This window comes from Salvia hispanica, chromosome 4 (assembly GCF_029641045.1).
Source record: "Salvia hispanica isolate PSC_SH4W2 chromosome 4, Shi_PSC_v1, whole genome shotgun sequence".
NCBI classification, from domain to species: domain Eukaryota; kingdom Viridiplantae; phylum Streptophyta; class Magnoliopsida; order Lamiales; family Lamiaceae; genus Salvia; species Salvia hispanica.
This window is the reverse complement of record NC_142695.1, coordinates 39164626-39228774: the sequence shown is the minus strand read 5'-3', so window position 1 is coordinate 39228774 and position 64149 is coordinate 39164626. Positions and strand designations below refer to the sequence as shown.

The 64149-nt window shown below is 35.9% G+C and overlaps 9 protein-coding genes and 1 pseudogene across 12 annotated transcripts; 6 read left to right on the top strand and 4 right to left on the bottom strand.

The window, feature by feature from the left end:
* Positions 1-2763: 2763 nt before the first annotated feature.
* Positions 2764-4342, top strand: LOC125197159 (senescence/dehydration-associated protein At4g35985, chloroplastic-like). Its single transcript, XM_048095869.2, has 5 exons — positions 2764-3358; positions 3478-3602; positions 3677-3789; positions 3899-3983; positions 4055-4342. Exons 1-5 carry the CDS (start codon positions 2798-2800, stop codon positions 4206-4208), a joined length of 1038 nt encoding a protein of 345 aa, XP_047951826.1. The 5' UTR covers positions 2764-2797; the 3' UTR covers positions 4209-4342.
* A 2420-nt stretch (positions 4343-6762) lies between these two features.
* Positions 6763-8419, top strand: LOC125192016 (senescence/dehydration-associated protein At4g35985, chloroplastic-like). Its single transcript, XM_048089466.2, has 5 exons — positions 6763-7332; positions 7542-7669; positions 7754-7920; positions 7997-8081; positions 8162-8419. The coding sequence occupies exons 1-5, from the start codon at positions 6778-6780 to the stop codon at positions 8328-8330; spliced, it is 1104 nt and encodes a 367-aa protein (XP_047945423.1). The 5' UTR covers positions 6763-6777; the 3' UTR covers positions 8331-8419.
* A 1861-nt stretch (positions 8420-10280) lies between these two features.
* LOC125193413 (senescence/dehydration-associated protein At4g35985, chloroplastic-like) lies at positions 10281-11891 on the top strand. Of its 2 annotated transcripts, XM_048091198.2 has the most exons (5): positions 10282-10921; positions 11026-11150; positions 11223-11389; positions 11471-11555; positions 11624-11891. In XM_048091198.2, the coding sequence occupies exons 1-5, from the start codon at positions 10319-10321 to the stop codon at positions 11787-11789; spliced, it is 1146 nt and encodes a 381-aa protein (XP_047947155.1). In that variant the 5' UTR covers positions 10282-10318; the 3' UTR covers positions 11790-11891. The 2 variants fall into 2 exon arrangements, with proteins under 2 accessions (XP_047947154.1, XP_047947155.1); XM_048091197.2 differs by having other exon boundaries at positions 10281-10921; positions 11223-11555.
* LOC125193414 (4-hydroxybenzoate polyprenyltransferase, mitochondrial-like) lies at positions 11119-15666 on the bottom strand. 2 transcript variants are annotated; one of them, XM_048091200.2, is made up of 9 exons: positions 15005-15666; positions 14525-14660; positions 14237-14358; positions 13647-13716; positions 13305-13454; positions 12635-12770; positions 12423-12519; positions 11920-12004; positions 11119-11775 (listed from the first exon to the last, which is right to left on the bottom strand). In XM_048091200.2, the coding sequence occupies exons 1-8, from the start codon at positions 15388-15390 to the stop codon at positions 11935-11937; spliced, it is 1167 nt and encodes a 388-aa protein (XP_047947157.1). In that variant the 5' UTR covers positions 15391-15666; the 3' UTR covers positions 11119-11775; positions 11920-11934. The 2 variants fall into 2 exon arrangements, with proteins under 2 accessions (XP_047947157.1, XP_047947156.1); XM_048091199.2 differs by having other exon boundaries at positions 11119-11736; positions 15005-15665.
* A 109-nt stretch (positions 15667-15775) lies between these two features.
* CB5LP (cytochrome B5-like protein) lies at positions 15776-17396 on the top strand. Its single transcript, XM_048091201.2, has 6 exons — positions 15776-15929; positions 16111-16200; positions 16278-16315; positions 16736-16813; positions 16918-17009; positions 17187-17396. Exons 2-6 carry the CDS (start codon positions 16122-16124, stop codon positions 17251-17253), a joined length of 354 nt encoding a protein of 117 aa, XP_047947158.1. The 5' UTR covers positions 15776-15929; positions 16111-16121; the 3' UTR covers positions 17254-17396.
* Positions 17397-18621: 1225 nt separating this feature from the next.
* On the bottom strand, positions 18622-20666 carry LOC125193411 (tRNA/rRNA methyltransferase (SpoU) family protein). The gene has a single exon (XM_048091195.2). The coding sequence runs from the start codon at positions 20460-20462 to the stop codon at positions 18855-18857; it is 1608 nt and encodes a 535-aa protein (XP_047947152.1). The 5' UTR covers positions 20463-20666; the 3' UTR covers positions 18622-18854.
* Positions 20667-25733: 5067 nt separating this feature from the next.
* On the top strand, positions 25734-29193 carry LOC125193410 (uncharacterized). 2 transcript variants are annotated; one of them, XM_048091194.2, is made up of 3 exons: positions 25734-27188; positions 27267-28457; positions 28528-29193. In XM_048091194.2, the coding sequence occupies exons 1-3, from the start codon at positions 25847-25849 to the stop codon at positions 28941-28943; spliced, it is 2949 nt and encodes a 982-aa protein (XP_047947151.1). In that variant the 5' UTR covers positions 25734-25846; the 3' UTR covers positions 28944-29193. The 2 variants fall into 2 exon arrangements, with proteins under 2 accessions (XP_047947151.1, XP_047947150.1); XM_048091193.2 differs by having other exon boundaries at positions 25735-28457.
* Positions 29194-30008: 815 nt separating this feature from the next.
* LOC125193412 (nucleotide pyrophosphatase/phosphodiesterase 2 pseudogene) lies at positions 30009-32989 on the top strand (annotated as a pseudogene).
* Positions 32990-35746: 2757 nt separating this feature from the next.
* VPS15 (protein kinase family protein / WD-40 repeat family protein) lies at positions 35747-45062 on the bottom strand. The gene is made up of 11 exons (XM_048091982.2): positions 44533-45062; positions 43961-44083; positions 43816-43861; positions 43577-43737; positions 42802-42881; positions 41921-42026; positions 41525-41701; positions 38291-41446; positions 37605-37852; positions 37422-37521; positions 35747-36120 (listed from the first exon to the last, which is right to left on the bottom strand). The coding sequence occupies exons 1-11, from the start codon at positions 44803-44805 to the stop codon at positions 35944-35946; spliced, it is 4647 nt and encodes a 1548-aa protein (XP_047947939.1). The 5' UTR covers positions 44806-45062; the 3' UTR covers positions 35747-35943.
* Positions 45063-50464: 5402 nt separating this feature from the next.
* Positions 50465-52367, bottom strand: LOC125195809 (profilin). The gene is made up of 4 exons (XM_048094043.2): positions 52203-52367; positions 51292-51429; positions 50849-50991; positions 50465-50730 (listed from the first exon to the last, which is right to left on the bottom strand). The coding sequence occupies exons 1-3, from the start codon at positions 52323-52325 to the stop codon at positions 50857-50859; spliced, it is 396 nt and encodes a 131-aa protein (XP_047950000.1). The 5' UTR covers positions 52326-52367; the 3' UTR covers positions 50465-50730; positions 50849-50856.
* Positions 52368-64149: the final 11782 nt, after the last annotated feature.

The window sequence follows — 64149 nt, the reverse complement described above, 5'->3', positions numbered from 1 at the left end:
GTAATAAGCTAAGCAAAGACATGAATACCATCTGATCGTGGAACACACACGCCAATGAGATTACATTAGTTTGTCCACAATGAATTTATAAACACGCACGCACCTCACTCAAATTACTGACTGTAGATTGTTAAGGAATGTGAATGCCATGATGTGAACAAATATTTATTTTTGCCGACAATTTGTGATGGAGTGAGGAGAGAAATTGAAGTAATGAAATAGAATCTTGCAATTGATACATATTTATAGATATAAAGTATTGGAAAAGAATTAGAAATGTGGCGGTTACAAATTAATAATTTGCATGATTACACCTCATTTTTAATTAGTATTTAAGTTTATGGAATAAGACGTTTTATTCTTATCTATACATATATAAAAGGCGAGTTTTGGCCTTCTTTTAAAATGTTTATAAATTTTGTCCTTATTCCAGAATATTTATAAGTTATGGGATCAATTTAAATATTTATGGAATAACTAATCACCATATTATATTTATGTATATTTATTTTACATTGTAAGTTACTTTGGCAATTATTTTGATGATTATTAGTCTCACTCAATTTAGGAGTTACTTTGTTGACTCATAATATTTAATTGGACAAAATATAATTGTTCCTTATTATTTTGTAACCGCCACATTAATGATTCATTTTCAATACTTTATATCTATAAATATGTATCATTTGCAAGATTGTATTTCACTTCTTCATCGTCTCCCCTCACTCCATCACAAATTTGCGGCAAAAGTAAAGATTTGTTCACATCATGAAATTCGCATTCCTTAATGTCTACAGCCTAACAATACTTCGTCAGTGATTCAAGTGTTGTGCATGCATATTTATGTTCATTAAATGTGGACAAAACAATGTAATCTTCTTGGAATATGTGTTCCACGATCGGATGGTATGTGTCAGTGCTTAGCTTATTACTAATTTTTAGTTATTTATCTAAAACTAAAATCATTCATTGTTTATAAATATGTATCATTTGCTAGCTTATAATTCATTCCTCATTGTCATGTCCAATTGCATCACGGATTCTTTGCAAAAGGAAGAATTTTTCTCGATATGGTTATTACTCTTTACCTATGGTAGTACATTTATTTGAGATTAATTTGTTTCAACGATGTTAGTTCATATTTCAGTTTTTTCTTGATGTTAGTTTGTTTTATTTTTATTAGTTTTATTTTAATTTTTTTGTCCATACTGTAATAGTTCTATTTTTACAAATATAGAAATCACATAAGCTCTGACTATCTATAATATTTTGAAGCTACAACATTACACATTTGTCACCAACTTCGTCACTTCATAGTTTTCATGCAAAGAAAACACCTAAAGCAACGAAATGACGAAAGGAAGCAAAGAAGACGAAGATCATAAATATCACATTTGTTTTTGCGCATATGCATAAATCATTAATTTGGAGATTAAGGAGGAAAATAAGGTTGAGGAAGAGTCATCGGGGTATTGGAGCTTGTGTTTTATTATTTATTTTATTTTCTTTATGTTGCTATTCTTATTATTGTACAATTAAGATTGTTCACATATAAGTTTTTTAATGTCTTACAAACTATTGTTTTATTGTTCTAATGTTTATGTTTTATTTGTTTTGTACATCATTTTATCTTTGTATGACGATGTTATTGTCCTCCTTATACTTTTTAGTTGCATATTTAATATTTTATATCAATTTAATATTGAGTATTTTAATACTGAAGTATGTATGTTGTAACTATAAGTGTCGTAATTAACAAATATTATCGTGTTATTTAATTAAAAAATTATTTAATTTTATATCTATAATTATTTAACATATTATTGTATATAGTACTATATTTTTTATTTTTTAATCGTATGTAATGATGTTATTTTTAATTTATTTAATTTATTCAAAATATCTAATTAATAGAACAAAAATATTATGTATCGCGCTACATAGCGCGTGGGCTAACACTAGTATATTAAAAGTCCAAGACCTAGCATTTAATTAGTTGACATGGCCATGAGAAGGAATTAGTTATTACATAAATATTCAAATCGATTTCATAACTTATAAATATTCTAGAATGGGGACAAAACTTATAAATATTTCAAAAGAAGATCAAAACTCGCCTTTTATATACATACAGACTAGTTAGAGGGGGATGATTATGATTCATTATTAATTTATTATGTATGATTATCTATCTAGAATGAAATTGTGAGAATCAGTTTCATGAACCAAACATAATATATATTTAATTATGAGATAGTATTAATTTTCAAATCAAACAGGTTCTACGTGTATATATTATATATTATTAGATTCAACTTAGTTTGGATGGGGAAGTAATTTCGTGGAGTCTGAATATACAGAAGAACACTCAAGAATGTTGCCTTTCCTAAACGAATTTGGTGAATTGTCATTAAGAATTTAAAAGGTGATAATTGCGATTCTCTATTTTTTACTTTAGGTGTTCCCCTATCAATTTTTTATAATTTAATTCTCTCTCGTTTTTTACTTTAAGTTTAAACTTTAAAATTGTGCATTTGGATTCGTTAATCCAAACCCAAGGATGCATCATTCATATACAATAGTGAATAGTAAACAAATCAGATGCTTTTCAACACTAACCCATTTTTGTAACCTAAAGTAATAAGGAATAATTGGTTTAAAACTTACCCAAGAAGAAGAGAATAAAGTCAGAAATTATAGCACCAAATCAAATTATAAATGTCGCCCTCTGCAGGCACATTACCATACACAAAATTATTTCAAGAAACAGTGGTTAAATAAAAAGGCTACAGAAAAGATGAGCTGTTGCATACCAACGAAATCAACAACCGAGAGAAACATTTCTCAGCAAGCATCAAATCCTAGTCTTAACGTAAGACGCGACATTCTTGTGAGAATCCCAGAATGCAAGGTTATTCTGATGAACGAGGGCGAAGCCGGGCAGCTTGCCGCGGGCGACTTCGAGCTCCAGTGGATATCAGACGGCGATGTAGCGCTGGCCGCAGCCGTGAAGGTCGGGGAGAAGCTCCAGTGGCCGCTGACCAAGGACGAGCCGATATTGAAGCTCGACGCTCTTAACTACCTCTTCTCGCTGCCGATGAGCGACGCCCAGCCTCTCAGCTACGGCGTGGCGTTTGCGCCTGAGACGAGTGGCGGACTCTTGGGGCAGTTGGATGCGTTGCTGGCCAAGCATTGCTTGTTCACCGCTGCGCAGAAGAAGAAAAATGTTGGCATCGATTGGAACAAGTTTGCGCCGGCGGTGGATCAGTATAACACTTTGTTGGGCCAGGCTATTGCCATAGGCACCGGCCACGTTATTAGGGGCATCTTCAAGTGCACAGAGGCTTATACTAGTAAGGTAGCTATTTTATTTCATAGTAGTATATTTTTTATCTAGTAGTATTATTTTTTTCAAAAATGGTTACACATTGTACACAATTATGGCATGATGCTATTATTGTTGATGAAACCGTACAGGTGCAGGAAATAGGGGAAACAATCCTGATTCCCAGAGTTGGGGAGAATAACGCAGACCAGCCTGAAAAAATCAGTGACAGTGGAGCAAACCAAAACAAGGCATCCCTCAACAAAGCCTTGATACAGTATGTATCTTCTGTCACAATAGTCAATGAAAATGAAAATTCCAAATTTTATTACTCCTAATACTTTGTGGCAGCGCAAAGAAATTGACAAATATGACATATAAAATAACCAAGACCATGGTTGATGTGATCGACGAAGCTTCAGAATCAGTTAGAGAAGCGCGTGTGGCTTCCATTAATGCAGTTAGTAAGTTCATTTCAGTTCAAATTAAGCCTACCCTATATTCTGTATAACCTTTTTTATCTTAATAATTTCTTGTGTTTAGTTGTATTTGAACTATGTTGTGAATCCACAGAAATGTTACTAGAGGCAACTGAAGCCGCTAGGAATGAAGCAATCGAAGCCACCGCGGGCGCTGTGCAAGACGCTGTCACTCGTAGGTAAGGAAGGCAGTCGAGATCTTCCATTCCTATTAGTAATAGTTTTTCATCTTCGGATTATGCCATAATAGGTGCGGAGAGAGAGCTGGGAAGAGGACGGAGCACATATTTGAAATTGTAGGGAATTGTGCCTCTACACTTTGCAATATATTCAAGATAAGAAAAGCCGTAGTCAGTTGTTGGACTGCTATATGTTGTTCAAAGAGCAACAAGAAGATGGACTGACAATTTGTATACTTCATCCCATTTCTATATTTCATTCATGACCATTTATATATTGTTGTATTAACCATTCATTGAGGATTTAAAAAAAAAACATATGTAAAATAATTATATCATTAAAGATACTTCAGAGACCAGACCTGAAAAAATACCTTTCTAGCTAGTTTGAAAATATTGCGGATAATGTATGCATCAGTTTATGTTTATATCTATTCCAAGTTCAAACTAGTTTCAGATCGTATAAGGTACTCTAATACATACCGGTATGCACTCATAGTAGTATCATTTTCCTTGTCAACCAATTCGATCAAACATGAACCTCTGTGATCTGTGACTTCTTAGGATATTATATATGCATTGAAAGTACTTGTGGATCCAGGATATATGTTACGACTACACTTTGCTAAGTCCTATACCAAGATCCTGGAAACCGTGACTAGGGGGTGAGGATTAAAAAGAAGGGATGGAAAGGGGAAAGATAAATGGATCACTTGTACATTTAAAGATATCAAATAAAAATACTTGGACAAAATACATTCGATCGTGAAGACTAGAGTTAGACGTTCTTACAACACAAATTATAAAAAAAAAATTGTGAATAAAAAGTGACAAAAAAGTAAGTGTTTTAGCTATATATTTTAAATCTGATTAATTACATTTTATTAAAATTAGATAACAAATTTTTAATACTTTATAGTGCTAATTATATAACTACAATTTTATAAAGAATAATTTGATAAGAAATCTGTCATTATTCATTCGTTTTGCTGTTATATTATTATTTTATTTGGTAGACAAAATATACACTAAATATATAAAGACAATGAAATTACACTAATATTTTAAAATTTTAAAGACATGTCCTTAAATAGATGCAATAAAAGGGGAGAGATGAAAAAATGATTGTCCATCATAAATATGTGGATCCTATGTTGCCATTAACAAATTATGCTATGCACATAATTATCAAATTGTCCTTATATAGGTGTAGGACCGTAGGTAATACAGAACTTCAAGTGAGAGATAATAAAATATATACACAAAAATAAATTGAATTAAAAATAAATTATAATGTATTTAGATCACATTATGGAAATATGATTGATTTTCCTAATTCTAAGTGTGTTACTCCCTCCGTCTTATAATAAGAATCATATTTTGCTATTTCAATACGTTCCACAATAAAAATCCTATTTTAATTTTATCATAAATAGTAAATAGGCCCAACATTCAACCAATTTATTATTATAAAACTAATATATATAAGTGGGATTCAAATTTCACTAACTTATTCAATCTTTTTTTTTATATTTCTTAAAACCCGTGTAATAACTAAATAAGACTCCTATTGCGAGACTGAGAAAGTATTTTAGTTGTAAATTTATCTTGAAAAGTTATGTATAAAAGTTTTCACTCTTAAGATTTTCCTTTTTCTTATAGTAGAAATTAATTTCACGATTTCATATTCCTTTATTTCACTATAACAAAATATAATATTAATATATTATCGATTAATATAATACTATTATTAAATAATATTGTCATTTCAATATTAATATAAAAATATGAATCGTAATATATAATATCATCGTGATCTATATTAATATGATACTCTATTAATATAATATGAAATCACCCTTTTTGCTGCAATGATACTCTATTATTCTTCTTTGTAGTAAAAGAAGGAATAATATAACATGAAAATTTGGCAATAGATAAAGACCGAAAAGAAATGATAGTCACTAGGGGTGTGGAAAAAACTGAAAATCGAATATCCGAACCAACATTTTGAAATTCGATTCGATTTTTTCGGTTTTTCGGTTCGGTTCGGTTCGGGCAAAAAAAAAATCCAAAAACCCTAATAACTAAATTATATTTTAAATATAATATTATATACTCCCTCTGTCCCTGATTAATTGTCACTCTTTTCCATTTCGGTTCATCCCTCAATAATTGTCACACTTCATTTTTATCATAAATGGTATGTAGGTCACACATTCAACTAACTCACATTTTATTATAAAACCAATATAAAAAAGTGGGTCTCACATTCCACTGACTTTTTCAACCAACTTTTCTTTACATTTCTTAAAACCCGTGTCCAGTCAAAGATTGACAATTAATCGGGGACGGAGAGAGTATAATATGTATTATATACATTCTATTAATTTTATATTTTATATTTTATATTTTATTTTTAGTTTTTCAGTTTTTAGATTTTTTTCGGTTTAATTCGGTTTTTGAAGTTTGGTTTTCAGTTTTTCGAGTTCGGTTTGATTTGAATTTTGAACTAAATTTGGTTTTTTGATTTTGGTTCCGTTTGAGTAAAAAACTGAAGCAAAATCCGAATGGTAACCCTTAAAAAGTCACAATTTACTTGGTCACCGAAATTAACAATGAGTAGTTGGAGTCAACTTGCTCAATAAGCACAGAATAAAGTTACAAATTATAGCATAAATCAATTAGACAATTACTGATATCCAGTTACGTACATCTCTGCACTTTATATATATTCTCAATTGATTAATTAGTTTTTGGAATCGCCAAAGAAGAGATTAACTGCTGCAACCCAATGGAATCAAGAACTCAAGTTCCACAACCATCAAACCAAGAAACATCAATCCCAGAAAACAACAGCAGTTTAATTGTGAACGTAAGAGACGATGTTATTATGAGAATCCCAGAATGCAAGGTTCATCTCATGGACGAGGGAGAAGCCGTGGAGCTCGGGGCCGGCGACTTGGAGCTCCAACGAATAACCGATGGCAACGTGGAGATCGCCACCGCCGTGAAGGTCGGGGCGGAGCTGCAGTGGCCGCTGACTAAGGACGAGCAGGTGGTGAAGCTGGACGAGACGCATTACCTCTTCTCGCTGCCCATGAACGACGGAACGCCTCTCAGCTACGGCGTGGCGTTTGCCAGCGGCGGTCTGGAGGAGTTGGACGCGTTTCTGAGGGAGAATTGCTCGTTCACGGCGTCAAAGAAGAAGAGAGATAGTGATATCGATTGGAAGGAGTTTGCGCCGGCGGTGGATAATTATAATAGCTTCTTGGCCAAGGCTATTGCTGGTGGCACTGGACACGTTGTAAAGGGCATCTTCAACTGCAGCAATGCCTATTCTAATAAGGTAACCATCCATACAAAATACTACTACTATGCTCATATATATGTAGTAAATTTATACTTAATTTTAAGAAATTGTATTCAATGTCGAACTAGAGACCAAATCTCAGTCATCCATTTTGTATCGATCACAATCCAAAATTCATGGATGATGAAAACTTGATGATTCTATATATTTTGCTTATGAAAACAATGGATGGTTGACAATGACAGGTGCAGATCAAAGGAAGGGAAACAATCCCGATTGATGCAGTCGAGGAGAAGAACATAGAAGCACCTGACCAAATTGTTAGCAATGGAGAAAAGAAAAAGAAAGGCGCTCTGAATAAAAGCTTGAAACGGTATATATGTGTCTTTTAATTGTCACAATAGTTCATGAAAATGAAAATTCAAAAAATTTATTGAATATATGTATAACATGGCAGGGCGATGGAACTATCGAAGATGACAGAGAAAATGAGCAAAGGTGTGCTTAATGTAGCTGAGAGTGGTTCCGGTTCAGCGATGGCACCAATTCTTCAGTCCCGAGTGGGGAAGGCCTTCTTGTCTACGATGCCAGGCGAGGTTATCTTGGCTTCCCTTGATGCAATTAGTAAGTTCATTAATTCCTAGTTTTCTTGTAGTATTTATTTGGTTCTACAAATTCAAATGAGTTTGTGAATGCACAGACAAAATAACAGAAGCAGCTGAAGCTGCTGAAAAGCAATCAATGGTAGCAACCTCAGGTGCGGTTAAAACAGCCGTCACCAATAAGTAAGCCAATGCTAGTTACCTTTGTATGGAATTCCAGATCTTCTATGCATTCTCCACTGTGTTTACGACAAAATATATAGGTTTGGAGAGAGCGCTGGAGAGGCGGCAGAGACCGTGTTAGCTACTGCAGGGAGTTGTGTAGGCACTGCTTGGAATGTATTCAAGATAAGACAAGCCATCAACCCTGCCGGCTCTGTATCGTCAACAGCAGTGCTAAAAAAAGCTGCTACTAAACCTCTTATGAAATAAATGTGTGTATGTAACAACCATGACAACAATCTGGAGTTTCCAACAATATATATATAACAACCATGGTAATAGTATGGAATTGCCAACAATACTTATCAAGCACTTGTATCAAATGGATATACTTATACCAAACACAAATTATCAAACAACCGAGTCTCAAAAGAAATACAAAAATAAACTTGCTTATTTGCGCATCGGAAACAACTAAAACATATGAAAACATGAACCTTCGAGAGTAAGACATAACATGATTAAGCCAATTCGAATCAATGTACTCCACTTTATCACGGCTCAACCTTTAAATTTAGAAATGCATGCACGACTCAATGAAAACATTTTGTGAAACACACAAATATAGTTTGAAAATTTTGTCAAGCCATCAAGTAACACTAGGGAGTTTTTCTAAAAAGGTCCAAGCTTACTAAAATTCTATTACTTAAAAGTTTATCAGATCAAACTAAATTTTTTCTGTAATTCGTCATATCTGAACATTCTTTGTGTGCCGGAAAGGTGGCTACCTTCCACGGTTACCCGACCGACCTACCTGCTCGATGACGTGCAGTCCACGTATACATTAGTCCGAGCATGGATGATCCCCTTCTTGGTAACCGCATTATCATCTTTTGACATCGTCAAACATAGGCATCACATAAAACAAACCTTCTTTAATGAACAAAAAACTTGCTTTCACGTTTTCAAGAAATATAAACCGTATAACTCATTGAAAATATTTTATTGTTTTATCCACACTAGAGTGTAGAATAGAAAAGCCCACCTCGTATGTTTCCAACTTCTGTAATAATTCTCCACCCTGAAGTTATGTACTTTGCGATCTCCCTTCTCGCGTAATAGTGTTAGGATTGGTATACTGAAAAACATGTTTCGAGCAGGTTGCACAAATTGCATTGCTTATATAAAATAAGTAATTTTATCGTATTATTGACATGATCTTGGAAATTTTTATCTCTCTGTGTGTGCGCGCGCGCGCGTGCAATTTTATAATTATTTGGAATTTTAAATATCTATCTAGATATGACGTTCGAAGTTCAAACTTAAAAGGAATTGAAATTATAATCCAGTTCTAGATCTAAATATTTGAAGCTACTTTATTAATTTTTTTAAGTACTAAACATCAAATTTAGAATTAAATGCTTTAATTCTAATTCAACATGCTGCAATTTGAAAATACCGAAAGGAACCCAATTCCAGTCATGTGCCTCTTAAGAAATGAACCATTTGTTGTGATTCACTTATTATTGGATTTATTGGTAGAGGTATTGCATTTATTTCTTTTAAAATTATTTTAATTGATTTTTGTTAAGGATATTTTAGTACAGTACATCTACATTAAAATAGATAATATTTCCACTTTTTTAAATTAGGGCTAATATCATCTTTTGCTATATAGACTTGGACAATTGGTTATAAATTTAATGACCCATGAATTCAAAATATGTGTTTCTTTAGTTGTAAATTTCTATTAATTTTTTTCTTTCTTATCGCTCCTCGGTCCTTTCATTAAAAAGATTTTCACAATTTCATATTTCTTTACTTCGGTATAACAAAAAATAATTATCATGATCTATATTAATATGATACTATTAAATAATATTGACATGATCTATATTACTATTACTAGTATCAAATTAATAGATCATGATAATATTTATTTATATAGATCATAATATTATGATTTATATTAATACCATACTATTACAAGATAATAGAATCTGATCTATATTAATATGATGCTATTATTCTTCTTTGCAGTAAAAGAAGGAATAATATAAGATGAAAATTTTGCGATAGATAAAGATTGAAAAGAAATGAGCATTTTTTGAGTCAAAAATTTTTTGTTCACCGAAAGTAACAAGGAATAATTGGCATCAACTTTCTCAACAAGCACAGAATAAAGTTACAAATCATAGAATAAATCAAGCACATCAATCTAAACTCAATCGTTTAGTCTTTGAAACCGAAAAGGAAAGATGAACTGCTGCAAGCCAACGAAATCAAAAACTCAAAAAAAGGCATCACTACCAGAGCCACCATCAACTCAAGTTCAACAACCTTCAAACCAAGAAACATTAATCCCACAAAACAACAATACTATTAACGTAAGACACGATGTTCTTCTGCGAATCCCAGAATGCAGGGTTCATCTCATGGACGAGGGCGAAGCCGTGGAGCTCGGCGCCGGCGACTTCGAGCTCCAACGAATAACCGATGGCAACGTGGCGATCGCCACCGCTGTGAAGGTCGGGGCGGAGCTGCAGTGGCCGCTGACTAAGGACGAGCCGGTGGTGAAGCTGGACGAGAAGCACTACCTCTTCTCGCTGCTCATGAACGACGGCACGCCACTCAGCTACGGCGTGGCATTTGCCAGCGGCGGTTTGGAGGAGTTGGACGCGTTCCTGAGGGAGAATTGCTCGTTCACGGCGTCAAAGAAGAAGAGAGATAGTGATATCGATTGGAAGGAGTTTGCGCCGGCGGTGGATAGTTATAATAGCTTCTTGGCCAAGGCTATAGCTGATGGCACCGGGTACATTGTCAAGGGCATCTTCAAGTGCAGCAATGCCTATACTAATAAGGTGACCTTCAATCCAAAATTGATGCACGATGAAGATCTAAGGAAAAAGGGAGATGAAAACTAGATGATTCTATTTTGTTTACTAAAACATTTGTTGTTTGACAGGTGCAGAAAGGAGGGGAAACAATCCTGATTCAAGCAGTCGAGGAGAAGAATATAGTAGCACCTAACAAAATTCAGAGCAATGGAGCAAAGAAAAGCAAAGGCTCCCTGAATAAGAGCTTGAAACGGTATGTATCTTTTCCTTTTGCACAATAGTCCATGAAAAGGAAAATTTATGAAATGTATGTATAACATGGCAGGGCGAGGAAGCTGTCGAAGATGACACAGAAATTAAGCAAAAGTGTGCTTAACGTGGTTGAGAGTGGTACTGGTGCAGTAATGACGCCAATTGTTGAATCCCGGCCGGGGAAGGCCTTCTTGAATATGATGCCGGGAGAGGTGCTCTTGGCTTCCCTTGATGCACTAAGTAAGTTCATTCCTAGTTTCTTGTATCTAATTGCTACTACCAATTCCAATGAGTTTAAGATCGTATATTGTCAATGCACAGACAAAATAATAGACGCAGCTGAGGCTGCTGAAAAGCAAACAATGGTAGCAACCTCGGGTGCTGTTACAACAGCTGTTACTAATAGGTAAGCCAATGCTAGCTTAGTATGGAAATCCAGATCTTCTATTCTCAACTGTGTTTACGACAAAATAGGTATGGAGAGAGCGCTGGAGAGGCAACAGGGCACGCGTTAGCAACTGCAGGGCATTGTGTGGGCACTGCTTGGAATGTATTCAAGATAAGGAAAGCCATCAACCCTGCTACCACTGCAACGTCAAGAGGAGTGCTCAAGAATGCTGCTAAATCTGTTGGGAAATAAATATATATAACAACTATGATAACAGTATGGAGTTGCCAACAATATACTACAGTATTTTAGAATAATTAATCACATCTGTTAGATTCATTGAAGAATTATTTATTGCTGTATTGGGTTTTTAATTCTATACCTGATGTTAAGTCCTTCAAGATAAGAGTCTTCCAAAAAGAATCCCACTGCAGATAATTGCTCCAAACCATTTATTGGATACAAATCTGATGATAGCCACAAAAAATACAGGAAAAAGTAGTCATTACAAATGCTTCAAAGATCAGACCCCAAAGAAGACCTGACTAGTTCGAAAATATTTCAGAAATATATGCATCAATTTTCATTATACTGTTAACTATTCAAAGTTTTAAATGGCTTCAGAGATGTACAAGATACATTTAGACAACAGTATGCACCCATGAAGATATACACAAACATAAACAACCCCAAAGAAGACCTGACTAGTTCGAAAATATTTCAGAAATATATGCATCAATTTTCATTATACTGTTAACTATTCAAAGTTTTAAATGGCTTCAGAGATGTACAAGATACATTTAGACAACAGTATGCACCCATGAAGATATACACAAACATAAACACCACGTAAACAAACAGAAAACCATGTATTCAGATACTCACTTTCTGTTGCAATCAGCACGGCTTGAAAGGTCAACTGTGAGTATCTGCCAAGCTAATTGTGTCGATCCAGCAGCTAAGAATACGTAATATGTCCATTCTGCATCAACCATAAAAAGATTGAAGACCGAGACATGTAAATATTGGAGAGTCATTACTACCAGAGATTAAACAATTATCTGCTGGCAAAGAGAACAGAAATAAAACTAGCATACCTAGATTGGCATTATATCCACTCAGAGCAAGGCTACCGATACATGCTGCTCCAAAGCCAGAAATCCATTCTTTTGTTGAATCTGCAAACCTCAAGGCTGTTGATTTGACACCCACTATCATATCGTCTTCCTTGTCCTGCATGTACAATTGTCACCTACTTCAGTGGCGCTAGATCCAAAATTTTCTGTGACTACGAGCTTCTCGTGCCTCAGGATTTAATGCATTCAGAGGAAATAATATTACAAACATCATAATTGTTTACGAATCTCAATGTAAAAATATTTAACAAGCACTTATTTAGTTCATATAGAGCTCTTCCTGATTTTAGAATACAATTAATCCAAATAGAGGGTTTTAACATTTACCATAAAGTGTTGTAATTCATTAGCTCGTACTTACTGAGACTTCTCTTTTTGTCTTTTTCTTGCACGGAGCAAAGGATAGAAATTATGTGTAAGCCAAAGCTAAAATGAAAAAACCAGGCTAACTTTTTCCCCAATATTTTAGTATGAGCTAAATACTATCCATATGATATAACTCAAGAAGAAATTATCAACTTCCTAAAAGCCCTAAAGATATCAAATTTCCTGGATTACAATTACATACAAATCCAATTAGGAATATATCAAGAACCAGTCCACGAGATAGGAATCAAAGATAAGCCTATACCTGATGTGCATAGATTGTATCGTAAACAAGGGTCCAAAATACACCAGAAGCATAAAGAGGGATCACTACAGCCAGATCAAGGCTTCCTCTAACAGCAGCCCAACCAAGTAAAGCACCCCAGTTAAACGTCAATCCTAGATAGGCCTGAGGCTGCACCGACATAGATTCAGCTAAAGATATAGCATTAAATAATCCAACAAAAGTGTTTGTCGAAGTACAGAGGCAGACACAAGTTCCTTGGTGTTTTCGTGTATGTGTGCTGTGTGTCTCCCATCACCCCACCTGTCTCAAGCCAGAAGGATGAATACTATGATGGAAAGGATAGAGATCAGGATTCATTACCCAATACGTCAGTCTCTTCATCAGAGGATATGAAAATACTAGCAGCAGAGATGAAGCTCCCAGAACACGGCTGTAAAATGTGTTATGAGTCAAGCTATAAACAAGCAACATACACATCCAACCCCATCTTATCTCTTCATGATCTCATAAGCAACAGTCAATTTAGAGAAAAACAACCCTATTATGTTTTGTTATTTCCGTCATATATCCTTCCCAAGTGACGATTCTCCCTTTCTTTACTAAAATTCTCCCTTTAACTTAAAAGCTCAATTATCCAACTTACCAACTTATAAGCTCTTAAGACATCACATCTTATAAGCACTTGAAACATCTTATAAGATGTCTAAAATAAGCTTAGCTAAAGACCCTCTCAGTATGCAAGGTCACCAATTGAATCCTTTAGACATGCAATGCTTTGATGGAGTATGAGGAAAATCAAATACCTATACTCAGTATATTTTTAAGAGCTTCTAAGAGAACTTCGCCACTACAATCTACAGTGCATAGATTAATTCTAAGCTGTTACACAAGCACACCTTTTCAAGGAAATGGACTGCGACAGTCAAAGTGAAGAAAGAATGAGTACAAACCTAAAATTGTTCAGTTGCAAAAGAATTTCCAACCCCAAAAGCAATTGAAAACCAAGAAAACAAAGTCCCTGAAATGGTGACAGTACACCACTTGCTATGGGTCTCGACCTTGTCCTTGCTACCTACACCATATTAAACTATCAAAAACAGAAGCAATACAATCAATAGAGGGAAGAAGGATGCATACTAAACATGAAGACAAATCATGTATTACAATAACTAAAGATAATAAGATTGGTTCTTTCTACACATACAAACAACGATGTGCGGAATTAGAATGATAACTACCTTGGTGTCAATATCTCGATCTAAAAGATCATTAATGGTGCACCCCGCGCCACGCAACAGCAATGCCCCTGTACCAAAAAGCATCATCATCTTAATATCCGGAAGGCTCCCTGGAGCTGCCGCCATCGTAATTGACCTTTAAACCCAAAAATATCACCAATAAACTTCCAAATCATCACAGTAAACTTCTTACATTCTTTGGTCATGCATCGTCTCAGGATGGTATAAAGTAAGACTAAGAAAAACAGTTATGCTTTTGAAGCAATCAACAAGGGAAATTGATCTGACACCTACTTGGTTCATAGATCGCCTAATTCAATTTCTTGTTCACATCATATGCAATCTTTAAAAGCAGAAAGACAGTTAAGGTTAGCTCTTCACTTTCCTAAATGTGATAGAAACAGAGTAAATAGAAAATACATGACAGCACAGCCAAATAAATTGAGAACTTTGAACAAATAAAGAGATGAACAAACTTACCACATACAAGGCCAAGCCAAGAGCCAAGTCCCAATCGGCTTGTCCAGCCGCGCTAGTCGAGCATAGGGCCGCGCCTTTTCCGGTAAATAAACATCTATCCACGGCCGATCACATTCATTACCCTTGGAATTTTTCGATTCTTCTCGTTTCTCATCGGATGGTAGAGTTGAAAAGCTTGAATACTGGAGAAGGCGGTGATAGGCCCCAGTTGACAGCAACGAATTTCTGTCATTGTAAAATTGATTGTCGACTTGGAAGAGGTGACGCGAGTGGCGGCTTGAGTCGGCCAACGGTAGAGGCGAGTGGAAATAAGTGTGGGCGGCGGAGAGAGAAGAGTGACGGTGGCGGAGGCTCCGAGCAGTTTTTGAGAGGCGATAAAATGACATTGCTGAGACGGTACAGATTTTACCTCTCAGCTTCAGGCATCAATCATCATAATTTCTTCAAATTTCTCAAAAAATTGCCAACGTCAGTTTAAAAGGGAGACTTTTCCCGAGCAGCATCTCAAAATTCACACCAGCATGTTAAACGAAGAGGAAGACACCGGGAAGAAAGGGAAAGAAGCAGGAGCCAGGCGACCGTGTAGAGAGAGAGAAGAGACCCAAGTGTAGGCGGTGACGGCGATGATTTGTTGGCGCCGGAAGCGCAGAGAGATGAGAGAAGAGACCCAAGGTTAATGGGCTTATGAGTTATAAGCAAGCCCACTACTTTTGTTGGACTAAATCTAAATGTAAAAAAAAGGGAATTCGCAGCTCATTCTGCTTCATATACTCATAATGTTCATCCCTCTTCAGCAGCACAGAAACTATCCAAACTAATAATTTTAATAATAATTCTACATTGAATAAGAGCTGGTGTTCATCCAAATTTGTATTACTCCGCCGGCTAAGTCTCACTCCTCCCGCCGCAATTTGTTGAATCAAAGGTACATATCATCTATCTCTTCCAGAAACGCACAACGTTCGTTAATCATGGTGGAATTACTGGAAATCACAATGAGCTGCTTCAGCTTATCATATTCTCCTTAAATCAATGCTCCTTCTTTGCCTGTTTCCTACTATAATATTACCAATTATAATCTTCTTTTGCTCATGTCTCGTGGGCAGATAAACTAACAATGGATCTATTATTGCTGACACTGTTTCTTGGATTTGTATCGGGGATGCTCATTCTCATCCCTCGACTTCGTAAATCTGGTTATTTTTCTTTTTCTCTATTTATTTTTTGTCAATTCACTCCATTTCGGGTGACTCAGTGAATTTGGTGGATGCAGATACTGGAAAAGGGGCGCAGCAAAAGTTTGCTTCTCAGGTATAGATTCGAATCAGTTGATTTTTTGTTCCAGACAACTAATTCGAATTTGGATTTCTTCAAAGCAAAAACTAATTCCAAAAAGAAAAAAAGTACTCGAGTGTTCACTGATATGTACAATTTGCTAGTTAGTATTAGTTTCATACGGTTTAGGAGACAACTTTTCCCTCATGTTGGCTTACATTTCTCAAATTATCCTTGAGTTTTAATAGTCATTAGTTTCAAAATCATGATGATTCCAAATGAAGTATTTAGGGTAAATGATATATAGAGTTTAAGATGAACCATTTCAATTTTGAATGTCTTTTGGTCTAGATTTGCCAGATTATAATGCATGGTTTTATTGAATAACTTGGTTGGTTCACTGTTACTCTTTTCCCCTCTGAGTCTCTTTCTGATTGTCACATTTAATTTCTTTAGGCATCCAAAGCATACACCAAAGCTGATGTTTCATCACACAATAAGAGGACTGACTGTTGGATCATCATAAAAGATAAGGTTTTCTTCAGAACTCAAATCTGATAGATTTCTTGAAGTCCCTCTGTGATCACCACCATATGGGCTTTCTCTAAGAGAGACCGACTGATTTATTGTGCTTTTAGGTCTATGATGTTACCTCCTATGTAGAGGAGCACCCTGGTGGTGATGCTATCCTTGTTCATGCTGGTGATGATTCAACTGAAGGCTTCTTTGGGTATGTCTTCTATTTCATCAATAAGTCGTGACTATAGAATGTGGTGAAGCAATATTTGACCTACTACTACTCTACCACTGTTTAATCTTCAACTGTTCCACTTCATGTTTCACACCCTCTCTTGTTTTTGCATAGTCTGATGAATGAAAATCTAAGACAATCTGTTTCTTGTTACAGGCCACAACATGCTACACGTGTCTTTGACATGATTGAGGACTTCTACATTGGTAATCTAGTGAAGTAATTATTTGGACATTGACTCAATTGGTCAGTTTTCAATCATGTAATTTTGGAGCTCAATCGTATTATTTTTTAAACATTGCAGTTCATTCCAACTTAATTCCTTGTTTCTTTTTTGTTAATCAAGCTTGTGATCCCTTTTGTTCTTCTAGTTTGATTACTGATAATATTTCTTCCAGTAGTATCAGAATGGGAAAAATGCGAACGTGTTAATAACAGATTTCTTATATCTCATGTCTTGTCTCGTGTCTCAGTGTAAACAAACCCAGTAGTATTCGAGAATATGAGTAGCTTGGTTTACTTGTACAGATTTCTTATGTCTCGCGTCTTGTCTCATGTCACAGTGTAGATAAACCCAGTATTATAGTATGAGAATATGAGTAGCTTGGTTTACTTAGCAATACATAGCATGTTTTAATTACTACTTGTTGCATACTGCTTGAAGAATAACCGATACATACTGCTTTCAAGTAAAAACCAAATGGAAGCACAGTTGCAATACCTGAACTGTGGCAAAGATTTGAGTTTTCTTATTTTTGTTAGTTCTTCGATGTGAAGTCCTCAAATCAGGCACTGAACTACTGCACTTCTGTAATGACTGGAGGACTCAACTCTGATGGTGTTTAATATTCGATCTTCGGGCTACAAGTGATGTATACCTATTGAGCTTTGACATCGTTCAAAAAAGAAAACTTTTTACACACAGTATTAGTACATATTTTACCTCTTTACACACAAATCACAAGTTTCCATGTTTTATGTGTTCAATTCATTTATTTATTTGACCTCTTTACACACAAATCACAAGCTTCCTTATTTTATGTGTTCAATTCATGTAGGCTGCTAATAGACACTGGGGATATTAGTAATGGCAAGATCCATGATATTATTAAAGGGAAAATGGTCAAAAACACTCTAGATGTTTAAAATCCTGATGAACTTTCTAAGGTCAATTAGTGCTTAAAAATTCTATAACTAATTGTTGTGACTTGCAAAAGGTAAGATTGCATTTTGGATCACATAAAACATAAACATTCTAAAATAAAACATAAACATTTACGTAAAAAAAGCATGTATTTTGGATCACATATTATGTAGGTGTAAGAAAAGGGGAAAAGAAAATGTCTTTTTATATTGAAGCAACAACATATTTAATGCCCACAATCCACATCCATCCATCTTCCATAAAGCAATAGGGTCTTTTAATGATGGGATTCTATGAATGACTACTCAATTTCTTCCAATAATTGCCTGATGGGAAAGAATTAGGACCGCTACCCAATTTTTCAAGATGATATCTTCAATTCAACCCAAACTTCCTCGTATCATGCTCATGCACATGATATGCTTCTGCTTATGGAAACTCACGAGGTCTCATAATAGTGATTCACTAGAATGATGCAGAAAATCAGCAAAACACTTTTGTCACATGAAAACAGCAACAAAATTTTTAAAAGTAACATGCTATCATAATAATAGCCAGATTAACATATTTTTGGCCTCTATCTGGAGAGAAAAAGGAATACTGTGTTGGACGATCAGCATACATTTATCTAACCTCAAACCAGACCCAAGCTCAATTGATTACTGGAACATCTCATTCGATTATGATAAATTGCTTTCGCATGTATGACTGTTGTAGCCGCTTCCTGTTAGGTGATTGAGCAGAACACCAGCTGCAACACTTACATTCAAGCTTTCCACTGCCAAGAAGGAGGTCAATTCTTGAGGACTCTCAGCATTTTCCACATCCTCATCTCCTGTCGGCATCAGATCAACTGGTAAATTTCCAGGAATCCTAATTAACTGAGTGCACGATCTTTCCACCAATGGCCTCAAACCAGTTCCCTCACTTCCTAGAACGAGTATCGTTGGTGCACCAGGAACAACTTCATCCAAAGGAATAGCTCTTTGAGAAACTGCACCTCCAAGAACCCGCCAACCGTTTCCAGCTGAGGATGTCAAGAACTGCATCATATTCCTACAAGATCTAAGTTCCATTAGTTCAAGCGAACCAGCACTGGCTTTGCTCACAACACCACTCAAAGGAGCCGAGTTCTTAGCACACAACACCACTCCAGCAGCTCCAAAAAAGTAAGCAGAGCGGATGATTGCCCCAAGATTCTGAGGGTCAGTAACTTCATCCAATGCCAACCAAAGAGGGCCCTTCTCTCCCTCTGTAGAGACCGCATCCAACTCCTTTATACCAACCATTTCCAAGGGAGACGCATCGAGAACCAAACCCTGATGAGGCCTATTATCGACAACCATGTTGAGATCATGCTTGGACAGCTCGTTTGTGCTTAGTCCGATTCTGTCTGCCATCTTCAAGATTTTCTCAAACCCCTTCTTATCCTTTTTCTTCCTATTATTACTACTTAAGTCCAACCCTTCCTGAACATACAACGCATAGAATTCTCTCCGACCAGCTGAAAGAGCAGCCAAAACAGGACCAACTCCATACACACCTTCTCCCACTATTCTTGGCATTGTAGACTCCTTAGCTTCTTTCCACGTCTTTCTACCAAAACTTTCTTCTCTGTTCCATCTCCTGACTTCCGGTCTCTCAAGTGCTGGCCTTGCTTCATCATAGTTGGCATACCTCTTCCTAATGTTATACCACCTAGAATCATTCTCGACCTCAGCCTCCCCCTCCTCCTCTTCATCCTCGTACTTGACATAACCACTACTTCTATTCCTGAATCCATTTCTCCTGTTCTCTAACTGTGGCCTTTCAGCATTATCCTCCGTGGAAGTACCACCTCTAAATCCATTTCTCTTCCTATCTAACTTTGGCATTTCGACATTCTCTGCCGTGGAAGCCCCTCCTTTTAAGAACTTCTCCGCCGACTCCTCCCACGAAGACTTAGCCCCTTTGCTTGCCCCATTTTTCACAACCTTTCGACGAGCCCCTCTTTCCTCGGACGCAGCTAACCAAGGAAGGGGCTTTTCACTTGTTTCAGCCGCATTGTTTAAGCTTGAACTCGAAAAACTCCTCCCTCCAGACAGTGAACAGTTGAGGAAACGATTTCTCACACAATTTCTGGGTCCAACAGATAGAAACTTCTCCAGAGGTCTTCTTTTACTCGACCCAAGAATTAAATGGCAACCACCAAATACAGAGACGGGCTTTGGAGCTTTAAGCTGACAAAGAAACTGTGTCGGCCGCGAAGAAATCCTAAATGCTAATGGAATCGCTGCAGGCTTGGACATGGTTACTAGTTTATGGAAGTTATTTAGTACGACTATGGATTAAACCGTCAAATTAAAAAATCGATTCGGATAGGAGGAGGTGAAACGAAGAAGTGAGAAATCGAAAGCATATAATTTAATGTAAAGAGATACCTTGACGGTGGGTTTAAGCCTCTCTGAATCGTGGAAGGGGTTTATCCTTCTTTCAGTGCCAAAACTGCAAGAACCAGTGAAACGATGTCGTTGGGTGCCTTGGTGATTTAAAAATACATCAAAACATTATTAACCGGAGACACAAGCCCAACGGCCCAACCCATTTATGATGATCCAATCTTGAAACCGAACATATCCAAATTCTTTAATTTGCACGTTAAAAAAGAGATCAATTTTAATAAAATAGTAGTAATTCATATACACATTAAAATATGAATTTACTATTGACTTTGTCCTAATTGCATCATGTTGCCAACTTTTTTAGAGTGTAAATTCTTGTATATGATTCTGTTTTTCTTTACTTGTTGTTTGAGGAGTGGTTTGGACATTCTATTTTTAATCTTAAAAAACATTTGACTAATTTTCTCGTTGAAAATGGATTATAATTTTTTTCTTGCGATGAAACTGGATTGTATTTTATTTTTCTGTTTTCCTTGAAACAAATAATTAACTTTGACTAATTTTCTCGTTGAGAATTAGTGTGCGATAAATGATGGATTTGGCCGAATCACTTTCTCATTTTATGCGAAGATGAAAGATCAACACTCCATAAAAAAAAGAAGTTGATTTGTCTATGGTAAATTCTTTTCCAAGATTGACTGTAAAAAATGATAGAAAAATCACTGAATCCCTGAATAAAATCAAATGATATGAGAATTCTCGTGATTCATGCTTATTAAAAGGAGTCTTTCGAAACAGACTAAATAATAATTTGATATTTATATTTGTTATTTTGGTCGTCCACAAAATAATATTCATGTTTACTTTTTTTTTTTTTTAAATGGACATTACTTTCTACTAACTCATTATATTCATATTCTATTATAAAATTAATATATAAAATGAGACTTATATTCCACTAACTTTTCAATCTATTTTTCTTCGTATTTCTTAAAACCTTGCACTGTGTCAAATTGGGACTTTAAAACGTGGATGGATGGAGTATTTCGTTATAATGTCTCGAATTGTAATTCATTTTTTAACTTAATCTAAAAAATATTCTTTTAATAAAATAAATTATTAATATTTATGAAGATTAGACTTAGAGTGTAATATACGAGCTATAAATAAGTTATGTTTGAAAACAATACTATTATATAGTACTAGTATTACGCCTGTGCTATGCACAGATAAATATATTTTTAATACATTGATTTTCAATTTTAAATTAATTAAATAAAATTAGAATCAATATTAACAATGAACAATATGATTGACAATTTTGATTATATGAGGATCAAAAAATCTATACAAATTAATATTGAAGCATAATAAATTTGAAACAAATCACATAATATAATGTTTAAACATTTCATAGAGTAGGAAAATAAAATTCTATCACAATAAAAAATTAAACACAATGGATAATTAATCATGGAGTAGGAAAGATAAAATTCTATCACAATAAATAATTAAACACAATGGATAATTAATGATAGAGTAGGAAGATAAAATTTTAGCACAATAAAGAATTAAACACAATGGATAATTATTCATCATTTTTTCCTCATTGGAACCTATAAAATCCGAATGAAAATGAAAATCATAAGAATTAAAATTTAAAATCAATACTAACAGAATAGAATGAAGAGATTATTGGCATGCAAATGCCGGTTCAATAGAACGAAAGAGTCAAAATTCTCATCTCCTTTGCCACATCAAATATGGCACCGAGAGTATCTCTATTAAACTGTTGAGCTTCAATGACATCTTCAAGTTGAATCTTTACTTCCCATGGAAAAGAAAGGCTTTGTCTCAAGATTCAATGCTTTGCATTCGACCCACTCCTGAGAGATAAGTTCCCTTGTTTCAAGCCAAATGCTCTCCCATTTGGAAAAGCCCATGAATATGGGAGAAGGATCCCTGCTGTGGTTAAAACCACAGCACCTCATGCTGTTCAACAAAACGCAGTATTTCCTAATACAACATTTAATATTCAATCATCCCACTACCCCCACCCAGCCACCCCCTACGGCCCTACCCCACGTTTTCTTTTAATCCATTTATATTTTGTTTGAGCATCTACATAATTCTTTAATTTTGTATCATGATTTCTATGTTATACAGTAGTATTTTATTTTTTCTAATTTTTTAGTTATTAGTCATTTTGATATTTAAAGTAGATTTTGTTATTAAAAATACAAAAGATGTTCCCAAAAAAATATTAAAAGAAAAAAAAGTGTATACTGTGGTTTAACAGAAATGTAATTCTTTTCCTTAATATTTTTATTCTTTTTTATGGTATATTTTTATTTGTTTATTTAATAAAAAATACTTTAAATTTAGTTATCAAAATGAAAAAAATTAAAATGTCTAGCCAAAAAGTTACTTACTTTTGAATCGAATGCATGTTATTGAAACTTAATCATGATACAATAAATTTATAAAAATAATTAATAAATACGAGATATTAAGAAAATAATTACAAAGAATTCAATGGCATTTTTAGTGTAACAAAAAATAAATTAATGTGAATGAATTCAATAAGAAATATAATTAAAAATAAAAATATGAAAAGAATTCAATACAATTCATTACCTAAAAAAGTAAATGAATTAATAGAAATAGTTCATGCCAAGTTTCCTACCAAATAATTAAAAGAATAAGGTTCAGTGGAGATTAAATGAATTTACATCCAAACAACAATGTTTAAAAGAAAACGTGGGGTAGGCCGGTAGGGATAGGGGGGTAAGGGGGTGGGGGGTGGGGGTGGTAGTGGGATGATTGAATATGGAGTAGTTAAATACTCCCTCCGTCCCGCTTAAGATGACACGTTTTCCTTTTTAGTTTGTCCCAACCAAGATGACACATTTCCTTTTTTGGAAACTTTCTCTCTCCAATTAACACACACAACCACTTTTTTCCACCCGTGCCGGCTAAGGAATGTGTCATCTTAGCCGGGACGGAGGGAGTATTAAATGTTGTTGCTGTCGTTTCATTAGGAAACTACTGCGTTTTATTGCACAGCATGAGGTGCTGTGGTTTTAACCATAGCAGGGGATCCTTCTCCATGAATGTGATATGTCGGTAGATGAATGTGATATGTCGGTAGATGTAGATAAATTACTATATGTAATTACCTCCCTATTAATTTTAAATAACTCCCCACTAACTTCAAATAATTATCAACTAATTTAACCATTAAATAACCGTATCAATAGCAGATAAATATTTATTAAAAATTAGTTTTATTTAAATAATAATATTTATTTTAAAAGAATATTTCTCTAAATGCCCCCAAAACTCCTCTTTTATATATTGTATAGATTTTAATATTTGTGAAAATATATCTAAGTCGTACAGAAATTACGGCTGAGTAAAATGTATAGACGAGTGTTACGTCAATGCCATAATTATGTAAAATCTCGCTTCAACTAGTAATAAGTTAGTAGTACTACTTTTTAATAGATTATTTCTGCACTCGTGTGTTATGCCACTACACGCCATTACATTTTATCACTATCTCAAAGTGTGTTATATCAAATTGATGAGCTAATTTCAAAATTTATTAGCACTATATAAATTCAAGTCAAATGAAAAATATAAAAGTAAATAAATTTGTGCATTAAAATAAACGATAGTCGATAAACACAGCAGAAAATGTCAAATGCTGAGAACGATAAACACAGCATCACAAATTAGTCAGCAGAAGAGACGTGCGCAACATATTACACCAGTCAAAGTCGTCCATTATATTTTGTTAGTGTTAGACTGATTAGTTTATTTATCTCCATTCACATTCAACTTAGGCAACTTACCTTCTTCACATTTGACTAAAAAAATTACTCCCTCGCTCTCCAATCCATGATACTATTATCTTCAGAAATATGGGGAATAGCATGAAAAGTTCAGTAGAATTGAATTCTATTCTTACTCCACAAACGCAAGTACTATGTCTTTTATCTTTTCATATACTTTGAACATAGTATTTCATGGACAGTCAAATTATTCGGTGGGCCAAAATGAAGTATTTCAAATATGGGACTAAATTGAACAAGTTTCAATTCTGGGATTAAATTAGATGAAATTTTAAAATATAGTATCGGTTTCCAAAAGTTATGATTTAATTATCTAGTTTTAAAGTTATGAAATTGAGTACAAGTCATAAAAGTTACTACTCCTTTCATCCCCAATTAATTATCCACTTTTGCTATTTTCGTACGTCCTTCATTAATTGTCCGCTTTCACTTTTTACCATTAATGATAAGTAGGTCTCCACTAACTCATTTCACTAACATTTTATTATAAAACTAATACTTCATACAAAAGTGAGTTCCATATTCCATTAACTTTTTTAATTCACTTTTCTTTTCATTACTTAGAACTCGTGCCGGAACTAAAATGGACAATTAATACGGAATGGAGAGAGTAAAACTTACTACTATCTCTGTATTTAGAAAATAGCAACTCTTTCCATTTTAGTCAATTTTTTAAAAATAGAAACTTTAGAGTCTTTTTACTGAGAACGTGATACAATTATTATCTATAAATATTTTATATAACTCCTTCCGTTTCAAGCTATATAATGCATTTCTTTTGTAGATGGAATTTAATAAATTGATGTTAAAGGTTAAATAGAGAAAAAAAAGTATGAAAGAATATAAAATAGGAGAGAGAGATAGAGAGTAGTACTTTTACTTTACGTAAATTAATTTGTTAGTTAACTGTCATTCCCCGATGCAAATATGTAATGCTTGATAGTAGTATTTGATAATAAATAAATTATTTTTAATTTACATTTTTATAGTACTCCTAAGAGTTTAAGCTAAATCTCCAATATATTAATGAGTTTGCTCAACGAGTCTGGTCAAATAGAATAAAGTTGACGTGTGCAATTTCTTTGGTGAATATACAAAAGCACTATTTGATCCCCAATTAGAAATTATTTTTTTTATTCATGAAGATCTAATTACAATCTCATTAGTGTAAACATAATCACTTGCATGGAGTAAATTTTTGCAACCAGTTCGAAAAAATACTAATCTGCAATTAAAATATATAAAATGAAATCAATCGAAAAAAACGAATGGAATAATCTGAAATTGGGAAACGTAGCTGAAATAGCAACGGAATTTTCAAAGTCAGCTGGCTCTGGTCTTCATTTACAGCTTCCTCTCTGCTTCATACTTTCACATTACAATTTACAACTCTCTTCCACTTTCCTTGAACCAAAATAGAGAGAGGACTGTATCATGCATGCTTCATCCAGCAACATGATCAAACATGGATTCCTCATCATCATCCTATTTCTCAGCCTGCCTTACAATGGTATCTCACAAAACAACCATCCTAACCAAGACAAAAACATCCTCCTCGGACTCAAACAGCAATGGTCCAATCCCCCCTCCCTCAGCCACTGGACACCGTCGTCCGACCACTGCAAGTGGCCGGAGATCACATGCACGAGCGGCTCAGTCACGGGACTCGTGATACAAAACGGAAGCATCACGGAGGCAATCCCGCTGTCGATATGTGACCTCAACAACCTCACCTACATCGATCTCCAACTCAACTACATCCCAGGACATTTCCCCACTGTCCTCTACAACTGCTCCAAGCTTCAATACTTGGACCTCTCTAACAACTATTTCATTGGAACAATACCTGATGACTTGGATCGTCTTTCTCCGCAACTCCAGGTGTTGATCTTGTCGTTCAACAACTTCACCGGGGACATCCCTCCAGCCATAGGGAGACTGCTGAACCTCAGGTCTCTTCAGATGACAGCAAACTTGTTCAATGGCTCCTTCCCACCAGATATAGGCAACCTCTCAAATCTGGAGGAGCTGTCTCTGAGCTATAACACTTTTTCACTGCAGTCCATTCCACACAGCTTCGCTAAGCTGAAGAAACTGCGGAATCTGTGGATGACCGAAGCCAACGTGATCGGAGAAATCCCTGATGGCATTGGGAATATGTCCGCCTTGGAGTCTTTAGATTTAAATACAAATCACTTAACCGGTGGCATTCCTGGCAGCCTCTTTCTTCTCAAGAATTTAACTTTCATGTACCTTTACAACAACAGGTTATCTGGACCCCTTCCTCAGAGTGTCGAAGCCCCAAAGTTGCAGATTCTTGATGTTTCCAAAAACACTCTTAATGGGACAATCCCAGTTGAGTTTGGGAAGTTAACAAGCCTTACCGGTTTAGCTTTGAATTTCAACCAATTGTCCGGCGAGGTACCAGCAAGCATAGCCACGTTGCCACAAATTGTAGATATCAAGCTGTTCACCAACAATCTGTCAGGTGTGTTACCACCGGAGTTTGGGAGGTACTCGAAAATGAAAACATTTGAGGTATCTGAAAACCAATTTGAAGGTGAAGTGCCTAAATATCTGTGTGAAAATAAGGTCCTTAGGGGGGTGGTTCTCTTTGATAACAAACTGACAGGTGGGCTGCCAGATTCTCTTGGTGATTGCAGCAGTCTGGAGGTAGTGCGAATTCATGACAACAAGCTCTCTGGTAGAATCCCTGATGGTTTATGGACATCAGAGAATCTAACTGAGCTGATGATAAGCAACAACTTGTTTTCTGGTGAGCTACCACACAAACTAGGCTCTAAAGTTGGATTGCTCGAGCTGATAAACAACCGTTTTTTGGGTTCAATTCCAGCAAGCATATCTTCTTGGGAGAATTTGAGCGTGATGAAGGCAAGTAACAATTTATTAAGCGGTGCAATACCACAAGCATTGACTGCTCTTGCATCTCTGACAGTTCTTTTGCTAGACGGTAATCAACTTTCTGGTCCCCTGCCTTCAAATATAGTCTCATGGAAATCTCTCACAACGCTGGATCTCAGTAGAAATCAACTCTCTGGAGAAATTCCTGCAACAATGGGCCGGTTGCCGAATCTCAACTCCTTGGACTTGTCAGAAAATGCTTTTTCAGGCCAAATTCCCCCTGAATTTGGCTCTTCAATGGTAACTTTTCTCAATGTCTCCTCAAATAAGCTGTCGGGAAGAATCCCAAGATCGTTTGAAAATGGAGCTTTTCAAGGCAGCTTTCTGAACAACTCAGGACTCTGTTCCAATATCGTATCATTGGGCCTCAGCACTTGCGGTGCTGAAACTAGGAAATCCAACAAGTTCCCTTCTGGACTCATTGCTGCAGTCTCTAGCACCGCTGCAGTGGCCTTCCTAGCAGTCTCTCTTTACACAATGTATGCCTGCAGAAGTTACAGAAAGAGAAAGCAGGTTTCAAGCTCAACTTGGAAGCTCACTTCATTCCAAAGGCTAAATTTCACAGAAGCAATCATATTGTCAAGCTTGAGAGACGAGAATCAAATTGGAAGTGGAGGATCTGGGAAAGTATTCCGTGTCCCCATAAGTCGCTCAGGAGAATATGTGGCTGTTAAGAGGATCTGGGACAATGTCAAGTTAGATGAGAAACAATTCCTAGCTGAAATTCGGATACTGGGCACTATTCGGCACTCTAACATAGTGAAACTACTTTGCTGCATTTCGAGCGAGACCTCAAAGCTTCTCGTCTACGAGTATATGGAGAACCACAGTCTGGATACATGGCTTCATAGCAGAAACAGATTACACAACATCTCGGGCCATGTTGTCCTGGACTGGCCCAAGAGGCTGCAGATTGCAATTGGAGCTGCTCACGGGCTCACCTATATGCATCATCACTGCTCACCGCCAATTATCCATCGAGATGTGAAATCAAGCAACATCCTGTTAGATTCTAAATTCAATGCAAAGATTGCAGATTTTGGACTAGCAAGAAACTTGATCAAGCACGGAGAACCTAATACCATGTCGGTAGTAGCCGGCTCCTTTGGATATATGGCTCCAGGTAAGTATTATATTAGTATGATTTTCTGAATATCATTTGATTCCCTGGACTTATTAACCACATATTTCAGAATATGCTCAAACAAGAAGAGTCAGTGAGAAGATTGATGTGTACAGTTTTGGTGTGATCCTTCTTGAATTGATAACTGGAAAAGAGGGTCATTACGGAGACGAGAGTTCGTCCCTTGCTGAGTGGGCATGGCGTCACATTCAACACGGCAAACCAATACTTGACATTGTGGATGAGGATATAAAGGATCCACTCTACTTGGAAGACATAAACACTATACTGAAGCTTGGATTGATCTGTACCAGCACATTCCCTTCCAGCAGACCTGCAATGAAGGACGTTCTGCAAATCTTACTTCGATGCCAGCCCATCAGTGACAAGACAAATGGTAACGAATATGATGTTGTTCCTCTCCTCCAAAGTTCTCACCCAGATACCTGCTTTCAATCTGATCAAAGTGTTTTCACTTCCGTATGATGATGAGTTAGATGAGATCTACATTTATACATCTTTACTAGTAATCTTCATATGAATTAGCAGGAGTTATGCTGGATATTCAGATGTAGTAAAATCGTTATAAGCTAGTAGAAAGAAATAGGAATAGAACAGTAGATATGATGTCATTGTACCAAGAGTGCAAGTTTTCACCCTTTCCTATTTTCATTTTTGGTTGTCACAGTTACCTATTAATTACAACTATATATTAATAAAGTGTTTCAGTATTGCACGCCTGTATGTTATATATCATCTGATTAACTGAAACACAAAAGTCAGATTTGTGTTATATATTGTCATCTTAAAATTTTCTGCACAGAATTCCTATGGCAGAATTTAATTTGGAAACATAACCTAATAGTATTGAATTAGGCCAACTAGTATTCAAGCTAATATTCAAGATATCTAGTTAGCAGATTCTACAACATAAGATACTGTATAGAATACTACAATATACAGATAAAAAACTTGATTTGGGCGTACTTCCACTCTAGGAGGAGTCTTACTAGGATACAACAGAAGTCTCATCCATCACAAGTTGGAATCACAGGAACAAGATAATACTTTAAAGTTTCCAGTGCAACCATCTTTCTGCGCCTGGGAAACTGCATAATTCCTTGCGTGTTGAATCCTTAGACGGACATTGTCATTTTGAGCCTCGTGAACCTGATACATTAATCTACAATAAAATATAGCCAAAACTACAATGGCCACAAATTTTGTGAGTGACAAACAAATCATAACCAGAACAAAACACAACATACCATTGATTTCCTCAATGTATTCAATTCAGCATCTCCATTTTGGGTTAATGGGAGACCAGGACTACACAGAGCCATAGATGAGCTGATATCACACACATTATACACTGATAACTAATCAAAAATCAAGAAAAACATCATAATACGTTTGCCTAAACTAGAGATATTTCACGGTGGCTGAAAAGCTAATAGTTGGAATTGCACAAGAATTTTCTACAACTCGCTGTTGCTTTTGCAGTCCAAATACTTCTATAATGGATGGAACGGGATTAATTACCTGGAAGAAATTGGGGGGTCGGTTTTCTTCCGCTTCGACGAGGCTTAAATTTCATCATGATTTCAGAATTATGATACAGTCCAATGGTGGTCCAAAGGAGAAATTTCTTTAATAAATATGGGCACCCTTGTCTTCCAGATTTATTTTGCGTTTGACTGCAATTGTATGAATGTGTCCTCTCTATTCATGTTTAGGCAGACATATCTTTTCATCAAAGAACTATGAATGTTAACTCCTACAGTCAAGAATGTTGTATTCGAAAGCTACAACTCACAGAATAGATTCTCAGCATCAGATTCAGTCATTCAAGGTTTGCTCTGCTCTCAAGATCTGCAAAATCAAAAGAATAGTTTCATCAAGACCAGGTAGTCATAGTTGTCAGCCACAAGACAAACTTTAGGACATCATCTTCCAGTATTAATAGTCTGATCCTGGCTATCAGGATCCAGCAAAATAGCACTGGGCCACTTCCAGTATTAATTAAACCTTCCTTAATTCGGAAGACAAACTGCCACTCCACCTTCTTTGACACCTTCATCTCAACCACCTTCCATTCTCACGCCTCCACAACTAATATCTCTCATTCTTCAATAATTCATCATTTAACAAACTTCCCCTCGTTTCTCATTCACCACTCTCCCAAATAATCTTCAAATCTCCAATTTTGATCCAAAGCTACCAACTTCATCTGATTAAAATCACCCCCAATCTCCACAAGGCTTCCATTTCCATAAAATCAATTGGAAATGGTATCTGAATCCGTACCGATCCTCACTCCAAAAGCCAACGAATCAGCTGCAAATGAAGAAGGCGAACTTCCCGACGCAGCTCTTCTACCACTCTCCACCTCAGACTCTTGCCCCTCAAATCCAAACCCTAAACCGGCCTCCATTACCCCCATCATCATCTCCCTCTTCCTCTCCACCTGCACTGCTCTCGCCGCCGCCGCCGTCTTCGCATTCCTCTTCTTCCACTCCGCCTCTAATCCGCCGCGGGAGGTGGCCAGGCCGCTCGCAAAGCTCAAGAGCCCAGTCGTTTTACTAATTTCAATGGATGGATTCCGATTCGGATACCAATTCAAGACCGATACGCCCCACATCCGTAGATTGATCGAGAACGGAACTGAAGCTGACCTAGGTTTGATTCCTGTGTTCCCAACCCTTACTTTCCCAAACCATTACTCAATTGTCACAGGATTGTACCCTGCTTATCACGGAATCGTCAACAATTTCTTCACCGATCCCTCCACCGGCGACTTCTTCACCATGTCCAGCCACGAGCCAAAGTGGTGGCTCGGTGAGCCTCTGTGGGAGACTTTGGCGAATCGTGGCTTGAAAGCATCAACCTATTTTTGGCCTGGCTCTGAGGTAGTCAAGGGCTCTTGGAACTGTTCTAATGAATACTGCATGATTTATAATAGCTCTGTGCCTTATGAAGATAGAGTTGATACTGTTTTGAAATACTTTGATTTGAACATTAGTGAAATTCCTTCGTTTATGACATTGTATTTCGAGGATCCCGATCATCAGGGCCATAAGGTCGGTTCCGATGATCCGAAGATCACAGAGGCGATTTCTAGGGTTGACAACATGATTGGGAGGTTGATTAGTGGTTTAGAAAAGAGGGGGGTTTTTGATGATGTGAATATCATTTTGGTTGGTGATCATGGGATGGTTGGGACATGTGATAAGAAGCTGATATACCTTGATGATCTTGGGATACCCAAGGATTGGATTCAGTCGTATAGCCCGTTGCTTGCCATCCGCCCGCCATCTGACCATTCGCCTAAGGAAGTTGTGGCGAAGATGAATGAGGCTTTGAAGTCGGGGAGTGTTGGGAATGGTGAGTATTTGAGGGTTTATCTCAAGGAGGATCTGCCTAGGAGACTGCATTATGCAGATAGTGATCGTATCTCTCCAGTTATAGGGTTGGTTGATGAAGGGTTTAAGGTGGAGCAGACGAGGTTGAAGAGGCAAGAATGTGGAGGATCGCATGGATATGACAATGCAATCTTCTCCATGAGGAGTGTTTTCATTTCTCATGGACCTCGTTTTGGTAGGGGGAGGAAGGTTCCCTCGTTTGAGAATGTTGAGATATACAATTTGGTTACAAGCATTTTGAACATTGATGGAGCTCCAAATAATGGAACAATGTCACTTCCCTCGAGTGTTCTTCTGCCTATCCACTGAGATCATTAGTCATCTCTTGTGTTCAATGAAGTAGATTGGCTGTATCATGGCAAATCATGCCATGTGCAGTGATGAGTAGTGTTCGTTATGGGGAATGGCTGCTGATTCAAGTTATAGAATGGAGTTTTTCTAAGAGAGAGATACGGGTTGGGTTGGGTTAGGTTAGGTTAGTTTTTTTTGTTTGCAGAGCTGGACAAGTGTGAAGCTTATGAAATACTAAGGTGGTTATTATTCATAATGTGCAGTGCCTGTAGAAGATATTCAAAAAATATTTGGTGGCATTGTATCAATAATCCTCGGGTCTGACTTCAGATTTTGTTGTTCGATCTAAGATGCTTGACTCATGTCATGCCATATTGTCACTTGACGGTCCTCAGCCACGGCAGCACTTTTGAAGTATAGTTTTTTTTATACTTGCTGAAGTGATATAGCAATCTGAAAAATGATACGAAGCTCTACAGCAACGGGCGAAGATTGTGCTTTGCTTCAAAAGCAGTTTGGATTACTTCTGATCAGTGATTTTCTGATCAATGCCATAGGTTTGATACTAATTCTTACAAGTGATGATGCCTTTTGCAGATACATTCATCTACTTGATCAAAATTGTAATGTCTGAAAACTGAGTTTGTATTGTATGCATTAGTAGTTGCTGTATATCATGCAGAAAGCTTTACTTCATTTGGTTGTATAGCCTCCCTATTATTTTTTAATATAGATAGCGCATTATCGCTATATACTTGTATTCTTTATGTATATCGCAGAACAATATTTCAAGTCGATACTAAACCTTTTTCGGACTTATAGTATTTGATTTTGGATGCAAACATTGATTATGGTGAAGTAAGAGTTGATGCTGCTGTTATAATGAGAATGAGGTGTTTTTGCATCCCACTTTTAAATAGTCTTCATAACGAAAAACAAAATCAAACACAAATAACAATTTAACTAACTACAACAAGTCCTTATAGCAATTCTAAACTTGGAAACGAATTTAGAACTAAGTGTTAGGAACTTCGAAATGAACTAAAATAATAAAGTAACCATCCCATTACACGTGAGACATTTGTTTTGGACACGTATTTTTAGAAGTGAAATAAAGTAGAAAAAAAAAAGAGAGATGTTTTTGGACAATGGTTTTAGATTCCCTGCTGTACTATGATGTTCAACACCATATTATATACTATATATTAATCTTTTTTTATTCGAATAATGTACAGTGTGGAACATCATACAAACCTTGCTATGCTTTGCAAAGCAGAGGATCCAAATCCAACCAACTAACTTCTCAATAAAATGGCTGCCGTTTTGAAATTTGATTTCTTTTTTTTTTCTTTGTACTTTAAAAGTTTATATTTTTATCCTTCATTTGAATCCATAAATTACCCTTTGTTCTCATTTTTGTTCACTTTGTGCTCACTAGAAACTGTCTTTTAAATAGACTAAATTCTATACTTTATTCATCATTTATAGTTAAATTTTGATTTAACACAAATTTTAAGAAATTTTTGTGAATAAAATTAAGAAAATGAGTTAGTGAAATATGGACCACAGTTGTATATACTCCCTTCGGACCCCATTAAATATCCTATATTTTCTTATTTTGACGATCCAATAAATGTCTTATCTCGCTTTGACTCACAATTATTTTAAACTATTACTCTATATAAAAATATAGTCCATATTCTACAAACTTTTTAACTCACTTTCCTTCATAAAATCAAATAATTTCTTTAAATCCCCCATTGGTCAAATATGACACATTTAATGGAGATCAAATGGAGTATTGGTTTAATAAAAATGTGGATGTGATTTAATGGTGAGGTCCACTTACCTAAAATAAAAAATAAAAGTAAATGAGAATTTAGATTGTGGATACCCCAAAATGGCAAAATGAGACATTTAATTTATGGATAAATGAAATATATTCTACTTTCAACTAGGCATATAATATCATGAACTTAAATAGTTGTTCCATTATTATCATCGGCAACAAAATCCGACTACATTTCACTTACCATCACCACATGTCGGATAAGGTTATCACTGATATAATTATGTGATTACAAAGTCCCTAGAATGCAGATATGATTATCTATCTCATTTTAATGTAATCAGGTTTTGTGGCCGATGATAAAAATGCACCAACTATATAAGTTCGTGATATTATATGTCAAGTTAAAAGTTCTGTGTGACAAAATAAACTTTTAAAAAGTTTCGTGATATTAGGCGCCATATGCTAATACACCTTTATATATGTAAGTGTTATTCTTGTAATTAGCATAAGGCTCTAATGTGTTGCTATTTGGATTGGGGAAAATACCAAAATACTTGCCTTATTGTACTGAAAATATCGAATTTTTGGTATACCGTAATTTTCGGTACAGTATGATACCTTACTGAAAGATTTCGGTAAGGTAACAGTATGAATTTTTATATAACGCGGTATACCGTTGCATACTAAAATTGGGTATATACTGTAAATTAAGGTATATGTCGTAATATATAAATATAATTATATAAAATATATTTTATGTATTTTTAAATTCTATTGTGAAATATAAATATAATTATGAATAAAATATATTTAATATATTTTTAGAATTATAAAATATAAATAATATATAAAAAATCAAATTATCTATTTTCATTGATGTTATAAGTCAGGTATACCGCAAAAGTACAGTACTGAAAATAAGGTACAGTATCAATATGGAATTTCGTCATATCTAAAATAAGGTATACCGAAAATTTTGGTAAAGTAGAGATATGATTTTTTTTTCATATACTGAATTTACGATATGGTGATTTCAGTAGGATATACTGTAGCTACTCATCCCTAGTTGCTATAATGTTGTTGACCAAAATATCTCTTCTTAATCGACTAAATCCTATTTATTCAATGTGTTGCTATAATGGCGTCGATTTTTCAAATCTTTATTATCACCATGTCATTTTTAATTACAATTGGCAATCTTTAATAATCTAAAATATTATTAGAAAAAACTTAAATTTTATATAATCTCTTGATTTAAAACATTTTTCACAACCCATATATCAAAGTGGCAATAAATTTTATAAAGTTATAATGAAAGCAAAGCATAATTGCATATGCGTTGACTTTTGTTACATAGTACTCCCTCCGTCCCAAGGAAGATGACCCCTTCCTTGGGCGGTACGGAATTTTATGCAACTTTATTTTATGTGTTAAGTAGAGAGAGTAAAGTAAGAGAGAGGGAATAAAATAGAGATGAAGGAATTTCCATTTTAAGTAATTAGTCATCTTGATTGGGACAAATCAAAAAGGAAAGTGAGTCATCTTCAATGGAACGGAAGGAGTACAAAATAATAGTTCTAGCGACGTATTTCTCTTTCTGAATATGCATCTGTCTGTGTACAAGGGATATTTTATACAGAGAATGTTGGATTTCAAAATATAGATAAGTACATTTGTATATCCAATATATTTAATTGAATACTATTAATGAGTCATAATTGAATTATGAACACAGTTTGTTTTTTTCCAGATAAGCGCAAACAGCTCATCTTCTTCTGGCCAGATTCAGAAAAAAATCTTCCAAATTCAGTAACTAACTTTAGCCATCTAAAAGAATTTTTCTCTTAACACTAAACCATAATTACAACTATACAAGAAATGGAACATAAATAACAAACGATCAGCCCTAAAAAATCATCTACACCTTGTGTCTATTATATATAAATATGTACAACAAATTAGAGGTGAAAAAGGCTCCTCCTCACTTCCACACCTTTATAGCTCCATCTCTACTGCTTGATATCAGAAGTCTCTGGTTCAATCTCACAGACGCCAGAGAGAGTACTGAGTCATGGTGACACCCAGCAGAATCAGTAGCCGCAGCAGCAAGAATTGCTTTTCCAGTCAACCTCGTTGCTAGCGGTCGTCTTTTTGCTTCCTGCTCAAAACAGCGACTAAATATTAAGCTTCACACAGATATCAGGCAGATAACACAGTTACACATTTATCATCAGCAACCACTTTCAGAGTTAGTCAAATTGTAGTACATAAAAGGCATGAATATCTCATGAGTATGAGAATGCATAATCTCCCTACAATCATTCTGTCAATGTTTAAGTACAACAAATGGGAGCCATCAAAATCATAATAACCAACGAAAACTTTGAATTTCTGAATTTCTGAATTCTGAATTCGGTAAGTACATGATGAAAGATTGTGGTTGTGAAAATTGTAATACTATTGAGTTTAAAATGGACAAAAGCAGCCTATAAAGCAAGACACAAAATCTCTGAATAATTTCCTTTGTAAACTTCCTCCGAAAAAAGGGAATAAAAAATCATGGTGTTCACCCCTACCAAAAAAACAGCAGATTTTAAGTTGCATCACGTGGTAACATCGACCTATTTTATGTAGCGCCAAGGATTACTAAAAGATCTAAAGAAGAAATGAGCAGAATATATTATAGAGGTTATAGACGAAAAAAAGTTTCTAGCATGTCATTCCACACAGATCCTACCCAGTTTCTGTGATTACATGCACAAAGATAGTATACCAGGGAGTGTTGATCTTAAAAATAAAGCAACAGGAGAAACTTGGAGGTGTGATACATACATTTGTGTCTGTGTGCATGTGTGACTGGAAACATACACGAGATCAGGATAACTCATTTGGTAAATCAAGGCATTGTGTTAACTCATTCCATTACCTAAGCATGACTATTAGTTGAAAATGACGCAAGAGAAAGGTCTCTAACAGGCCTATTTGATTCGTATGGAGTAAATGTTCTTGTCAAAGTAGAAATAGAGGCTAAAAGAATCACAAATTCACAATCGTATTGTACTTAAGTGCTCATCCAAACAGGATTTCTGAACGCAAAGGAAGATATGCTAAGAAAAATAAAATTTAAAATAATTAGGTGACTGTATAATCTTGTTGCTTATTTTTCTCATAAGTCAGAACTCCAGGCAAGTAGTACTTCTAAACACTATTCCTTCAGTCCCGCTATAAATGGATTTTATACGTATTGGGTTGTCCCACTATAAGTGACCTAGTCCAGAAAAGAAAACTTTTTACACAAAAAGTTAGTCAGCACCTACTACCTCATGCACGAAACACAACTTTCTTATCCTATGTGCCTAATTTGTATAGGCCACTAACTGCGGGACTGAGGGAGTATATCCTAACACATCACAAGCAGCAAAGTAAGGAGCAAAATCTTAGCCCATCAATCTGAAATACCTGCACGACTTGCACTCCAAAACTAGATTTTGTCTCATAGAAATCATCATTTCCAACGCCTTTAATAGATGGTCCACATACACAATACGTGCGTTCAGGGCTGAAAATATAAGTGTGAATATCAATAAATGGAAATTTTTTAACAAAAACCTGAACCTCTCAAAATTAAGCAATATTGAGTACCTGAAATGGTCCCAACGACGAATTTTCAAATCAGTTCCACCAGTCAATAAATCTCCACCAGGTAACGGGAGCAATGCACGGATACCAGGAACACGAATTGAGGGCTCATTCAGTTCATCAACCCTGTACTTTGAGTTTGTACTTCGCCTTATCTCTGATTTAGAGTTAGTCTTCGAAGATGGTCTGGCCAAGGCCCAAGGTGACTCAGAATTCTCAGCATCAGATTCAAGGTTTGCTGCTCTCAAAATCTGCAAAATCAAAAGAATAATTTCATCAAGACCAGGCAGTCATAGTTGTCAGCCACAAGACAAACTTTAGGACATCATCTTCCAGTATTAATAGTCTAATCCTTGCTATCAGTATCCAGTAAAATAGCAGTAACTAAGCTTTCACACTGGATGCTTTTCTTAATTGTTTAAAATAACTAGATCAATTAAATTATACAATTTCAGTTCAAATTTATAAATAAGATTATCATATTCTAAAGCTAGAACCCATGATTTAGTATTTGGCTTACATTTGCTCAAAATCATGGCCATCAAACAAAAGAAATCCACTACTCACTCGAGAGAAAGATCAGATGATACAGTAGTCACTTGACTCACTTATTTCGAAACTTAATACTACTACTTAATACTGAACATAACGGAAAGCTACACTGGAGAAAAGATTAGAATCTAGTATACCTGGTGACAGCTTCCATTTTCAGCATTCCAAAGAGAGACCTCATTACACCCAGCTGCAACATAAACAAGTGGCCTTGTCGCAACAGATAAGGGGGTACCGGAAGGAGGAACAAAAAGACACATCTTTTCAATGGGGCATGGAAGAGAATATTGCCATGAGTTAACAGGTATGCAGAATCTAAGATCCCACAAAGTAAGTACACCCCTTGATGATCCAGATACAAACCAATTACCGCAAGGGTCTGCCACAAGAGAAGATATATAACCCTCCTCTGGAGAAACTTTGGTATTCCAACTGTTTGAATTTGTTCTTGTGTCCCATAGATGGACCCCACAGTTCTGAGTGCTATATAGAATCATTTGGCTAGTATTACCATCAGCAGAATAATTCAAAAGGCTAAGTATAGCACCTTCTCCAAAACCAGTTTTCTTGACATCAGTTATACCTGAATAATTTTCAACCACATTTCCAAGCCCTCTGGAGATGTGATCAACAGAAAACATATGCATCATCCCATCACTTGCCCCAACAACAATTTGAGTAGTACCTTGAAGCACCGCAACACACATTGCACGACTTCCACCTAGAGAATAGGTTAGTCTAGACCGAAATGAGATATCCTTCTCCAGTTTCTTGCAATCCCATATCTTTACAGTAGAATCTTCAGAAGCACTCACAAAAAATTGCTGGTCCATTGAAATAGAAATATCATTGACGGCAGATCTGTGCTCTTGCAAGTGAGCAACTAACACCCCGCGAGGTCTCCATCCTGAATCAGGAATAGTTGATGACCATGCTAAGGATGTCGATTCTGTTGCCTCAACCGAGTTATCCCCAATGGTGAGGGAACCCCCTTTTATTCTGTCAGGAACTCCTGTTTCATGAAATTTGTTACCCACAAAAGCTGTTTCATCAGTTTCCCTATCATCTACTTCATGTACAACCCTTCTCAATTGTGCAGGACCATTACCAACATACACTGATCCTGAAACAAGCTTAGGAGGAGGTATTGTACTTGCTAAACTAAATGATTTATTTACTGGATCCATCCAAGGCAGAGAAGAAGTACTGAAACCTAAGGAATTATATGGTAACGAAGCATCAGAAACAGCTGGAGCATTGGTTGATGTCCGCCTGTGATCAAACTTAAACTGGTATAGAGGTACGCTTTCTGCTGATTTATCAATGAAGCTGTTCATACAGCTCATTTGGGGAGACATAAATCCAGAGAGCTGAGATTTTTCTGAGGCACCACGGTCATGGGCTTCTTCTTGGCTCAAAGAGTTTTGCATTAAATTTCCCATAGCTTTGAACCTGCTTTCATTATCATCTAACTTAGAGGAATCAAACTGTTCGGCAGATGTGCTAGTAAAGCTATGATGTCCAAAGTCATTTTGTCTGTCAGACATACATTTAATTGGATCCAGCTCCTTGGCAGTTCTCTGAAGTAAGTCTATGGCTTCAGATTTTCTAGACTGTGATGATGCATTGTACCAAATCTTTCTCTGTCTCTCCAGCATGTCTGAACTTCTGGCATTTTCTAAAACCTGATGGTATACCTCTCTTGAGACAGGCGGCTTCAGACACCCAAGAAGAGCTTTTACCGAGGCTAAAGATGCTGGTTGTCTGCGCAAGAAAGGGCGTATAACTGGGACCAGAAATACATAAGAATCTACCGCACCAAGGTTCTCACTACTAGCCGCAATAAATGTAACAGCTGCTCTCCTGACCCACTTACTTGGATAACATAGCAAAGGGAAAGCACGCTCAATCATCTCAAGCAGTACCCTCTTCCTCAAGAAACCACTTCTACAAAGAATGGCCAGGCAATCCAATGCATTGACGATCACGGATTCCGTGCTATCAATAAGCGCTTGCTCAATATACGGTAAAAGGTATTCCTCTACACTCCGTTGGCCCACAAAGAAACAGACATATATTATTTGCCCATAAAATACAGTTCTCAGCTGTTCATCGCGATCATTGAGAAAAGCAGGGAGGATAGGTAGCAAAAAATCATTACTCTGCTTCTGGCCAAAAAACCAACAAAGATTGCCTATATCCTGCAGGAGTGCTCTCCTTATGTTTGGTGTTTGCTTTGGACCCATCACAAGTTCTTGAATGACCTCTGCAATAGATTTCCGTAACTGTCCAAGCTGGGCGTCATTATTCAGCCTCTGAGGCTCTCCATAAAAGTCTGAGGCTGGCAGTGATGATTTTCGTGATGAATTCTCATTAAGAACCCCAGCCTCGGTCAGGCTTATTGAGTGAATCAAGAACCCATAAGCAGTCAGTGCCAGTTTAGATATATTGCTGCCATAGCAAATCCTCACACTTTCCTCAGGATCATCAGGAAGCATGGAAAGCATAGGAAGAATATACTCAGGAAAGATTTTGGCATCACTTGGAGGAAAATCCCTGACTAGCGGGAGAATGTCACACAAAGTCTCCAGTGCTGCACAACGGACAATGGCAGCTGGATCTGAAAGCACAGCTATAACATAGGGAAGGATACGCTGCAGTCGATCTTCATCGTCAATGTACAAAGAACAAGACTTCAGCAGTAAAACAGCAGCCCTCCTTATAAAAGGGACCTTGACATTGCGAATGCAAGAACATAGAAGTGAAGCAATCAAAACCATACCCTCACAGCTTAATATATCCTGAGGTAGAGGCAGAAAAGGCATTCCAAAAGAATCTGATTGATTATTAAAATCTGATATCAACGAGCTCAAATCAGTCATTGTGATCTTTTTCAGGAAAGGATGGTGACTCCGCTGGAATTTATTGGAGATACTTTGAATGACCTCACCAGGAGATTGTAAACCGCGGTTCTTCTGATTTTGAGAGTCTATGGTCTTCACACTACTATCTTGCATTGTGTCCATGCTCAAATTCCCATTGTTAAGTTTCACATTTCTTAGCAAGGTACTCATGTTATCCAGGAGATCAAATCGATCACGAGTAATGCCCTTCTTGGTTTCTTTTCTTTCATTCGAAGATTTATCTGCCCCAGTGGAACCTTGTTTTATATGTTCTGGCAAGTGGCTTGTATCATTATTAGACGTTTCTGTTTCAGATACCACATCCTCAACTGCCCTGTTGCCAAGCATCTGTCTAAGAATTTCTTGGAAAGAGGTCTCGCATGCTAGAACCTGCAGCACCGATTACCTTGACTGAAACAAAACGACTATGCAAGTATAAAAACGAAAAGATCAATATGATTTCCTTACCCTTGCATCACAACTCAGAGGATTTAATAAGGAATAGAACTTATGGAGAAACGGTGAGAAGAAACATGGAAACACAACACCCGCGTAGTTCTGCAGGTAGCTCTCAGCAGAGCACCTTGACTCTGGGTCTAGTTGAATCATATGAAGAATCATCTTACGGATTCCTGAATCTGGAATCTTCATTCATGCAATAACAAAGAAATCACTCAGCAGAATACATTTACAGGAAACCAGAAGAGAAGTTAAATTCTAATGATTCAGTGAGCTCAGTTATAGATGAGACATTATATGCATACCAAGGGAAGTTCAATAGCAATCAGATAGAGAAGGAAAAGACCAATTCGAAAAAAAAAACAAAGTTCTTTAAAAGGATACACCCACAGCATAAGGAGGTACCTTTTCAAGATGCTGGGTAGGATCATATTGTCCTCTTCGATACGCAAGGAGTTGGGAAAGTTCAAACAAGGGTTGGCCTTCGAGAAAAAGCTCGGCAATCACGCACCTGAAACACAGTTGTATGTTTCAAATCTTGGATGTTAAACACCTTAAAGCTCCATGAATATGCAGATATCAGGGTTATGCATGACAACTGACAGGGTAAAACAAAATTTCTAAAGATGTTAGCATCAGTAAGTTTTAAACCTTACCAATTAATCCTATAACTAAAAGATGGTTATTCGATGGGACAAAGAAAATAAGTGGGTATAAATTAAATGAATAAGTTAGTGTCTGTTCACTACAATATACTTCTGTTCATGATGGTCTGTAATTTTATGAGATCCTAATTGCAATTTCTCTGCAGTTGAGAGGCACTACTTTATTCAATAAAACAACAACACATATACATCTGCCAAAAGAACAGCTGCTGAAAATTAATTATAATTCCTTATGACACTGTTATGAAATGGCAGAACATAACATATATATTCATGAGATGATAAGCAAACTAGTAAAGCAATAACCAATTTGCCAATTTTGGTGAACATTTCCTGATATGTGTTTGACACAGGTAGTCCTACTAACAGAAGAAACAAAACTGAATCATAAAATGCCACCACCACTGTCCTCAAACTGAATTTGACAAACAGAGGAATATTATTAGCAGTCTGTCCCTGGGCAATTTTTAAGAAGAAAAGGGAACAGAAAAGGTTGGGTGTTGTTATCCATCCTTAATACACTGTCTGATATAAGCTCATGTTCGTGGTTGATTTATCCCATAACAGAAGTTTACACGAATTTTATCATAGCAATAATGGATTTATGGGCACAATACTTACCCTACAGAAAAAATATCCATTGATGGCTTCAAATTTGCATCTTGGGAGACTTGTGCCTCCCCACCATGCTCATAGAACCTCTGAAAATATAGTATTCAACATTCAATAACCACACATACGTGTAGAGGATGAAATTTTAGAGGGAAGGGAGGGAATGGGTCATCTTTGAAAAGACATCCATCACCCATTCCCCTTTTCGAAGATAAATAACTGAAAATGCAAATAGTTATAGAAGATTCTGAAAATGATATGGATGAATAATATCCACATTAGTTATTGATAGGAGATGTCCAATTCATGGATTGTAATTACTTAGTTATACAACGATGTCCACAGCCTGAATAGTGTCTATTATAAAAGTTTCCAGAATCACAACTATAGGATGGCAAGCTGAGATATGATAGATACAACAAGGTCAGAGTGTATCCAACTGTATCCTCATTATATGCAAATCTAAAGGTTATTTCATATGAACAAATCCTTGGTCCTTGCTAATTACCTGCCCGTTCAATTAACATTAGCTCTTGGTGTCTCCTCACTAACAAGATGGGTGCTAAAGAGACCATAGGAGAATGTAATATCCTTGCCTAGCAAAACAATCCATATTGCATTTTACACATTTCCTGATCTAAATGTTATCATATACCTAGACATACCAATAGCTCCTGGTATTAAAGGGTTTATACAAATATTGATTGCACCTTCAAAGTTAAATAATGATTAGAAATGAGAAATGGGAAAGAAAAAAAATTAGAGAATACATAATTTCACACACCTCAGGTGCAACATAACAGCGTCTTCTTCCCCCAGTATCGAAGAAGAATGAAAAATCAGAGGGATCATCATAAGGGATATATGTAGGCTTAAATGATGCAAAGTCAGCAAGGTAGAGCCAGTTCCAGGAAGTGACCAACACATTCTCACACTTAATATCGCCTGCAATACATTAAGATATGCTAAAGATGAAGTAGATACGTTCCAGGTACATAAAAATAAGTTAAGTGTTTATCTAACCATGGCACACTCCATGCTCGTGACTCTGTTTCACGGCATAAAGCAACTGCAACAATAGTAAGTGAAAATTAATATCCTGCTACTTTTTAAGGTATGGTTCCACTAATGCATCATCATAATTTAACCGACAGAGGGAGACAGGAACCTGAAAAGCCAACCATTTCTTTTCGACAAGACTAAGGAATGGTCGAGTACTCAGCCGATCATGAAGATTGTTAAAGAAGTATTGCCTCAACAAATAAGCAGCTTTATCTGTTTCAAGCCAAAACTGCAAAAATGAATTCAATAAGAAAGAAATTTATGAAACAGTTTCAAAAATGAGACACTGACTGCAGGAATGAGATTCAATGAACTAAGACTACAGACCCTCATTTATCCATCAGCACCGAGCAGAACACACATTTATCAATTAAAAGCCAGAATGAGAGATATGCTTTACTTATTCACCTATAGTTTATCTAACAGTCAGTAAGACTTGGGTCGCATGGTGTTATCAATATCACCCACTACTGGCTACGAACTAATCTCTTTATAAATTGACAATTAAAGAGGAAATTCAGCAGAATTTTAAGGTCTGTTTCTGAAATAATTTACTGCCTACATATCTGACCTAACTGAATTCACAAAATCACCAACAACTGAACATGAACAAGAAATACCTATAGAGCCAGGCGTAAAAGAATCGGATAAGTGGAGCGTGAAAAGGGGGAAAGTAACCTGGAAGGGCCAGACATGGGGGTGATCGAGCTTGGAGAATATATCGCTAATGCGAACGAGACGGCGCTCATAGTCTCGCAAATCAATTGAGTCGCCGCGCTTGAAGTAGACCTTGACGAGCACCAAACCCTCATCGTGCTTGCAGAGTATGGACTTGAGAAAGCGGTCCCTGCCGAGGACTTCCTTGAGCACCAAGTTGTAGGAAGACGGCAAATCATGCAGATAGTATTCCGTGGCCGAGGCCTGCGTCGTCCGCGCGATCTTGTTCCCCATCCAATTTGATCGGGGCTCCCGATTCTATCAGTGGGTAAATTGATTGGTTTAGGGAGAATTAGAGTGCATGTAGGTAGGGGTTTAGAAGCTGGGGATGGGGATTAATGGAGGAATTGGCATGGTTGTGATGGGGGAGTAGGATTTGGAGCTGTGGCAAAATCTGGTTTTCCGTTCAAGATTCAAAGAGGGCTTTCTTTGTGATCAATACCTATTTCTGAAATGTTATCACCACACCACCAATTTTCAATTTTTAAATTACTAAGAGTTTTTTGAAAGAGTATTGATTAATGGTTGTAACATTTAATAACTCCATATTTCATGAATCATAAGCTCTATATTCGTAGTACTCCTATTATTCACGTCACATTATTTAAAGTTCAAATTAAACACGAACACCTGAAAATCACAATCCCCGTTCCTTATTTATTAGCTGAAAATGGACATTAGTCCCTCAAGTCATTCACTTTCGCCAAATTATTACAACTTTCACTAACTTTAAAATTAGTATTACACATTTTGTTTCTTAATATTTCCTATAACCTAACAAAAAAATATGTTACACTGAAAAACTTAACTACAAAACTAATTCTAGAAGGTGGATTTGCATCTTTTAGTACCCAATATTTATAAAATCACATTTTCAATTAAATAGTTTTATGAATTCCAAATTCAGTTTCGTTTTTTACTATTCTATCCTTTAGCCCTTAAGAGGAGTATTTGTCCATTTAGAATTTAGATTGATTTGAGGAGTGAGTTGAGAGCACCAAACTTTTGGTTTTTGAATTTTTGTGTAATTCTGTTGTGATTTTTTTAGGGTAAAAAATCTTCATTGTATTATTAAATCTTTGTATGCTAACACTACAAAGATTTAATAATTTGTTTTGAGACAGTATACAAAGATTCAAAAAATACAAGTTTGGTGTTCTAACTCACTCCTCAAATCAAGCTATATAGACAAATAAGCACTCAAGGGCTGAAGGGTAGCATAGTAAAATGGGGACTAAATTTGGGATTTATTGTATTTTTTAGCTAAAAATGTAATTTTGTGAATGTTAGGTAATAAAAAAGGTGCAAATAAATCCTATTTTCTGGATACTAGTTTTGTAGTTCACTCAAACTCATTATATGTGGATAACCGTGAAATATTTATGATTTTTTAGATCATTTTTTAAGTTCGTGACAAGTAATAGGATAAAAAAACCAAGTAGAAACTATGTTGATTTAGTTGTGCCAAATAAGAAAATAAAAAATACACATAAATTAGTCGAATATGGTGATTGATCTATTATGGGACTAAACAAACAAAATTTAAAGTTTATAATATTCGATACCAATATTAAAATTTGTAGAAAATACCAAAATATGGCTTGATTTTAGTAATTTTTAAAGACTAATAATCCCTAAAAAAACTGAACATTTGGGTGGAAGACAACGAAGTAGATAGGATCGTATTTTGGGCCAGACTGGCAAACTAAATAATTGGCATAGATAATTTATTTTGAAGCCCAATGCACCAGTTCGGCTTATGGGCTTCGCCTGGCCCGGCCTACCTCACGAAAAATAGGAGTAACCACTAATTGGAATCAAACTAATCTTGTTGAAATTTTAAATCAGCTGATTTTCAGGCAGCCTTTGGTAGTATATGCTTTGTTTATTTTTGGATAGTTTTTAGTTTTTGTTAATGAGATTGGATGACTGGAAAGTGGAAACATTGTCTATCATATGTTATACACGTAAGATTTATTTACTCCCATGCTTTTTATTTGCAGCACTGTTAATTAATTTGCACTTCTTTTCTCAATTCACACAACTTTTAAACTACAACCCTAGATATGCATAAAAGTATATTTCTAATAAGATACGTCGTGATTTCATTTTTCATAATCCTAATTTTTCCTCTTTTTCCCGTCTTTACGGGATTCTTAAATTCCATCTTTCATCTTTACTCTATTCCAAATTAACAAAATCTCGGTATTTCAGGAAAAAAAATATTCTGGAGTATCATACAAATGGTAAAGTGAAAATAAACAAAATATAAACGGCCAAGGCAATAAAATGGTGGCAGCAGTTTTAAATTTTTAATGAGGTATATAGTGCAAGCAATATAATTAAACAATATTACTCCATGGTGATTAATTGCGCCGAATATATTATTGATTTAGGTGGGGCCATTGTCAATTAAGGCAGTAAATTGGACTGGAAAATCATTAAAGATGCAGCCATGTCATAACTTTGTGGAGACATCGCCAAGATTGTGACTTTAAATTGAAAAATGCAAAGGTGGTGGTGACTCGGATTTGGATTTGATCAAAAACCAACCTTATCCTCTTTTCCCTCTAATTGGACTATGGAAAAGGTAAATAATTCAAACCCTATGAAAATGACTCATCTCTTTCTCCTAGCCACAGCCACACACATCATATATTATCCCTCTCCACAAAAATAATCATTAAAAATTGCAGCAAGCTTAATTATATCCTCTCAAATCAGACAACCCCAAGGCATATATATACTTATTGCTTGCTGCTAGCTAGGACTCAAACACACACCTTATTTTCATGTCAAATTTGATTTCAATGGAATTGGAAAAGGAAAAGGAAAAGGAAAAGTGTAGGCAAGTTATAAGGTGGGAAGATATGAAGAAAGATGAGAAATGTGAATCCATGGAGTCTTGTTCCTCCTTGAGTGAGTCAGCAGAAGAAGAGGATGATGCAACAACATCTTCATCTTCATCTTCTTCCTCTTCACTCTTTGAATTCACTGACCTCATGGCTCAACTCCCCATCAAGTAAGTTGGTTATATATTAATTATATATTATAATCATGCAAACTAAGAAATTAGTCAATAGTAATTAAAAGAAATGATGATTTGTTCAGGAGGGGTCTGTCCAAGTTCTATAATGGAAGATCAGAGAGTTTTGGATCGTTGAGGAGTGTGGAGAGTGTAGAAGATCTAAAGAAGAAGGAGAGGCAGCATAGTAGTAAAAGAATGAAAGTGAGCAAGAGCTATGGAAATCGCCACAGCCTTAGCCCAAACCCTACCATTGCCAAGAGATCATCATCGCCCAACACTATAAATGCGATCCCTCTAATTTAATTTAAATTTTGTGATCTACATTTTGTCCTTATTTGATCACATTGTTGTGGAAATCAATATACAAATTTAGCCAGGTGACTAATAATTTTCTTTAGCCAGGCATGGGCAGCCGGCCAAACCTCTTTTTTTTTACCAATTTATATTTAACTCTAATTTAAATAATTATTAATCATAATTTAATAATTTATTAAATTCAATTAAAATTGGTGCTCCATCTGTCCCACATTATTTGAGTCGTATTTTTTTTATCGTCCTAATGTAGTTGAGTAATTTATTTATTTTTTGCAAAAAACAACATATTTCATCTCACTTATTTTATTTTATCTGTTACTTTATTGTCTATTCATCTTTCTATTTTCTATTTCATACTTTATTTTATTTCCACTTCATTTACCTAACACAATTTTATTAAATCCATGTCCAAAAGAAATACCTCGGACAAGGGAATATTTGTCATAATTATGAAAATTGTAATGTAATTTTATCTACTCTGATCCCTCCGTCCCTTATTATGTAGTACTCCCTCGGTCTGCCATTAGGAGTCTCATTTCTTGGCGGCACGGATTTTAAGAAATGTTTAGAAAAGTGAGTGGAAAAATGTTAGTGAAATAGGAGTTCCACTTATATAGTCCATATTAGTTTTAAATGAAATGTGAGTGAAATGAGTTAGTGGAAGGTAGGACTCTATTACCATTTATGGTAAAAGTGAACTGGGACTCCTATTTGGACACAGACTAAAATGAAAAAACAGACTCCTATTCGTGGATGGAGGGAGTATCTCGCTTTGACTCGGCACAAATATTAAGATAGTTGTAGAGAAAAATAAGTGAAAAGAATTAATAGCACGTGAATCTTATCTTCATTTATTACTATTACTAGTTTTACAATAAATGTAAGTAAAGTGAGATATGAGAATGTGAGGTCCAAATATAGCGAAAAAAATAAAGTAAGACAATTATTAAGGGACATTCCAAAATGAAAAAATGACGGGAAACTATATATTGAAATTAGTTGTTAGGAATATAATTAAAATTAGTTATATATGTTTGTTGTTTTTAAATTGACGGAATCAATATTTACGAAATACGGAGTACTTTATTTCTTTATTACTATCATACAACTAAATCTAAATTTTGTACTACTATAATAAGCTTAGGTGATCCGGATTAGGTGATCCTTTCCGCTATAATACGCTTACTATTCTGTGCTAGATACTGAAAAAAAAGTGATTAGGTGTTACGGACAATAATAATAACAATAATAATAATTAAAAGGCAAAAACATTAACTAGTAAAAGTTGAACTATTGTCGACAAAATAATAGTCTTCCCTCTATCCAACTCAAGATGTCTATCTTTCCTTTTTAGTTTGTCAAGCTCAAGATGTCACTTTCGATATTTGGAAATAAATTATTTTCTTCTCTCTTTTTATTAAAATATTTAACAATCTTTTTCCTTTTATTTATTTAGCCTAACAACTCCTCCTAAAATCTCTTGTCATTCAATAACGTGAACGTGAGACGGATGGAGTACTACTTTATTTAGGTGGAGGATACCATGCCCTTCCTGTTTAAAGAAGAGTATTTGGGCCCAAAACTCTGTAAATCCTTAAAGCCTTTAAGTGAAAAAATTATGTGAAGTCTTGTATAATTTGTTCTTTTCAAGTCTATTCTACTCTAGTCTTGTATCTGAAATGTAACATTAATATAATTACTAAGAAATAACAGTTCCGAATAAGAACATATCGCAAAATTCCTGATAGATCTTCTCCAAAGTGTAACTCAACTATAATCTTTTTCTGATTGGGAATTGGGTTTTTTTTATTGGGCTCCTGTTACTGAGTTGGGTTTGAGATTTCTTTTTCATAAATTTAATTTTTCTTATGTTTTACTACCAATTACTCCAATATAAAAAATGAATAGTATGAAAGGCTCACTTTTTGTTCAAAAGCCATCTTGTCACCTTTAAAAACAGCAGCTTTTGAAATAGTATGAATAATACTATTATTCAGATTCACATGGTTATTATGTCAATCCAAAATAATAGGGCGTCATTAATAACAAATCAGTATCGTGTACAAATCTGTGTTTAAGTTTGAAGATAGCAAGTCCAGATCGGGTTCTGTGTTTAAATACAGGTTAATGTTAGGCCATATTAGTTTGGTTGTTATCAAATTAATCTAAAAATGACTCAACAACCTTATTCACAATCCCACCAGATTTACAACTCAGAAATCACTAATAATTAAATTCAAAAGATATTCTGCAATCAGCACAACCCCTAATTTGCAATTTTGAAATTACAAACTGAAAAGGAAAAATCATCAATTTTTCTCAGTCTAAGCCACAAATTTCAACGAGAATTCATGACTACTTTGAAGAAATTTTCCAAAGGCAAATTTTGTAAAAAGAAGTTACTGTTTTCCAAGTTCTTTATAAATACAATCAATCGGCTACAATATCATTTTCAAATTAATAATGTATTACTAACGGTCCTACGATATTGACAATTAGACGAATTGGTTCAGCGCTCGCAATAAAATGGCTTACGTGACAATCAAAAAATGAATATATGAAAGCCAACTCTGTATTTGCAAAAACGTTTATAAAATTGAACATCCATTGGAAGAACCAACCAAAAATACATAATTTACTCGCATGGAATCATAGCAGTTTTCATAACCAGAGAATTCAAAGACAAACCCCTGTTTAAATTTAGGCAGAGATGCCATCTATCATTTCTGAATTCTGAAACACCAAACCCATTTCAGTCACAACCAACAACACCCACAACTTCGAAATACCGTGTACAAGATGAAGACAACGCTGCACTGAAAGACATACGAAAGCAGCAGACAAGTTTCAAGGTCAGTACAGGTTCTTCAAGGTCAATACATCAAGTTTAACAGTTAAGTGAAAAGATAACAATGCCAGAGGAGGACTACATACCATAACAATTAGAGACCCTGTTCAATAAGATAGTCACCAATCTTCTCAACAACCATGTTGCACTGCCCCGGGGTCATCGGCTCATCATATATACCAATGATCAAGGCCAAAGTGGTCTTTTTGATGGTGGCACCACCAGATCCCTAAACAAACACAAACAATATCCATTCAAAGAATGTATGCAATATATCACTACAGGCTGTCACAACATAACATTTCAATCGTGGGAGATCTACTTTCAAAATGGGACACCCCACCCCTCCAAAGCAGGAAAGAAAAATAAGTAACCCTAATTAGCTGGAAATGTAATAGGATCTCATCATCAGGGCTGAAGTGTAAAGCCATTAGACATGCTACCCACAACTTCCAGACTCTTGAAATGCATTAAATAAATTCTTGACTAACAAATTTGAAGATTAGAATAAGAGATTAGATGACAATACCTTCTTCCCTCGGATAACAGCATCAGGCTCGCCTTGAATCACCATGTATTTAGTTCCCCCAATGTACAATCCAGTAGGAGCCAGTGAACCGGGATTTTTAAAGTCGTTCATGATAGCTGTTACCTCCTCGGGCTTGAACTGCACGAGCATTCAATTGTTCAAATTACGCAAAAGAAATCAGAATCAGTCAATAACCAATTTATCGTATGCAGATAACAGATAGCAAAAATGCAAGAAACAAGTTTAATGCATCCAAAACTGCTCAGATGGAACAGTTAATATGTTCTCCATCAAACTGTTTCTACAAGTTAGTATCCTTTAACAGAATTTGCTTATATATCAGTCAAAAACTAGAGTCAAGTTCTCTCAATGGAAAACGGATCTACATAATCCCGATCAACATCACTTTCTCAATGAAATGGTGCTCAAACAATAAGGAAAATAACACCAACTGAATAGGTCTCAGAACTATCCAAATAAAAATAATGATACAAACGATAATGAACAATCCTACCAAGAACTTTAAATTGAAGGGAAACAAAGCTACTATTGAACAGACAGCAAAATATCAAATCAAACTATATAACAGAAATCAAAACAATCATAAAAAACTGAACGCATCGCCACTAGTCAGATCAAGAAGTAAATTGCCAAATCAAAGTAAACAAATCAATTGTCCATCAGATCCGCAAATTCAACTAAATCAAATGATTAAAAAAACTGCAAAGTTACCCTAATACTGAATCAAAGCATAACCAGGGGAAAATTTCGAAACAATCAGCATTAAAGTAACGGATCTCCGCCGTCAGAAGCAGCTAAACAGTTCAAAATCAAGAGAAAACACGAATCGATACCTCAGATCCGAAAATTGAAGCAATAAAAGGAGCATAAGTGAGAAAAGGATGGCAGACCTGCGGGAAGTTGGAGCTCTGGGCCCAGACGCTGCCATCGTGGCCGACGATGGCGGAGGAAGTGAGGTGGCAGCCGTCAACCTCGGCCATCAAGTGGTCGTCTATGTATGATTGCCACGACATGGTTGCGATGAAGAAGCGAAGATAGAAGCAGAGCAAATGTGGTGTGTGTAGAAAGAGATGGGAGAAAATGTTAGCGTGAAACCAACGAAAAGAGGAATGGTGCGGTGGACTTTCCTTCAATCATCACTTTTTATGCTTGAGGTCTGTGCAAAATCTCTTCAACAGTAATGACCATTTTGCCCCACAATTCTTTTTAATTATCTGATCTGTATTTTACACATATTTTTATTGTAAAATTGTTTTTTTTTTTTTTTTTTTTTATTTCTTATCTTAAATTGTTTTACTTTTTTCTTTTCTAATATTGGGTGCAAATCGGAACAATGTTGTTTTATTCAAAACTAGTGTATCATTTTATTGCTACACCATATCCTTTTTTTGTTATACCGATTTTGTTTTTTAGTAAATTAATTTCAAGTAAAATAATTGTTTTGTAGGTATGAAAATCATCACATCTTTATTAAATTTCATGCTAGGGTCCAACTCAGGTTCATTTGATGTTATAGATGTCTCCTTAGAGCATCCACTATAGAGGCGGCGCGCCGGCCGTCCCGTTCGCGGCTTAGCCGCGGCGGGCTATAGCAGAGGACGCGTCCGCCCCGGAGGCGTACAGATTTGCTGGGGCGGAAGGGCAATCACCCCGAATGCGGCAAGGACGAGCCGCTGGAGAGAGAAGCGCGGCGGCCGCCGCGCCTATCTATTGTGCGGCGAAACCGGCGCGGCGGTCGCCGGTTTAATTTTTTTTTTTTTTTTTTAATTTCGAATTTGTAATGGTTTTTTTATAAATATTCCTCCCATTTTCATCTTCTCTTCACATACATCTTCACACCCATTTCACTTTCTATCCAAATTTTCTATCTCTAAATTTTTTTCAATTATGGATGATTTGTGGAATGAAGCATGGGATTCTTTGATTCAAGAGGTGCAGAGGGAGGCCGACGAGGAGGATGAGGCGGTGGCGGCGACGGCGATCCCTCGTGAGATTTGTCATCGTCGGACAATCCCACGAGACCATGTCGGAGCGGCTGAGCGGCTTATGGCCGACTACTTTAGCGCTGACCCTCGTTACCCGGCTGAGATTTTTCGTCGGCGTTTCAGAATGTCGCGACCGCTCTTTACCCATATAGCGACGACATTGGCGGACCGGTACGAGTGCTTCACGCTCCGGAGTGATTGCACTAGCCGGATCGGACTGTCTACTTTGCAGAAATGCACCTCTGCAATAAGGCAGCTTGCCTATGCCAGACCGGCTGATATGTTCGACGAATACCTACTGATGGGTGAGACGACTAGTCTAAATGTGCTCCGGCAGTTTTGTAAGGGCATTCGGGAAGTCTTTGGTCCGGAGTTCCTACGAAAGCCAACCCCTGATGAGTGCCAGAGACTGCTAGATATACACGGTGCGGTGCACAGTTTCCCCGGGATGATGGGCAGCATTGATTGCATGCATTGGGAGTGGAAAAACTGTCTGGTGGCGTGGAAAGGCCAGTTCACTACCGGTTTCAAGCAGAAACATCCTTCGATGATCCTCGAAGCCGTTGCTGACTACCGTTTGCGCATCTGGCATGCGTATTTCGGTGTTGCAGGTTCGAACAACGACATCAACGTTCTGCAGTCGTCGCCTATCTTCAATGATGAGTGCCGGGGAGAGGGTCCAGAGATTAGTTTTGTAGCAAATGGCACGTAGTATCGCATGGGATACTATTTGGCAGATGGAATATACCCTCGTTGGCCCGTATTCGTCAAGACACTTCGCCAACCGGCTGGAGCGAAGAGACAATATTTTGCGCGAAAACAAGAGGCCGCTAGGAAAGATGTTGAGCGAGCTTTTGGTGTGCTCCAAGCGCGATGGGCCATTCTACGCTGCCCGGCACGAGTTTGGCACGAAGATGATGTCGCGAATATTATGGTAGCATGTATCATATTGCACAATATAATAATAGAAGATGAAGGATTTGCTGCAGAACGTTGGGCGCCGGAAGATGGTGCAAGTACAAGTCACGGCGTTGCCTTCGCGCCGATACAGATGGGTGTACCACGTACTAATGAATATCTGATCCAACGTTTCGCTGATATACGCAGGAGCACAGCACATGACCAACTCCAGGTCGATTTGGTTGAAGAGGTCTGGGCACGTAGGGGAGGCGGCGTAGCGTGAAGAACATGTGTGATTTTCCGTAGATCAAATTTTCGTTGTAATTTTCCCCTCACTTTAATCCGACGAAAATTTAGTTTTCAATTTTAATTTTATTGCACTAGCCGTTTTTCTCTAATTATTTTTAGTCCGATAATTTTAATTGTAATTGAATTAAAATATACAACAAATAAAATAAAGTGAAATGTGGCTAAAAAAAGTGTCCATTATTGCTGCGGATATTTTTTTTTGTGGCCGTGGACAAATAAAAAGTGGCTATGGAAAAAAAAAAAAGTTGTCCACCAAAAAGTGTCCACCTATAGTGGATGCTCTTAGTCCTTACCCATCCTCTTTGTTGTTTTATGGCCCATGGGTGAATTCGGACGACGGTCATGTGCTAAAACTCTCGTACATAAGAGTATTGTGGATGCTCTTAGTCCTTACGCATCCTCTTTGTTGTTTTATGGGCCATGGATGAATTCGGACGACGGTCATGTGCTAAAACTCTCGTACATAAGAGTATTGTGGTCAAATATCTTGCTACCATTGTTATTATAGGTTCTCAGAGTTATTGGGTGTGTACCACAATCTTTTTCTCCATATATTTAGATCATTATTTGATCGAACTACAAAAATTTTGTGAATATACATTGCTTTTTTGTTAAATCAAGGGTATGCAAACTAAATTCCGAAACTATCATTTAAAATAAGTTAAATACGTGGACCTTAAATTAGTTGATTCGCATAAAACTCAATATGAAAATCAAATTGTATGATTTTGTTTGTTTCTAATTTTCAATTAATTAATCACAAAAAAGTTGGTATGAGTTTAAACTTTAGATACTCAATGAAGGAAAAGTCACATTTAGGCAACTGAACAAAGGATAATCACATTTTAGGTGTTAATTTTTTACCATTGTACTCGGAGACCATTGAGGTCATATCAATCTTTTACTTGGTCAATTAAGGCACATAATTAATTATTTTTATTTTACTTAAAATAATTATAACACAATTTTACATATTATTGAATTAACAAAAACTAGATTTTACTTAAACAATTATAACCCACTGTTTCGTTGTTTATTTTATACGCATTAACTAATTTCCACATTCCAAAAAATGCATAAACATAAACGTACATAAATTCCACCTACATAATGCCCTCAATTTTTAAGTTTGATCGAACCGGTTTTATTTGAACCGATTTTATTATTAATAATATTGTTTATTTACTAAATTACCCTTTTATTATATTTTAAATCTTAAGAGAAAATTTAAACTTGATATTTATCAAATCTAATTGAATCTCCATATCTGTTATCTTACTCCATCCATATCCACGTACTTGGATCATCTTATTTAATTTGAAAGTTTACGTCTTCTTTCATCTTATTTATTTTAAAAATTTTGTTTCAAAATTTGTACTGTTAATTTTAAGTTTTGATATAGGAATACCAAATTTATATCTTAATTTTCAATAAAAAACATTGGAGTAATAGAGTTTCTTTTTGCAGCTCTCTTATAAAACATAGTAATCTATAAAATATTGTTTCAACTTTTTTCCCATTAAATTCACATAAACATTCTAATTTTCAAAAATTAAGGACTTAAAAAAGTTTTAAAAAATTTAGAAAATAAAGAATTAAAATTAAAATTAGAAAATTCTTAAATTTAAAACCGTAAAATAAATTGATATTAATATATCATATATCAAATTTTAACTAATGATATACATATTTTACAAATAATAATAGAAAACATTAACTATATAACTTTTAAATATTAAATAGATGAGTTAAAAACATGTGATTATTTTTTTTTATCGAGGATCAATGTAACATTACAAAAATTCAAAAATTAAAATTAGAATTTTGAAATTCTAAAAAAAAAAAACCGTAACACAAGTTATTATATACTATTAAATTTTAATTTGTTGTATGACATAGTGAATTGAGCTAATAACTCTAACATTTTATAAATGAAATGGGAAAATATTAATTATATAGCTTTAAGATAGTACTAATAAATAAGAGTTAAGAACATGTGTACATATTTTCGACGAGGTTCGACTATAATTTTTCAAGAATTAAAAATTTAAAGAAATTAAAAATTTTGAAAAATAATGAAAAAGTTAAAATTATAAAATTCTTAAAATCAATAGTAAACTCATTTAGTAGTAAAATACTACTCCTCATATATGAAATTTTAATTTGTTGCATGTTATAGGAAGAGGAATGATATGCTACATACCTTATATGAGCATCACTCTCGTTTGACGAATGTTTAGCAATTAGCATTGTTCGTTTCGATTTATATATTTAGTTTGATTCTAATACATTAAAAAATGTTATTGCAATTTTTAATTTCACAAAATTTATAAAAATCAAAGCTTGATTTGTTATTTTATTAATTTATTTGAAATTATAGAGAAAACGAGCAAATTGAGCTTTTATTTTTATGTATTTTGTGAAAAAAAATTGCAATAACATTTTTTGATGTATTAGAATCAAACTAAATATATAAATCGAAACGAATAACACTAAATGTGCGTCAAATGAGAATGGTGCTCACATAAGAACGTTACATAAGGTATTTAGCATATTATTCCTCATTATAGGGAATTGAACTAAGAAGTTAATATTTTATAACGAAATAGAGAAAATAGGAGTACAATATCTCTTTAAAAATTAAAATATAAAATAATGAGTTAAGAATATGTGATTACTTTTTGGAACGAGATTTAGTATAATATACTACAAAAGAAATTTTAAAAAAATTATAATTTTGGGAATAAATAAATAAAATAAAAATTAGAGTATGAACTTCTAAAAATCAAAATCGTTTGACTCAAATAGTTTTAATTTATAATATAGTGGATTTTAATTTGTAGTATGTTATAGAAAATTGAAATAGGAACTCTAATATCTTAGAAAGAAAAAGAAAACATATTAACTTAGAATTTAGAATTTAAAGAAATAAATATATCAGAATGTGAAGAATCAGATTCTAAATCAAAACTGTAAACTCAATTAGTTTTAATATAGCATATAGCACGAAATTTTAATTTATTGCATGATATTGGACTAAGTTAAGAATTCTAATATTTTATAAATAAAAAAGAAAATATTAAATTTAAAACCTTAAAAACTAAATGAGTTCAAAGTATTTTTTCATTAAGGTCGACTATATCGTCCCAAAAATTATAAATTTATAGAAATTAATATTTTGAAAAGTAAAGAGCTAAAATCAAAATTATGAAATTCTTAAAGTCAAAATCGTAAACTCAATTAGTGGAGTATTAATATGTCATCATATAAAAAAAATTGAACTTGTTGCATGTTATATAGTAAATTGGCCTAATCTTATCTTTTAGAAAAAAAAAGGAAGTACGTAATGGATAAAATTGGAGAGAGAAAAAGAATTAAAAATCATCCAAAATTTGGAAAATTTATGGAAAATCATAATATTGAATAATGTACTTATAAAATAAATATACCAAATAAAAAAAATAAGTTTTTGTAAATGAGAATTAAAAAGAAAAAATTGAAGAATAAAACCGAAATAAAAAATCAGTCTAGTTTTAAACTTTTATTTATAGGTTCTAAAATTGAAGTCGAATCAATTTTTAAAGCACATCTCTTAGTTATTAACTAGATAAAATTAATACTCCTATAATATTAATTTATAATAAAAATGTGAATTTTTCTTTTTATTGTCTTTATAAATTTTTAGAGAGGCCCATACCACACGCTATCTCTCACTGTTAGTGTGAAGCCGGAGAAGCAAGAACACACTACTTTGCACAACCATGCAAACAAAGAAAAGAAGCATCTCAATCATGAATATGAAACGTGTGCTAACTTGAGTCTTGATTCAATGCACCACAAGGAGCTTGAATGGAGGGACAACTCACAACAAACAAATTGATTAATTGGTAGCTCAAGCATTGTTTCAGTTACTATTTTATTATCTTTTGTCACTTAGACTTCTTAGTTTAAATGCTTTATCTAGATCCTTCTTATGGATCCTATTATAACCCTTGTTGATATATGTGATTGATGAAGAAGCTGAATAAAACAAATTCTCATTGCAAATATCCTTCTATCATGGTATCAATCGCCTAGGTTCTGATCCACTCTCCGCTCTCAATTTCCATCATTTTCTTTCTCCGTCTCTCTTCATGGCTTCCAGTGGCGACTCCAGCAACACTGATCGCTCAGTCACCTTTACTCACACCCATCCTATCTCCATCAAACTCAATGATGATAATTTTCTAATTTGGCGTCAACTAATTTTGGCGACCATTACCGGATATGGCCTCGAAGGCTTTCTCACTGGTGATCAGGAGATCCCTCCTCTTGTTCTTATTTCTGACTCCAAATCTTCTCCCAATCCGGATTTCTTAGCCTGGCATCGCCAGGACCAGCTGCTTTCCGCCTGGAGTCAAGGCTCTCTATCTGAAAGCACCATGATTCACGTTGTTGGTCTCAACTCCAGCATAGATATTTGGCATGCTATTGAAATTAGCTATGCCAGCCAATCTAAGGCCAAAGTCATGCAGTACAAATTGCAACTACAGACCTTCAAGAAGAACAATCTCTCGATGCGGGAGTACTTAAACAAAATCAAGAGTTACTGTGATTTTCTCACTTCTGCTGGATGTCGTGTCTCTGACGATGACCATATCCTCTACCTTCTTGCTGGTCTTGGGCCCGAGTTTGATCCTGTTATGGTTACTGTAACTTCTCGTGATGATGGATGGTCTGTTCAAGACGTTGGAGCTCTTCTTCTCAGCTTTGAGTCACGCCTTGAGGCTGCTCGGACTCATGCTCCTTCTTCCAGATTTGATGGTCGTGGCACCCGCGGTGGGCGAGGTGGTCGGGGCAGATTCAACAATGGCCGCCTCACATGTCAACTCTGTCAAAAGCCTGGTCACTCGGCGGATCGGTGCTGGCACAGATTCGACCAAGGCTACTCGCCTCAAGCTCCTCCTTCCCGAGCACCTCCTCCTACTGGTTTCCAGCCTCCTCCTCCTCTTTCTGCCAATCTCGTCCATGCTCAGCCACATCATGGCTATCAGATTCCTCCTACTCGACAAGGCATCCTTCCTACACCTTCCACTCAACCTACATCTGAGTTTAACTATGACAATGCCTCCACCACTTCGTGGTATCCGGACTCTGGTGCAATCAATCATGTTACCAGTGACTTGTCCAACCTCAACACCGCTTCTGAGTATCATGGAGGTAACTCTCTTTACCTAGGTAATGGGGCTGGTATCGATATTGCCCATGTTGGAAACTCCGTGCTTAATTCATCTCCTTATTCGGATTCTAAGTCACTTCTTCTTAATAACCTTCTTCATGTTCCCCAAATATCAAAAAATCTATTGAGTGTTTCTCAATTTGCAGCTGACAATCGTGTTTATTTTGAGTTTCACTCTGATTTTTGCCTTGTTAAGGATCTCAACACCCAGCAAATAATCATCCAGGGCACGCTTAGGAACGGGCTATACCACTTCCTCCTTCATAAACCAAGATACCTTTCCAGTAGCTCTTCTCTCAAGATCAATAACAGCAGCTCCAGTGTCCCTGCTGCTTGCTCCATATCTTTGAATAATGGACGTCCTGCTGCTATCAATTCAGCCGTGGTTAAAACTTCTTTAGATATTTGGCACAAGCGATTTGACCATGGTGCCTTCAATATGGTTAAGCATGCTCTTCGAAGTTGTAATATCCCATATTACTCAATAAAATCGAATGTTTTGTGTCATCCTTGTTGTGTAGCTAAAAGCCATAGGCTTCCTTATTCCACATCTGTCACCACTTATACAACCCCTCTTCAAGTCATACACACTGATCTATGGGGCCCTGCACCCATTAAATCTAGAAATGGTTTCTCCTATTACATTACTTTTGTAGACCAGTTTACAAGATACTCTTGGATCTATCTTCTAAAAGCCAAAAGTGAAGTTGAATCTGTCTTTAAACACTTCAAAGCTCATGTAGAAAATCAACTCAATTGCAAAATAAAGATAGTTCAAAGTGATTGGGGTGGGGAATGTAGGAGCCTAACCAAGTTTTTCCATGATTCTGGTATTCACCATAGGCTCTCCTGTCCTTACACTCCCCAACAAAATGGGCTTACAGAGAGGAAACATAGGCATGTGGTTGAAATGGGTCTAGCCTTACTTGCACAAGCCGGGTTACCCATATTTTGGGATGATGCTCTTACATCAGCAGTATTCATCATCAATCGCACTCCCACTCAAACCCTCATGTCCTCCTCACCCTTTGAAATGCTTTTCAAAACTAAACCAGATTATTCTGCCTTAAAGGTGTTTGGCTGTCTTTGCTACCCTTTCCTTAGACCATATAATCATCACAAACTAGAATATAGATCATCTGCAGCCTCATTCATTGGGTACAACTCTCACCACAAAGGCTACAAAGTTCTACTTGACAGTGGTAAAGTTATTGTGTCTAGAGATGTCTTGTTTGATGAAACTATCTTTCCCCAGCTCACATGTGCCTCCCCCAACTCTCACACTACATGAAATCATGCTCTATACTTGCCTCCAATTCCTATTGTCCTTCCCACACCTACTATCCCCACTGTCCCTCCAGTATTTCTTTCATCTCCTACATCTACTGCTCCAGTTCCTGATGCCTCCCTCACTCATCTCCCTGAATCATCTGATCCTCCACCTGCTCCAGTTCCTTATGCCTCTCTCACTCATCTCCATGAATCATCTGATCCTCTACATCTTTCAAATGCTTCCTCTCACCCGATGATCACCCGAGCTAAAGCCGACATATTCAAACCTAAAGCCCTCACCATCACTTTGTCAAGTTCCACAATACCAAAATCTGCACTTATTGCTCTTCTAATTCCAGTTTAGAAGCAAGCAATGGTTGAGGAATTCATGGCTCTTTTGAGGAATAAAACTTGGACACTGACTATACTCCCACCACGGAAAAATCTTGTGGGGTGTTCTTGGATTTTCAGGTTAAAGAAGCTTGCTGATGGCAGTATTGCAAGACACAAAGCTCGCTTGGTTGCTCAGGGATTCTCTCAAGAACCCGGGTTTGATTTCACTGAGACATTTAGCCCCGTGGCGAAACCTACAACCATTCGGCTCAATCTCTCCATCGCAGTTTCTGCCGGATGGAGTGTCAAGCACTTGGACGTCAATAACGCCTTCCTCCATGGCGATTTGAATGAGGAGATATACATGAAGCAACCACTTGGCTTTGAACAAGGATCTCCCAATCTTGTCTGCAAACTCAATAAAGCTCTATACGGATTGAAACAAGCATCACGTTCATGGTTTCTCACGGTTCAATCTGTTCTCATATCTCTGGGATTCACTCAGTCCCGTGCTGACACCTCCCTGTTTTTTCGCTCGAGAGGTTTAGAGATTACTTACCTCCTCGTGTACGTCGATGATATGTTGATTACATGCTCTTCTTCGTCTACTATCAATGCCATTATTGCAAGGTTGAGCAAATACTTCTCTCTCAAGGACTTGGGTGAGGTCACTCACTTTCTTGAGTCGAGGTCACACGTACTGTTCAAGGCCTTCACCTAAGTCAGAGTTCATACATACGTGATATTCTTGATAGAGTTCAAATGAAGGATGCTAAAGGCTACCTCACTCCCATGCTTTCCAATTTGAAACTATCCAAAGATGATGGGAATCCTACCATTGACGGAAAATTATATAGAAGCACTGTCGGAGCCTTACAATATGCCACACTTACCCGTCCTGAAATCAGTTTTTCAGTCAATAAGGTAAGTCAATTTATGGCTTGTCCATTGGACTCTCATTGGAGAGCAGTCAAGCGAATCCTACGCTACCTTGCTGGTTCTGTGGATTATGGTCTTCATGTCAAGGCCTCTTCTTCCAACATAACAGCATTTTCTGATTCTGATTGGGCTTCTGGCCCCGATGATCATAGGTCCGTTTTTGGCTACTGTGTTTTCTTGGGCTCTAATCTCATTTCCCGGTGCTCTAAGAAGCAAGCTGTTGTTACCCGTTCCAGCACAGAGGCTGAGTATAGAAGTCTTGCTCTTGCGGTTTGCGAAGTAACTTGGGTAATCTCCCTTCTCCATGAATTGGGCATCCAATGTTCTTCTCCTCCTGTCGTTTGGGTTGATAATATAAGCACCATTGCTCTTGCAAGCAATCCTGTACTTTATGCTCGCTCCAAACACATTGAGTTGGACGTTCACTTCATCCGTGATAAGGTTCGGGCCAAACTTGTTGATCTGCGTCATGTTCCCTCTTGTGATCAAACTGCTAACGTCCTCACGAAGCCATTGTCCTATCAATTCTTCTCCAAACTGAGGAATAAGCTTGGCTTTTGTCCTCAGTCTGCACTTGAATTGAGGGGGGATGTTAGTGTGAAGCCGGAGAAGCAAGAACACACTACTTTGCACAACCATGCAAACAAAGAAAAGAAGCATCTCAATCATGAATATGAAACGTGTGCTAACTTGAGTCTTGATTCAATGCACCACAAGGAGCTTGAACGGAGGGACAACTCACAACAAGCAAATTGATTAATTGGCAGCTCAAGCATTGTTTCAGTTACTATTTTATTATCTTTTGTCACTTAGACTTCTTAGTTTAAATGCTTTATCTAGATCCTTCTTATGGATCCTATTTATAACCCTTGTTGATGTATGTGATTGATGAAGAAGCTGAATAAAACAAATTCTCATTCCAAATATCCTTCTATCACTCACTATAAAATTATTTTATTAACTTTTTATTGATTATTCTTCTTCTTCTTTATCCTTACGACGTGGAAGCCGTTATTTCATCTGCAAACTATATAAACTCAAATTCACTAGTTTACTCTTCAATTTAAGTAGTTTGGTAAGGGATAATGTAACTTTTGAAAATTTTGAAAGAAGAAAAAAAAAAGAAAAAAACTTTGGGTACCCCTCCCCACTCTCTATTGTTTCCGCCCTTTTGTATTCATTTTGATTTTTGCAAATATGAGATAATGCGGTAGAGACTGATGAGATAAAAATACGAGATATGAAAGATGAAATAACGTGGAAGATAAAATATGAGATATGAGAGATGAAATAACGGAAAGGAGAGGAAGAATACTCAGACGTTCATATCGAATCGGAAGACACTGAGAGAGATAGGAGAGTGAAAGGAGAGAGAATGTGTGATGAGAGAACACACGTTGCATATCTAAACCATCATATCTATTCTCAAAGGGTAAATATGTATTATGCTAATTGATTTAAAAGTAGTAAAAAATTATGAACTGGTTTTAAATGTGAACTACCTATAATATCCAATTATGTATGTAGAAATTATTTACGTTTATCACTGCTCATTTCATAATTAGTTTTCTGAAATAATTAAATCGTACATTATACATGAGAAATAGTAAATAACTTTTGTTGGTTTGACGAAGTCAATTTGACGTGCGTAAGAAAATGTTACACATTGACAATTGACTAATTAGCTTTTAAAGTTGGACAAAAACACTCATAGTAAAATAACAAGTAATGTTTTAAAAACCGGACCGGTTTATATATATATATATATATATATATATATATATATATATATATGAGTATATAATTAAAGGGTCATATTCTAATGCTTATAGCACCCTAATCCAAAATCAAGACTAAATCTCCACCCTTGATTTTAAAATG

Bases quoted from the DNA above. Each gene is read 5' to 3' on its own strand.
- VPS15 (XM_048091982.2), bottom strand. From the start codon at position 44,805: ATGGGGAACAAGATCGCGCGGACGACGCAGGCCTCGGCCACGGAATAC. The intron at 41,447-41,524 runs GTAAGGAAATCA...TCGGTGCTGCAG, and splicing joins CTCTGAGTTGTGATGCAAGG to GTTCTAGCATGCGAGACCTC. The intron at 37,522-37,604 runs GTACTCAATATT...TTATATTTTCAG, and splicing joins CGTCGTTGGGACCATTTCAG to CCCTGAACGCACGTATTGTG.
- LOC125193411 (XM_048091195.2), bottom strand. From the start codon at position 20,462: ATGTCCAAGCCTGCAGCGATTCCATTAGCATTTAGGATTTCTTCGCGG.
- LOC125193413 (XM_048091197.2), top strand. From the start codon at position 10,319: ATGAACTGCTGCAAGCCAACGAAATCAAAAACTCAAAAAAAGGCATCA. The intron at 11,151-11,222 runs GTATGTATCTTT...ATAACATGGCAG, and splicing joins CTGAATAAGAGCTTGAAACG to GGCGAGGAAGCTGTCGAAGA. The intron at 11,556-11,623 runs GTAAGCCAATGC...ACGACAAAATAG, and splicing joins ACAACAGCTGTTACTAATAG to GTATGGAGAGAGCGCTGGAG.
- LOC125192016 (XM_048089466.2), top strand. From the start codon at position 6,778: ATGGAATCAAGAACTCAAGTTCCACAACCATCAAACCAAGAAACATCA. The intron at 7,333-7,541 runs GTAACCATCCAT...TGACAATGACAG, and splicing joins GCAATGCCTATTCTAATAAG to GTGCAGATCAAAGGAAGGGA. The intron at 8,082-8,161 runs GTAAGCCAATGC...CAAAATATATAG, and splicing joins AAAACAGCCGTCACCAATAA to GTTTGGAGAGAGCGCTGGAG.
- CB5LP (XM_048091201.2), top strand. From the start codon at position 16,122: ATGGATCTATTATTGCTGACACTGTTTCTTGGATTTGTATCGGGGATG. The intron at 16,201-16,277 runs GTTATTTTTCTT...TGGTGGATGCAG, and splicing joins CCCTCGACTTCGTAAATCTG to ATACTGGAAAAGGGGCGCAG. The intron at 16,316-16,735 runs GTATAGATTCGA...TAATTTCTTTAG, and splicing joins AGCAAAAGTTTGCTTCTCAG to GCATCCAAAGCATACACCAA.
- LOC125193414 (XM_048091200.2), bottom strand. From the start codon at position 15,390: ATGTCATTTTATCGCCTCTCAAAAACTGCTCGGAGCCTCCGCCACCGT. The intron at 14,359-14,524 runs GTAGTTATCATT...AATATGGTGTAG, and splicing joins ATCGAGATATTGACACCAAG to GTAGCAAGGACAAGGTCGAG. The intron at 13,455-13,646 runs GTAATGAATCCT...ATGTCGGTGCAG, and splicing joins TGAAGAGACTGACGTATTGG to CCTCAGGCCTATCTAGGATT.
- LOC125195809 (XM_048094043.2), bottom strand. From the start codon at position 52,325: ATGTCGTGGCAATCATACATAGACGACCACTTGATGGCCGAGGTTGAC. The intron at 51,430-52,202 runs GTCTGCCATCCT...ATGCTCGTGCAG, and splicing joins AGAGCTCCAACTTCCCGCAG to TTCAAGCCCGAGGAGGTAAC. The intron at 50,992-51,291 runs GTATTGTCATCT...GTGTTTGTTTAG, and splicing joins CTGTTATCCGAGGGAAGAAG to GGATCTGGTGGTGCCACCAT.
- LOC125193410 (XM_048091193.2), top strand. From the start codon at position 25,847: ATGCATGCTTCATCCAGCAACATGATCAAACATGGATTCCTCATCATC. The intron at 28,458-28,527 runs GTAAGTATTATA...CACATATTTCAG, and splicing joins CTTTGGATATATGGCTCCAG to AATATGCTCAAACAAGAAGA.
- LOC125197159 (XM_048095869.2), top strand. From the start codon at position 2,798: ATGAGCTGTTGCATACCAACGAAATCAACAACCGAGAGAAACATTTCT. The intron at 3,603-3,676 runs GTATGTATCTTC...ACTTTGTGGCAG, and splicing joins CTCAACAAAGCCTTGATACA to CGCAAAGAAATTGACAAATA. The intron at 3,790-3,898 runs GTAAGTTCATTT...GTGAATCCACAG, and splicing joins GGCTTCCATTAATGCAGTTA to AAATGTTACTAGAGGCAACT.